Raw genomic sequence first — 69721 nt, forward strand, 5'->3', positions numbered from 1 at the left:
TGATGGCTGGACCAAAAAAAGCCCCTCTTCCACCTTCAGACACTTGTTATCTCTCTGTAAGACATTAGGTCATTTTCACCTCGACCCTTACTATTGGACTGTTTCCCAAAACTCACATACCCTATATAAACCCTCATTTCTGTTCTGTCAAGCAGAAGAGCTGTCACTGTGACCCTTCACAGAAGCTGCCAATAAAGACAGCTCTGTGGAACATCATACAGCTCTTGTCCTCTCTCATCCCTGCATCTGCTGAGGCACTTAGCAAGCAAAGAGCTGAAATCGCTCTAAGAGCTGAGTTTACCAAAGAGTTGATCTCACTGAAAGAGTTGAGCTGCTTGCTAAGTTCACCTATGGGAGCCTGCCTGGGGAACCTGGACAGGTTGTGCTTAGTAGGACTTCACTATCCGGGACACCTACGGCAGCCAGGGTCTGACAGACCCTGAAAACTCAGCCATAATAGATCAGTCTCTTGCAAACCCTGTAATAGATCTAAGCCTGCTGCCCCCTGGATTTACCCACCTGTCAAGTAACTGTAACTGCCCAACACCCTTTACAATTTTGGGAGCACATTAAAAAGAAAGTAGCTGAAGTGGAGGACTGGGATTTATTAGAAAAAAATAGGTACACCAAAAACATTGGACCTGCAGAGTGTTGATATGAATGCTGTTTCTGATGAACTTGTAGCTTTTCCTGTTTTTAAAGCAGTTCCTCATTTAGGACAAAATGATAGTCATCAAGTTTTTGCATGGAGGGTTGTGCAAGACCTCTAAGCAAAGGTGGCTAAATTTGGTATTAATTCCCCAGAGGTAATACAATTAATTATTGTTCTTAATGCTGATGGGCTTGCTCCTTATGATATTATGCATCTTGCCACAATTTTGTTTCAACCAGTACCTTATGGTGTATTTCAAAATACCGGGAGGCAATTAGCCAAGTGAACAGCTTTAAATAATATGCAATAACCCTGGCAGGAGCCTCGTTTTGCTGGGAGAGTTGATGCCTTCTTAGGCAATGGACCTTTTTCTAACCCAGATTTACAGGCTAGGTGGAACCCTCTGGTTTTGGCACCAGCTCAACAAATAGGTATGAGTGCTTTGATTAAAACAATGGAGATCACAGCCCCAAGACAAAGATATGTTACTATACAGCAAAGGGACAAAGGAACCTCTTTTGCAATTTGTGGAAAAGGTTGCTGCAGCCACTGAGAAACAAGGGGATGATGAAAATTTGCGGCAAATTTTATACAAGCAACTGGCCAAAGAAAACACGAACAAAGATTGCAGAAAACTTATCAAAATCTTGCCTGGGGATCCCTCGTTAGCTGATATTGTAACTGTTTGCTTGGAAGACAGGACAGTTGAGCACAAAATGGTTGTTCTTGCAGCAGTCCTAAAGCCCCCCTCCCACCATTTGCCAAAAGACTTCTAGCTACTTCTCTTTACTGTGGCCAGAATGCTGCTGTTTCTTAAAACCCCCTTTAAAAGAAAAACAAATGTTGACCTTGTATTTTTGGTAAACTGTGAATTTTTACAGTGTTACAGTTTTTACTGGAGGAATTCAGAGCTATCTGTGTGTACTGTGGCACAGTTATAGTGGTGATCACCTTTACTATAATAATTGGGAATTTATATACCCAACAATATTTGCAACACCTAATCTTTACCCTTTTATTCATTCCTATGGCCTTGAATTATATCTGCAGCAATTCTTTGAAGTTTGGAAATAATTAGCCCACAAATGTTTTACTGCTCAGCTGGCAAAGCTGTTGTAATGAGGCAGCTGGTTTATTACCACAACTCCAGAAATTTATAAATCTAAAAAATACTTGCAGCAATTAATTTTTAAGTTCTTATCTATGCCCAAATCCACAATACATAAATTTACACTTTTTTTTAATCCCTCCAGTATGATCATTCTGTTCTTATTTTAATTGTAGGTTCTTCAGATTATCAGTGCATTTTGTATTAATAGTATTAGAATAACTTACATCTTGTTGTATCTATAACTTTCAAAGAGGTAATTTTTAGTTAAGGTCCAATATTGTCAGATTTAGGTAATGCTCAGTTACGTTCTGTTAATTTGAGTAAGGTTAAGATCCAGTAAGTTAATTTTGTTAGCCTTCATCTCTGTTAAGCTTAGTTATTACTAAGTTTGTGCAGTTTTATTCAGGTCCAGTCTTATTTTGATCAAGTTATGGTCAGTATTAATAATGTTAACTTTGAGTTCTCTTAATTAAGTGTACCTTTTGCTCTACTGAGGTGACATTGAGTTACATTGACATTAATTTGGAATCCTTTTAAGGCTGAGTTTTATTGAGTTCATTCTATCCAAGATTTTTTTTCTCTCCAAATTCATTTCTACCCCGTTTAGGTGTTGGTTAATCTAGGTTATCCTAGCTTTTGTTAAAGTATGCTTGTATAAACTGCAAGGTATACTTTTCTTTCCTAGAGATAAAACAGAGCCTCTGAAACAGCTGTTATGAAGCACTGATAAACACCTGCTTGTGGACTAAGGTTAAACCCTTGATTCCCTTGTAGCTTCAGCAGGTGTCAATGCTCTGCACAAGCTAATGTGGTCACTTCTTGTAATCTCTGCTGTTTTATCTTCCACAGATAACATGGAAGAGCGAGTGGTGGTTCTACAGTATAGCTATTATCGATTGTAAGCTGTTTAGTTTTTTACTTTGTTTCATTTTTACTATCATAGATACATGAATATTTAGATAATAGGCAGTTATTCATAATAAGATATTATTACTGTCGTTACAGCCGGCTTCTTATATGCTTTAACATCTCTTTGTGTAATTATCTACAGGACGTGTCATTTCAGGATGCAGTCCCAGTTATTCTCACAGAAACACTCCAGCAGTTTGCTGTGCTTCGGGTTTGTCATAACTGCCATTATTGCGAGACTTGTTTTTAGGGTATGTTTAGGGAGCTCCCTCCCAATCAGAGCTTGGGCTGTGGCCAAGCCCTGGCTCTACCTGGATGGGAAATTTGCCAACAAACCCAGATGTTTTCTGCATCAAAACTAGATTTGAGTCACTTTGATTTGGCAATTTGACCCTTTATATATGACAGCTGAACCTATTTTCAAGGTGAGCTTGGGAATCATTGTCCAGAAGTGATTATTCAAGTCCTCACTGAAATTAGGTTTATCAGCTATTTGTAGACTCTGGGATGATGGTACAGTATTTCAGAGAATCCTAACTACCTAATTTTACATGTATTATTAATTATGTGTATTATCTGAAATATTCTTAATTGTTGTACCTGATTTATTCCTCGTTGTTGTTAGTTTCTTCTTCACTACATGTATTGTTTTGCCTTGATGTTTCTTCATGCTCATGACCAAAGACATGCATCTCATCACAAAAAAACCCAAAAAAACCAAAAACCTAAAAAAAAAAAAAAAGAAGAAGAAGAAAAAAGAAGGAGAATTTAGTACCTTAAGAACATCCAACTACTGTAATATGTACATTAGAAATTTAGACAACAACAAGGGCATTTAAAAGCACCATGCCCACAAAATGATAAACAAAAAATAGCAACCAATGAATAGACTTGGCTATTGATTAGCCAAATAAAGCAATGACACAGCTATAAGCGGGTTATTAATGGATGTAGATAGTATGAGACACACAACTTTGCAGAACAGAACAGCTATTGATTTTTTGCTATTAGCTCATGGTTATGGGTGTCAGGATTTTGAAGGTATGTGTTGTATGAATTTATCAGACCACAGCAAAACAATTCAAGGAGTATTTTAAATTTGAAGGAGAGAGCCAATCAATTACAGGTGGATGAAGGATGGAGACGGTAAGACGGTCATTATAAAGGTTGGGGTATCACTGGGTGGCTTAAAGCATTATTGAAAACTGGACTCTTAATTTCACAGGTGGATGTAATTATCTATCTGCTTGGATTTTTTGTAAATGCTTGCTAAATATGTTCACGCAGCTTGCTTCTCATCAATGAACACTATGAGTTTTTAATGTGACCAATGACTTAATTGCACGCTTTGTGAAGAAACACGCTTGGTTAAGGAATGTATAAAAGAGAACAAGCAGCAATAAAAGAAGCCTTTGATACATTGTTTGGTGTATTGTTTCTGTCTGTCTTGACTATGACACTCCATGTTTGTTACTATCATTATTAAAGTTTTTATTTTCCGGGTTAGACCATCATTCCCATTCCTTATTTTGCCAGCTTGCTCCAGCCAAGACAAGCAAGGGGATCACAGTGAGCCATAAGCTGTGATACAGAACCTGTCTCCATTGCCAGGGTGATGGGGGGGTTGCAGTAACTGCCCATGTTGGAAGCCAAGGTGAGTCTGACTGGGAAGGAGTTGCAAAAACATCCTATTGTGACTGGCCCAGAGGCCCCGTGTATTCTGGGCATGGACTTCTCCAGAATGGCTATTACAAAGACCCCAAGGGACTCAGGTGAGTTTTTCAAAGACCTGTTGTACAGGGAGAGAACATAAAGCAGTTGAACACCTTGTCTGGATTATGAGAAAACCCATCTGCAGTAAAATTCCTAAAGGTGAAAGAGCAACAAGTACCAATTGCCCCCTGAACGGTGCACAACAGCAGTGCAGTATCAAACAAATTGAGATGCCGCGATCCCCATCCACAAAATGATCCGTGAGCTGGAGAGACAAGGGGTGGTCAGCAAGACCCACTCACCCTTCAACAGTCCCATTTGGCCTGTGCGCAAGTCTGACAGAGAATGGAGATTGACTGTGGACTATCGTGCATTGAATGAAGTGACTCTACCACTGAGCGCTGCTGTGCCGGACATATTAGAGCTCCAGTATGAGCTGGAGTCCAAGGCAGTAAGGTGGTCTGCCACTACTGACATAGCCAATGCATTTTTCTTCATTCCTCTGGCAACAGAATGCAGGCCTCAGTTTGCTTTCACCTGGAGGGGTGCGCAGTACACCTGGAACTGATTGCCCCAGGGGTGGAAGCACAGCCCCCCCATCTGCCATGGACTGATCCAGACTGCACTAGAAAAGGGTGAGACTCCAGAACACCTACAGTATATTTATCATTGTGTGGGGGAACAAATGAGCAGAAGTGTTTGAGAAAGGAGAGAAAATCATCCAAATCCTCCTGGCAGCTGGTTTCGCCATCAAAAAGAGTAAAGTAAAGGGACCAGCTCGTGAGATTCAGTTCCTAAGAGGAAAGTGGCAAGATGGACAGCATCAGATTCCTATGGATGTCATCAATAAGATCACAGCTATGTCTCCGTCAACTAATAGGAAGGAGAGACAAGTTTTCCTAGGTGCCATAGGCTTTTGGAGAATGCACATTCCTGAGTACAGTCAGATTATGAGCCCTCTTTACCTGGTCACCTGCAACAAGAATGATTTCCACTGGAGCCCAGAGCAGCAACAAGCCTTTGCCCAGATTAAGCAGGAGATCGTTCATGCAGTAGCACTTGGCCCGGTCAGGATGGGATCAGAGGCTAAGAACATGCTCTACTCTGCAGCTGGGAACAATGCCTTGTCCTGGAGTGTGTGGCAGAAGGTGCCTGGGGATACTCGGGGTCAACCACTGGGATTTTGGAGTTGAAGCTTCAGAGGGTCTGAAGCCAACTATACCCCAACAGAGAAAGAAATCTTGGCTGCCTATGAAGGAGTCCAAGCTGCCTCAGAGGTGATTGGTACAGAAGCGCAACTCCTCCTGGCACCCCAACTACCGGTACTGGGGTGGATGTTCAAAGGCAAGGTTCCTTCTACCCAACATGCCAGCAGTGCTACATGGAGCAAATGGGTTGCTCTTATCACCCAGCACACCTGTATAGGTAAATTGAATCACCCTAGGATTTTGGTGATAATTACAAATTGGCCCAAAGAGGAAAATTTTGGGGTCACAGATGAAGAACAAGAACCAGTGACACGGGCTGAAGAGGCTCCTCCATATAACCAACTGCCCCCAGAGGAAACACGCTATGTTCTTTTCACTGACAGTTCCTGTCTCATCGTAGGGATGAACCAGAAGTGGAAAGCAGCCGTATGGAGCCCCACACAACACGCCACAGAGGCCACTGAAGGAGAAGGTGGATCAAGTCAACATGCAGAACTCAAAGCTGTTCAACTGGCCCTTGATATTGCAGAAAGAGAGAAGTGGCCAAAGCTCTACCTTTATACCAATCACAGAATCATAGAGTCACAGAATAATGAGGTTGGAAGAGACCTCTAAGATCATCAAGTCTAACCTATGCCCTAACACATCAACTAGAGTGTAGCACCAAGTGCCATGGCCAGTCTTTTTTTAAACACATCCAGAGATGGTGATTCTACCACCTCCCTCGGAAGAGCATTCCAGTGCTTTATTATTCTTTTGGTGAAAAATTTTTTCCTAGTAGCCAACATATACCTTCCCTGATGTAGCTTGAGACTGTGTCCTCTTGTTCTGTCAGTTGCTGCCCGGTAGAAGAGACTGATCCCCATCTGTCTACCACCTCCATCAGGAAGTTTTAGAGAGCAATAAGGTCACCTCTAAGCCTTCTCTTCTCCAGGCTAAACAACCCCAGTTCCTTCAAATGTTCTTCATAGGGCTTGTGTTCCAAGCCCCTCACAAGCCTTGTTGCTCTCCTCTGGACACTCTCAAGCGTCTCAACGTCCTTCCTAAACTGAAGGGCCCAGAACTAGACATAGTATTCAAGATGCATTCTCACCAGCACCGAGTACAGGGGAAGAATTACCTCCCTGCTCATGCTGGCCACACCATTCCTAATGCAGGCCAGGATGCCATTGACCTTCTGGCCACCAAGGCACACTGCTAGCTCATATTCAAGCAGATGTCAACCAGCACCCCCAGGTCCCTTTCCACCTGAATACTGTCCAGCCACACTGTCCCCAGCTTGTAATGTTGTAGGGCCAAAATGTAGAACTCGGCACTTAGACTTATTAAACTTCATGCTGTTGGACTCTGCCCATCCATCCAACCGATCTAAGTCTCTCTGCAGAGCCCTCCTTCCTTCCAATAGATCAACACAAGCTCCTAGTTTAGTGTCGTCTGCAAATTTACTAATGAGGGACTTGATGCCCCATCCAATGTCATCTCGAAAAATATTAAATAGAACTGGTCCCAGTACAGACCCCTGAGGGACACCACTGGTGACTGGGTGCCATCTGGATGCAGCACCATTCACCATCACACTCTGGGCCTGGCCATCCAACCTGTTCCTAACTCATCAGAGTGCTCCTGTCCAAACTGTGGGCTCCCAGCTTCTCCAGGAGTATGCTGTGGGAGACAGTATCAAAGGCCTTGCTGAAGTCTAAATTGACAACATCCACAGCCTTTTCTGCATCCACCAGGCGGGTCTCCTGGTCACAGAAGGAGACCAGGTTGGTCAGACATGACCTACCCTTCATAAACTCATGCTGACTGGGTCTGATACTCTGGCCATCCTGTAAGTGCTGTGTGATAGCACTCAGTATGAACCACTACATTATCTTACCTGGTACTGAGGTCAGGCTAACTGGCCTGTAGTTACTTCCTGTAATTACTTCCTCCTTCCTACCTTTTTTGTAAACAGGTGTCACATTGGCCAGTGTCTAATCATCTGGAACCTCGCCAGTGAGCCACAACTCTTGATAAATGATGGAGAGCAGCTTTGCAAGCTCATCTGCCAGCTCCCTCATCACCCTAGGATGGATCCCATCTGGTCCCATTGATTTATAAATATCCAAGTGTCCCAGCAGTTCTCTAACTGTCTCTTCTTGGACCATTCTGCCCCCTGGCACCACCTACTAATCCCTGAGGACAGCTGTCCTGAGGACAAGCTGTCTTACCACTAAAGACTGAGGTGAAGAAGGCATTAAGCATTTCCGCCTTTTCTTCATCTTTACTAGGTTGCCTGCCTCATCCAATAAGGAACAGAGACCAGTTACACCCTTCCTTTTACCATTAATATATTTGTAAAAATTTTTTTATTATTTTTAACAGAAGTTGCCAAGTTAAGTTCAAACTGAGTTTTGGCCTCACTAATTTTCTTTCTACATGCCTTAGCAGCTCCCTTAAATACTTCCTGAGAAATCAGTCCCTCCTTTAAAAGATGTGACATCTTTTGTTTTATTTCTAAGTTCCTTCAAAAACCTCATTGCTCATCCAGACTGGACATTTGCCTCGTTGACTCATCTTTCAGCACACAGGGACAGTCTGTTTCTGTGCCCTCAAGATCTCTGCTTTGAAGGACACCCATCTCTCCTGGACTCCTTTGTTTTCAAGGGCTGTTTCCCAAGGAAATCTCTGAATAAGTCTCTTAAATAGGCCAAAGCCTGCCCTCTGGAAGTCCAACATGGAGATCTTATTGGTATTCCTCCTTATTTCACCAATTATCAAAAATTCTATAATTTCATTATCACTGTGCCCTAAGTGGCCTCCAACCTCCACATCACCCACCAGTCCATCTCTATTTGTGAACAACAGGCCTAACATAACCCCTCCCCTGGTGGGCTCTCTCACCAGTTGTGACAAAAAATTTAGGGCAAATTTGGGAGAAAACCTCTAAAAAGGGGGTCCTTTCAGAAAGCAAATACCCACTTTGAAATACCCACTTCGGAGGTAATCTATGCCCAAAATACATGGGGCCTGTAGGCCAGTCACAATAGGGTGTTTCTTCCACTCATTTCCAGTCAGGCTCACATCAGCTTCCACCAAAGTGAAATCCTGTGATCTCCCTGCCACACCAGCAACAGAAACAGATTGTGCCCCCACGTCGTGATGGGATTAATGTGTACTGTGCACCAATATCAACTAAAGCTTTATATTCTTGTGGTTCAGATATGCCAGGACAATGAATCCACAAAGTCCAGTAAACACAGTTATCCCTAGCCTCTCCCTGGCTTGAGGCAGGGCCCCTCTAAGCCTGGTCATCCTTCTTTCCTTGGACATATGTCTTGGAGGTTCCTTCAAGGGGATCGGACATGTCATCATCATTATCCTACCTGGCAGTTCGGCTATGGGCAACTGGAGCTGCTTTCCTTTTGGTGGAACTCCCTCTCTGAGCCCTGCCTTCCTTCAATTCACACACCCGTTGGGCCAGAGATGCAGTAGATTTCCCATCCCATCTCCTCATGTTTTCTCCGCAATCACGCAGGAAGAACCGCAGCTCAGCTCGTGGGGTTTACCTTCTCTCTCCATCTGAGGAACGTCTGTTTTGGGTACCAAAACCTCTGATTTGTACTGCTGAGATTTGGAGAAGGTCTTCTTTAATCTCCTCTCTGAGCTTATGATTCTCCTCTACCTTGTCCTCTAATTTCTGCAGATTTATTTCCACCACTGCCATTCTGGCATGTTTTGGGCCATGAACAGCATCTGCATATGCTCGGAGCTTCTTTGCCATATCAAGCATGGTGTCATCCCTCTCATCCCACTTCATTATGGCTAAAGCAGAAGCATATTCGTGTGGCCAAAGTCATATAAATTTTCACCACATCATAAACATGCATGGTACCAAGTCTGGGTTCCTAGTTGTTACGTCATCTGAGGAGATAATCTCTGCCACTGCCATTTCTCTCAGAATTTGGATCCCTTGTTCTATGGTCTTCCACTGGGTTTGCTGCATATAGAGATCATCTGCACACAGGTATCTTTGTGCAACACTTTCCAGGGCCTGTGCCCAGAGGCTGTGAGGATTAGCCCCCCTCATCATTCCTTGGTCAATGACAGGATCATGTGACAGGGATCCCAAATACCTCACTTCAGTGTCGTCCAGAATTGTAGCCTTGCCTGCAGCATCCCAAAGACGGACTAACCAACCAATTATGGATTCATCAGGTCGTTGAGTGTAATCCTTCCATAGGCCATGAAGGTCCTTCAGGGAAAAGGACTCAATATTGGCTTCTGATCTTGTGCCAGTTGCTTTGACTCCTGATTTTATGTGAGGAAGTGTTGAGGGTCCTTCTCCTGCATCATCATCATCATCATCATCCACTGGTCGACTGGTGTTGTCTGTGCACTTTCCACTTCTAGTGCTGGTAGCAACAGCCATTGGTTGAGGCTTATTGTCTGGTTTAGCTGCTGGCTTAGGCTCACTATCTGGTTTGGCTGCTGGCTTCAAACCTGGGGTGTTGGCTGCAGCGTGAGTGACTATGATAGCTGCTGATTTATCTCCCTGCCCCCTGCCTCTGTCTGCTGCCCTACAGTATCAATCAGTGTGCGATAAACATAGGCCAGGGCTCAGTTCACTGCAATGATCTTTTTCTCCTTAGGATCATCCTGGTATTTCTCTTTCAGGTACTTCCCTACCTCAGCTGGGTTCTGAATTTGTTTATGTGGAAAGTCCCCAACTACAGGGTCAGAGAATTCCTTCAGGATTTGGCCTGTATCCTCCCATTTCCCACACCACTCAGGATTTTACATGCCTAGGTCTGTTCCTGGGTCAGGGACCTCATCAGCCTATCTAGAAATCTCAGCCCTTATTCTAGAGAAGCTGCAGACTGTGTAGAGGAAGATTAAATACCAGAAAAATGATCTCTTTAACATCCAGGGGAAATTGAATATTCCCCAATAATGATGTAAGATTCAGAGGAGAAGAAGAAAAGCAAAGGCTGAAAAGCCTCATACCCTGCTCCTCCTCTAACAAACTGGGTACATAACCATAGCCATGAACCATTCATACCTGGAGCAGAACCAATTATGTTTATAAACTTCTTACAAATCATTACCACCAAGCCCAACAGGATAGCTATTCTGGTCACTGCCCCTCTGCTGTAAAAACTATATATTAGGGACAATACTAGAGCTATTTCTGGATAAGAAAATAAACCCAGGGACCACAGAGGTATTAAGATCTCAACACTGACTCATGGATGGTAGCCAACACTCTGTGGGGATGGTTGGAAGAGGTGGAAAGAGGCTAATTGGCAACGTAGAGGAAAACCAGTTTGGGCTGCTGAAGAGTGGAAAGACATCGTTACCTGGGCAGGGAGGCTACCAGTGAAAGTCCGCCATGTAAACACCTATACCCCAAGAGTAGAGCTAATGAGGAGCACCAAAACAATGAACAGGTAGACCAGGCTTCGAAGATAGGGGTGTCCAATATAGATCTAGATTGGGAACACAAAGGAGAGTTATTCCAAGCTCGATGGCCCATGATGCCTCAGGACATAAGGGCAGAAATGCCACCTATAAGTGGGCATGAGACTGAGGAGTGGATGTAACCATGGACAGTATTTCTCAGGTTATCCGTGACTGGGATATGTGTGCTGCCATCAAACAGGCCAAGCGAGTGAAGCCCCTCTGGTATGGTGGGCTGTACCTGCGAGGGCCCCATGGAAGACCAAGGCCTAAAGTAAGGAAATGCCAAGTCATTGTGATAAGGCCAGACACCTCTTCTGGCTCCCAGACCCTAGCTTATCTTTCTGCAACCCCATAGGTTACTTTTCCCTAACCCCTGCTTTTGGACACTTTCTGATCCCTTCTAACCCTATGTAAGGGGCTACTTTAGCCCATTCTGGCCAGAATAGCCACCGCTGGAACCCTTCACAGACTCCCTAATAAACCATCGCTGTAGAACGCCAGGACGAGTCTTCTCATCTCTCTCTGCATCTGTTAGCTGGGATGCCACAGCCTGCCAGAGCGCCTTAGCAAGCAAAGAGCTGGAATCCCAAGAGAGCTGAATCAATAAGAGCTGATATCACTTGAGCTTGCTAAGGTAGCCTGCGGCTGAGAGCGGCTTGGATATCTGGACAGTCAGTCTCCAAAAGGCTGAGCTATCCAGCCTGTCCCAACCTGCCTGCTCGGGGGCGAGCCCTGCAGGAAGCCAGCTAGTGGCTACCAGCATTAGTGGGCGGTGGTCCAAGTACAATTATGGGGAGGCCTCGCAGATTGACTACATCACATTGCCCCAGACACGCCAAGGAAAGTGCTACATGTTCACAATGGGAGAAGCCACCATGGGATGGTTGGAAACCTACCTTTTGTCTCATGCTACTGCCTGTAACACCATCCTGGACCTTGAAAACCAGGTCCTTTGGAGGCATGGTACCCCTGAGAGGATTGAGTCTGACAATGGGATTCATTGCAATAGCCTTATCAACACCTGGGCTAGGGAACCTGGCATTGAGTGGGTGTACCATATCCTCTGCCATGCACCAGCGGCAGGCAAAGTGGAGAGACACAATGGACTATTAAAAACCCAGTTGAAAGCCTTGGGTGCAGGATCTTTCAAAAATTGGGAGCAGCATTTAGCAAAGGCCACCTAGTCAGTTAGCACCTGAGATTCCACCAACTGAGCAGGTCCTGCCCAGTCTGAGTCCCTGCATATAACAGATGGAGATAAAGTCCTAAGGGTACATGTCAGAGGTTTGTTAGGGAAGACAGTGTGGATCAATTCTCAAGTACAGACAAACCCATTTGTGGGGTTGTCTTTGCTCAGGGACCAGGTTGCACATGGTGGATAAAGCAAAGAGATGCAACAACACGATGTGTACCTCAGGGACACCTGATTGTGGGGTTAGAATGCTATGCAAATATCACTGATTGTTGGATGTTAATGCCATTGTCTGTACATTAAACCACTCAGACAGGAGATAGAAGGAAATGTCTAAGTGTTGAAGGTCTGAGCAAGTGAAAGATGGAGTTTTGAGTGAGTAAAATGAAAGTGGGGAATCCTGCAGCTCTGTAGTATGCGGCCTGGATTCAGTGGTCCAGTGTGGGGATGCGACAATAGCATGATGGGTATTGCTTGCAATTTTTTGGGGGAACAGATGGAAGTTTTTATGTGAATGAAATGCATCATGTTAGGTAGTATGCTGACGATATGGGGATAAGGGGTGGAATGTCCTGGGGTGAGGTTATGATGCTTGTATCCCCATTCGTGTGTCCTGTTTATGCTGGATATTATGTTCTGTGCCTTCAAGACTAGCTCTGAAGAGTGAATGTTTTGTTTTGGTTTTGTTATCAGCCTGTTCCCCCACTGCTGGTGGAATACAGAGACGGGGCAGTACATAGGGTGGCTTTTGCTTTTTGCTTGGCTTTTTGCTTTGCTCTTGCTCTTGCTTCTGCTTTGCTCCTGCTTTGCTCTTGCTTTTTTCTTCTGCTCGTTAGTTAGTTCAGCTAAGCAGTCCAAGTTCTTCCCTGGACTGTTTTTCCTTTCCCGTTTTTGGAACCACTCAAGCCTGCTCCGGACTGAGACCTGGGAAACACCCAGACTTTACCCCTTGGGCCTGCAGCAGCCATCCCCAGCACCAGAGGGACTGATAGCAGAGCGACCACCCCCAAGAGAGACTTTCTGAATTTGTCATCTTTTTCAAAGCGATGACAGAGTGGTGTCACCTGGTATTGTTCCTTTTGTGCGCTGGGGGGTGCTGTGCCTGTTAAACAGGTTCTTTCCACTTCCCTCTGAGGAATCTCTCCCAAACCAGTGGGGAGGAGAGGTCCTGTGGATTTGCTCTCTGGAGGAGCCCCCTTTGGAGGTTTTCTCCCAAATTTTCCCTAAACCAGGACAGACATCCAAAACCTCCCTAATATAAAGGGCCAGCCCTCCACCTCTTCTCCCTTTTCTGTCTCTTCTGAAGAGCTTGTAGCCGTCCAGTGCAGTGCTCCAACTATGTGAGTCATCCCACCATGTTTCTGTGATGGCGACTACGTCATAGTTCTGCTGTTGCACCATGGCCTCCAACTCTTCCTGTTTGTTAGCCATGCTGTGTACATTGGTATACATTCACCTCAGCTGGGCCAATGATTTCTCCCCTAACACAGTCTTACCACCCTTGGGCCTGCTTCCATACAGCCCAGATGCATCCCCTTCCCCCTTCAGACCTAGTTTAAAGCCCTCTCAACAAGGTCTGCCAGTTTATGAGCTAAAAACCTTCTGCCCTTAACAGAGAGATGTATCCCATCTGATTCAGTAGAGCAGGTGCCGTAAAAGTTGCCCCTGATCATAGAATCTGAAATTTTGCCGATGACAGCAATCCTAGAGCCACTTGTTAATGATTTGAGTTCTCCTATTTCTTTCATCATTTTTCTCTGCCACCAAAGGGACTGAGCAGAACATCACCTGTGCATCTGTCCTATCAACCACTTGACCCAGTGCCCTAAACTCCCTTTTAATCGCCTTGACACTCCTCTTTTCGATCTCATCATTGCTAGTCTGGAGTATCAGCAGTGGGGATTAATCAGAGGGCTGAATCAGCCCAGGAAGTCTCTCAGTGTTATTTCATACTCAGGCCTCAGGGAGGCAGCAGACTTTCCTGTGGGATGGGTCCGGTTGGCATATGGGGCCCTCTGTTCCCCTTAGAAGGGAATCACCTACTATGATTACCCTTCTTTTCTTCTTGATGTTAGAGGTGGTAATCTGTTTTTTAGACGAGTCATAATTAGGAGGCTCACTGGGGAGATAATTTTCTTCTAAATCATCTGACTGGCTCTCTAGATCCAGGGCCTCATACCTATTCTGAAGTGGCACCTGGTTAGGGGATGGGGGTGGGAGGGATTTTTGCTATTACCTCCTCAAGCAGGGACGCATTTCCCTTCGTCTATCAGGGAAGAAAGTCCTACAAAGGACATTCTTTTGTCTACCAGTGTCTTGGTTTGGAAAGACAGGTGCCTGCTAAAGGAGACAGGAGCCTCCCCTGAAATGGAGAATGCAACCCCCCCCCCACCCCACCCCTCCGAATTGCTATTAATTTTAAATAAGGGGCTCTCAGGCAAAAATATGGGAGCAGGAAATAACAGTTCTTTAATAGGGAAGAGGAAAAAAAAAAAAAAAGGATAAAACAATGCAATACACTAGAACAACACTGTCAGAGTCAGAACTCAACCTGACACCCTGTGGGTCAGGGTGTTGGTAGCAGTCCAGTTGGAAAAGGGGCTGCAGTCCTCCTGCAGTGTCAGGCGTGGTTCTGTTGGAGCAGGGGAGTCTTGTAGAAAAGGGGTGTATTCTTCCTCCGCAGATCCGTGGAAGTAGAAGCAGCTGCTGTTCCTCTGGGGAGTCCAGTGGAGAAGAGCCGTGTCTGTGTCAGAATCTTACAGGTTATATTTGGGTAGGAATGCTTGGTAGGAATCCCTCTGGGCGGAGCATCTCACAATGGGATGTTATAGTTCTCATCAGTCATGTGGTAACATTCAATAGCTTCTTATCAGCAGATGTTCCCTGCTGAGGGACCTTGATTATGATGACTCAGGAAGAGAGATAAGGAGAATTGCCCACTTGACACCAGACAATTGCCCAACAGATGGCAATAGAATACATCTTGCCTTGCAATCTGGAACAACCAGGTGCCCCTCTATTGCCTGAGAGTGAGAGGCATATGAGTCCTCTGACTCTTGGTGGGCCTCCCTTAAAGATGTAAGGGCTGAACTCCACCAGTCTATTTCCCTTTCACTATCCCTGATACTCCTTAGTCTTTCAGCTTCCTCCCTAAGCTTAGCCACCAGCAAAAGGAGGTCGTTCACCTGTTCAGACCATAGGCAGGCCTCCTCCACAACACCCCGTGAAACCACTGATAAGCTGAAACACTCCACACAGGAATGGGTCTGAACAGACGCATCCTTTTTTGAGGGCTCCACTTGGTCACATACACTTGTACCAACCACAGATTTTGACTGGGTTAAGACCATTACTAGGAGAAAGCTCAAAAACAAGCAACCAATAAAAAGACCTCAAACAACACAGAACACCTAACTAGCAAGAAAATCTGCAACGCTACCTGCCTGCCCTGCCTGTGTGAACTGCTGAGCAAACTGCTGTGACCATATCCCTGTTTGCTGTGCCCCAGGTCGCTGCGCTACCCAGAGGCCTCTTATAATGAGTCACTCAGGAATGAAGAAAGCTCCACCTCCTGATCCTGAATGGCTCACAAAAGGGTACCATTGGCTTGTGCTTCCCCAAGGACTGCACAATTCCCCGACAAAATGCCAGTGGTATGTAGCAAAAATGCTTTCCTCAGTTTGTGTACAATACCCAAGTTCCCTCATCTTGCCTTATATGGACGATATTTTGGTAGCAGCAAAGGACCAAGCATCAATGCAGGGGACAGCAGATCAGGTCATCTCAGCAGTGCAGAATGCAGGATTCTGCAATAGCCAAGGAAAAGATACAGAAACTCCCTCCCTGGAAATATTGAGGATACAGAATCACAGAACAAACTGTAACTCTGCAACCACTCAAACTAAAGATAAACTCAAAAACACTGAATGAAGTGCAGCAACTGGCAGGGACTCTGAACTGGCTTCGTCCACTGCTAGGCATTTCAAACCAGTACCTAGCCCCTCTGGCTGATCTACTGAAGGGAGACACAGCTTTAAAGTCACCATGAGAAAACACAACTAAGAAGCCCAAAATGCTTTAGATAAAGTGATGCAAGCTATCAAATCACTCCGGGTTCATCTATATAATCCAGTCTTTTTTGTTTGCAGTTCTAGGGGAGAGTCCACAGCTTCACAGTCTAATATTCCAGTGGGATCTAGAGAAGAAGGACCATCTGATAATCTTAGAGTGGGTTTTCCTATCTTGTCAGCTGGGTAAAACTATAGCAACTTGCCCTGAAATTATATCACATTTGATTATAAAGGCTAGATCCTGAATGTTTTCCCTTTCAGGAAAGGATTTTGCAAAAATCTTTCTGCCTGTCACATCCATCTATTTGGAATGGTTAATTAAAAATTCAGAGGTTATGTAATTCACCTAAGAAAATTTTACAGGGAAAATGTAAGTCAATTGTCCCAAACATGAGCTACTAAATCCATCTCTAAAATTGCTTGATAACACTTCAATAAGCCATGCACCCCTAGATGCAATCACATATTTTGCAGACAGGTCAGGGTAGTCCAAAAAATCTGTGATTGCTTGAGCAAAATCCAGAGATCAAAAAATGGCAATCAGATATTGAAGAAGCAGATGGTTCTTCACAAATAATAGAGTTAACAGTCGTGTGGGTCTTTTCTAAATTCATGTTTCCTTTCAATTTAGTAACTGATTCATTCTATGTTGCAGGTGTAGTGGAGAGAGCAGAAGAATCTCTTCTAAAAGAGGTTTCCAATGACCAGTTATTTGGTTTGCTTAAGAAATTATTCTTCATTCTTTCTTATCAACAGGAACCTTACTTTGTAATACGTATTCATTCACATTCTGCGCTACCAGGTTTCCTAGCAGAAGGCAATGCAATGGCTGATTTTTTAGCCATGCCAATCCAGAATACATCTCTCAATGTTATTGAACGAGCCAGAATGAGCCATGGCTTCTATCATCAAAATGCACTGCCTTAGTAAGAATGTTTAACATCTCTCAGAATCAGGCTAAAGCAATTGTTCAGTCATGTCCAGATTGTCAGAAATTAGCCATACCAGCAATAGCAACAGGGGTTAACCCTCAGGCTTAAATAGCCTGCAGATATGGCAAACTGACATAATATCAGTAATTTGTGCAGTTTAAACATACACACTTATCATTAGATACATCCTCAGGAGCAATTTTAACTTCCGCACCTCAAAGAGAAAAGGGTAGCAATGTAATGAAACATTTCTTACAAGCATTTGCATCCCTAGGCATTCCTCAAGAAGTTAAAACAGACAACAGACTAGCCTACGTTTCCAACAAACTGGAGGAGTTTTCAAAATCTGGGGTATCAAACACACCACAGGTATTCCACATTCTTCCGCAGGCCAATCTATTGCAGAAAGAGCACACAGTTCACTGAAAATGATCCTTGAAAGGCAATAGGAAGGGACAAATTGCTGTCTACCACAGAGAGGCAGAATAAAGCTATACATGTTATCAATTTCTTAAATAATTCTTTTATGGAGCAGGTACCACTGATTTTCAGACATTTCAGCAATACCAGTCAAGTGAAACTCAATCAAAGGCCACTAGTCTTCATAAAGGATCCAGAGGCAGGACAAATTTCAGGACCCCATCCTCTTGTGACTTGAGGGAGGACGTTTGCATGCATTTCTACAAATGCAGGTCTTCGATGGGTCCCTGCCAAAAATGTCAAACTACAGATACAGGCAATCCAAGAGCAGCAGAAGATGCCAGAAGAAGAACACACAAATAACCGAGCGACAGTGGAAGTAGAGATGGTGTTTTCTAAGTTTGCACTAGTTAAAATTGTTTAAAAAATAGTTTTGCACTGAAAAGGTTCTGTAAGTTATTGCGGTTGTGTTAAAAAGTTATTAACCTAACTCTGAATCGTATGTTAAAAATGCTTTGAAGTTCTGTATGTTCAAATCATAAATAGCTAGAAACTTGAGGCTTGCCTGACAAATCACATCACCAAAGTTAAGACAGAAGAAAGTTTACAAGCAATGAAAATTATAGCCAAATTTAAAAATTATTAGCATAACTACAAATTGTCAACAAGGATGAAACTTCTTCAAATCATGTTTTTTTCTCCTCTTTCCATTTTATACATATAAAAAGGGTAAGATGTAGGAATGTGCCCCCTGTTGATGGAGTGACCAAATTATCCTTTGTCTCCTTAAAAAGGAAAAAAGCCCAGAAGTTTGTCTCCTCGATTTAGTAAAGACATGTCATAGGACCTTTGGAAATTCATCTCAAACTTAAGGACACCCAATTGGACAGAAACCAAAAACTCCCGCCTAAGTAATTCACTAGAAAAAGAAGAGAGCAAAGGCAATAATTGCTTTTGTGGGTTGTTTTTAGCAGGAACAAGATTCTCTTGCCCCTGGATCGAATTTTCTCTGCAAGAGCTTTGTTATTTTGCCTTTTATTAAAACTTTTTTGTTTCCAACACTACCTCAGAAGCCATCCTGCTAATTTTTATGCCATTTGAGGTAGCTGGGCTACCTCGGGTGTGATAGGTCCTCTGAGATCTCATAAGAGGTGGCTCAAGGAGAAAACATATCACTTCATAGCCCGATGGGCCCACAAAACATCAGGGCATCTTGGAAGGGATGCAACATACAGACAGGATCTGGATCAAGGGGTGGACCTGACCACAGAGTCCATAAGTGTGAAACAATGCGCTGCCATCAAGTGAGCCACAAGAGTGAAGCATCTTTGGAGTGGAGGGCAGTGGCTGGGTTTCCAGTGTGGTGAAGTCTGGCAAACTGATTACATTGGGCCATTGACACCAACAAGCCAAGGCAAGAGTTATATCCTCACCATGACAGAGACCACAACTGGCTGGCTGGAAACATACCCAGTAAACCATCCCACTGCCCAGAACAATTTCAGGTCAAATGAAAGACACATTTTGTGGTGACATGGAACCCCAGCTAGAATTGAATCAGACAGTAGGACTCATTTTCACAATAATCTTACAAACTCCTGGGCAAAGAGGCATGGCTCTAAGTGGATATTCCCTATCATCCACAGGCCTCTGGGAAGATTAAAAGATATAATGGGCTGCTAAAAACTATGTTCAGGGCATTAAGTAATGAGACATGGAAGCACTGGGATGCAAACTTGGCAGAAGCCACTTGGCTAGTCAATACTAGGGGATCTGCTTACAGCCCTGGTCCCACCTAAACCAAGCCCTGAGACATTGTGGAAGGAGACAAGGTGCCTGCATTACACACAGGGAAGTGGCTGGGGAAGTCAGTGTGGATTTCTTCCCCCGTAGGAAAAGGCAAACCCATTTGTGGGATTGTCTTTGCCCAAGGACCTTGGTGTACTTGGTGGGTGATTTGGGAGGATGGGGAGACGCAGTGTATACTTCAAGGAGATTTAACCTAGGGGTAAGAATAACATAGAGCATTAGTTGTATGTTACAGGAGGTAAAGTAGCACGAGGGACATGAACTGATGAAGAATGAATTTTGGCAAGGAGCAAGAAAAAGGCAATGATGAACAGGGACGATGCCAGTGCACAACCATCAGGTGTACTATTTCTCCTGTCCTGATGCCACACCCTGCTGGGATGGAGACTACCCGGAGAGAGGTGAAAGGACAGGTGACAGTAGTTAATAAAAGGTATGTTTGGTATAGAGAAGGCTTAAGGATTCTGGTAGTGAGAGAATATAGACTATATGGGATCCAAGCACGATACAACTTGTACATAATTGGGGTGGAGATTGTACTGGGTCTGACCAAGGTAAAGTTAACAGCCCTTACAATGCTTTGCACCAGTAGCTGGATGGGTGTTGATAACAGACCAGTGTTTTGGCTACTACCTGTGAGAGTCTGATCAAAATATCCCTCATCTGCCTCATGATCGTCACTGGGGGACCACTGAAGAAAACAACCCCCTCGACTAAAATCTCTGGCTCTGTAGGAGAAGCGTTACATGCTGAAGGCCCTGAGACCTGAGAGCATTGCTAAGCTACTGTTTTCACAGGTGTATTTACTGCATGCTACACTGAGCTCAATGAGAAGAAAGAAGGACATTCTGCCCTTTTTGCAACAATAGCTCTGGGATTTTTCCCCACCTCTCGGCCTGGATGGACTTCTCCTGAGTTTTGGGATGGTCTCCCAAAGAAGACCGCTGTCACTCGTTTGCAACCACCGTGACAGACAAACTGAGATGTAAGAAACCTCTTCACCAGAGAAAAAACCCAGACATGAAATTCCTATGTGAGAAGGCTCTTCTCACACTTTCCAAGGACTGGGACTGAAACCCCCAACCCGGGGGAGGTGTTCGGGGGAAGGCAAGCTGAGCAAAGCAAGATGGATGTTGCAGGTGTGAGCAGTGGACCAAGAAGACGATGGTTCTCGCCCACTGCTGGGAACATGGACTCTGTCTACCCTTTTCTAAACACCATTCTTTCCCCTGAAGATACAATAGACTACCTTTGATGCGGTTTCAAGATCTATTCCCCTTCCCCCATCAAAAAAGAGTATAATAGGAGTTCGGATGAATTGCACCCCTGAGATCTCCCCGGACGTGACCTGGTGAACTCCATCGGCTGGACATCAAAGGACTTCGCTGTTCTATGTTTGGTAGCTATATATCCTTTTCTTCTTCCTTCCTCTTTTTCCTTATTTTTTCCCTTTTCCCCCAATTCCTCCCCAACGCATTTTGCTTTGGTTATTTCAATAAAGGTGCATTTGTTTTGATTATTACTGCAAACCCCCCTTGTACTGTGTCAGTTCCTTTTGAACTTTGAGATCATTAACCATCATGAAACCCATTCATAAGGACGGCTCATGACAATGATGATCAGCGCTGCCCCTCTGACATTCCTTCCCCCACCAAAGGGGATGGGAGTGGGCAAGATCCTGGGAGGGGACACAACCAGTCCAGCTGACCCAAATTAGCCATAAGGATATTCCATACCACATGATGTCAGCTCAGGAGAGAGGGTTCCTAAGCTAAGAGAGAGAGAAGGAAGGGGGGGGTACTCATGAGTTTTCAATGTTTGCTGTCCAGAGGAACTCTTATGTGTGCTGAATGCCTGCTTCCCAGGAAGTGTCCGAACATTGCTGCTGATGGGAAGCAGAGACTGACTTCTTATTCTCTTTAGCTGCTGCATGTGCGAATCTCTGCTTATTTCTTTCTTTTACTGTAATAAAACAGCCTTAGCTCACCCTGATGGTCGTGCTCCATCTTATTCTGTGCCCTGTCCCATTGGGAAAGGGAGTGACAGAGCAACTGGGTGCACACTTGGCACTCAGCCAGGGTCAACCCACTACAGTGAGGTGACCTACATCTTCCTGAACAAATTCAGGACCTCACCAATGCAGAGTATATCAAGTTTGCAGACTTTCCCACGTGGTTCTATGGAAACAGTGAGCTCCTACAGGCCCTTGGTCTCTCCAAACAAGGCAGGGTTTTCACTGCCGTGGTGCTGGCCTCCAGAGCACTCTTTACCTCTGTTGATATTGTTCAGATGTTTGGAAGCAAGGCTGGCTTGGTTGCGTAGAAATGTTATTGTTTATGCAAATTTAAAGAAACAAAAAACAGTTAAAAGCTGGATGGTACATAAGGACAGTGGGAATGACACAATTCTTCCAAGGATGTAGCATTGCATTTCACCCACACTGGAGGCTAAATTCTACTGATTTGGACCAAGGTGGATGGGCCACCTACACTTCACCCAGAAAAAGAACATATTAAAAAAAATGCTCAATAAATAGCCAAATGCCTCATTGTCTAATTAGTGACATGAATGAATAAATGAATGAACAAGCTTCCCATAGTTCCTACCTACTATCCAGTGAAACCACAGCCAAAGGAACAGGCTTGGCAGAATCAGCAGAGGAAGAAGACCCTGTTGAGCCTGGTGCACTCTCAACAGTGTGGGATGACCCCCTGCTGACGTCCCAGCTGCCAGTGAAATAGCACTACTCTGATCATTTTGGTGAGCAGACCTGGCCTCCCGGGTAGAGGAGGGAAGGCCTCCCATGCTGGCAGCAGGCAGACCACGTCTGAGACCCCAGTGGGTCGACCTGGCCTTCTGTGCCCAGACTTGGCATGCTGGGGACACAGGGTACACCTGGTCCCCTGTTCCAGTGGGGTGATGTGGCCTCCCATCCCAGCAGAGGGCAGACCTGCTTCCTGTGACAGGACATGGCCAGTGGGGACACGAGTGTTTTTCAGGCCCGGGTTCCGGTGCTGTCTCTGCTGACTCGGTGCCTGAGTGGCTCCCAGCAAGCCCTGCCACATGTTCCTCCCCACACCCTCACCTCCCTGAACCACCACCACCCCACATCAGAATTATCTCCAGCCTGATCAGAAGTAGAAGAGATCACAAACAGGCACAGGACATCCATGGTGATATCCCAGAGCTCTTTCATCTTCTAAAGACTTGTGAGGTCACAGGTAGTCACTGGTGTGGGTGAGGACAACAGAGGTGTCTCGACCTGCTAAGGAGCCCATTTGGCACAGGCACTCACTGAGGTTCTATGGTGACATCCCGGAGGTCTCCAAGCTCCTAAAGAACACTGAGGTCATGTGCAATCCCAGGGCCTCCACGGGGACATTCCAGGAGTCCGTTTGCCCAACTGCACTGACCTCACAGGCTGTCACAGGGACTCAGTGGCAACATCCCAAGTGTCACAGGGCTTCAACGCTGTCATCCTAGAAGACTCCGTGCTGCTAAAGAGCTGTAACGTCACAGGCACTCACAGCGTCTGCGGTGACATTCCGAGGGTGTCCAAGGCTGCAAAAGAACCATGAGGTCACACGCTGTTAGAGGAACCCCACAGGGACATCCCCGGGGGCTCCAGGCTGCTAAAGAAGTGCTTTGTCACAGCCACTCAGAGGGGCTCCATCGTGACAAGCCAGTGGCCACTGTGCTCCTAAAGAGCAGTGAGGTCACAGGCAATGACAGCAGCTCTGAGCTGACATCCCCTGTGTTTTTACACTGCTAAAGAACTCTGATGTCACCGAGACTGACAGTGGCTCCATGGTGACATCCCAGGTTTCTCTAAACTGCTAAAGAGCACTCAGCTCAGGGGTTCCATCCTCACATCCCAGAGGCATCCAGGCTTCTAAAGAGCCCTGCCCTCACCTGCACTCACACTGCTTCCATGGTGACATCGCAGCGCTCTCTGGGCCTTCTAGGGAGCCAGGAGGTCACTGGCAGAGACAGGCGCTCCATGCTCACATCCTAGAAGACTCTGGGCTGCTAAAGAGACGGCAGGAGCAGTCACCCGCGCTCCGTGGTGACACTCCAAGGCTCTCCAATCTTCCTCTTCTCTCAGTCATCCTCAGCATCGCCACTGCCCCTCCCCAAGACCCCCCGCTCCCGGGAAGGGAAGGAGGGAGGGAGTCTTTAGGAGCCGCCGGGCTTCCCGACCCTGCCCCATCCTCGCTTGGACAGGCAGCGGCGTGAGATCACTGAGCCCGGGGCTTGGGTCTCTAACCCCTCTATGCCCCTGCCCCATCTCCCGCCTTCATTTCTGCATCGCTCCTGCTCGGCCCCGCCGCGGGCTGAAGGAGAAGCGGGGGAGCCGTGGGACAAACGCCATAAAACAAGACCCCGAGCGACCCACCCAGAAATTCCTTCGCCAAGAGACACCGCGCAGCCGCGGGCAGCACGCGCAGCCCGTGCCCGGCCCGGCTCCCCTGCCCGCCCCACACGCTCGCTGCCCCGCGCAGCCTCTTCCTCTCCGGCCGCCGCCGGCCGCGGCTCGGGGCCCGGGCGGCGGCGGGAAAAGCCTTTGCCGTGGTGCTCCGCGCCACCGCCCGGCCCGAGCGGGGACGGCCCTGAGCGGCGGCGCGGGGAGCGAGGCGAAAACAGAAGGGAGAAAAAAAATCGAAAGGAAATCGCGGCGTGGGGGCGGTGGGAAAGGGAAACGAACAATTACCGCACTCCCCTCTGCACTCCTGCCCACACCCGCACCTCTGTGAAATACAAGGCTGTGTTTCGTGTCTGGTACAGAAATGCAATGTGTGTATTTGTGATTGCGATATGTGTGTGCACACCGACCATGGGACGGCTGCAAATTCTAATAATACCTGAGGAAAGTAGAGCATGGAAGAAGGCCTTTAAACCTAGCCTTTGTTTGCATTTAACCTGGATTGATTGAGGAGCATTTGAATTACAGCATTAAGGATGTTGGTCTTTGCTTGTAGTCAGGCCTTAAAGAGTGCTGCAATAATAACCTTTTAAAGTATAATTTTAAAATATTGTTTGTATCCTTGAAACTATAGCTTTGGAATATATAGAAAGGAACTATGCTTATCTCACTCCTTAACAAAACTGAGAAAAACAGCTTGAGAAAGGAAGATGGACATCCTCTCAAGGTTTTACAACTTCACCAAGGGAAGCGGGACATCACTGTTGTGAGATTTATAGTCATTGTAATAACAAGGGGGATTCGTCATTGTTCTTGCGGAAAATGGACCAACGTCTTGGAGGCTGCCACCACCATCTAAGGGTCCTCCTTTTTTTGGGACACATCCTGAGAAAAACTAAATCACAATAGTGTATAGAATTGTGATGTAAACAAGTAGAAATAGAAACTGCTGAGAGAGCCTGTGAGTACCCCTATAAATACCTGTAAGTCCAAATATCGGTGTGCAGTTAGAGGGAAAACTGCCTCCACTGTACCCAGCGCTGTTTTGCTCATACTTTACCATAATTAATTAATAAATTGGTTGTTGCTTGAATATTGGCCTAGTCAAGCTTCTTATTTATAACACCTCCGCCTGCCGCGCCGAAAAATAAAACAGCCCGGCACGGCGACACAAAATTCCCTCCCCTCAGAGCGCAGGAGCGAAGCCGAAAGGCGCCAAGGCCGCCCGGCCCTGCGCTCTGGCGGCCGGCGGGGCCCTCGGGCCGGGCCGGTGGCTGCGGGCCGGGCTCTGCCGCCTCGCCACGCTCCCGTCGGCCGGGCTGTGTGCGGGGCTGGGCGGGCTCGGGGGGCAGCGGGGGCCGGGCGGCTCAGGCGGAGCGAAGGGAGGCGCCTCGTCGGGAGTGCGGCGGGGGCAACCGGAAAAAAATCGTAAAAAAAAAATATTGCGGTAGGGCGTGATGGTGAAAATAAAAGAGTACGATTAGGGGCCTGGTGGCTCTCCGGGTCAAAGGAGCTCTCCAGCGTCCGGCCCGAGCCGCCTGCTACCAGTTTCCTGAGAGCCCAGAGATGGCCGCTTTTGCCACCACTCTCCTCCCAACTATTGCAAAGCCAAGATCATACGATGCTGCTCAGATTCTGTCATTAGTACTTATCAAATATCCCTGTCACAACCTTCCACCGGGCAGATAACCAGTTTAAGATGTTCTATGTTCATACTGTCACTTATGTCCACCTGGGTTGTGCAAGTCAAGTTGATAGGGGAGGAAGAGGGCAAGAGCCCCTTGAGAGGCCACACAGGCTCAGGAAACACCTGTATTTTTTACTGTCTTCCACTGCCAGCTCATCTGGGAAAGCCTGGGAGTGTCATCAAGGCTGAGGGAAGTCATTCCCTGCCAATTTGAGGCACACACATTGGATGATTACGAATATGAGGAGACAATATTTCTCAAAGTAATTTTAAATCTGTGATGCTAAATATCCTCCCTCCCCTTTCAGGCCTCACCATGATCTATCTGAGAAGTGCTGGTTAGGCCTTGGCCTTGATGAACCCTACCTAGGCTGAGCTGCTCTGCAGCTTCTCAGAAACACTGTGTGCTCCCAGGAACTGCTGTGTTCTAATGTGCCTCTGATTTTGTTGTTGTTGTTGAATAGACTTTGAAATTTGTTTTTGCCCAAATGGCGTCACATTCTAATTCTCACACTTTGGAAGAAAACTGCTGATGGAAAGTGGGGCCAGGATGAAAGCTTGTTGTGATAAAGGCCATCCCTTGGGGCCCTCTAAGCAGGGGTGCTCAAGGAGCCCCTTGGAGCTGTGGGGGGCAGCAGCAGCCGTGAGCAGCAAAGACCCTGCGAGTGGGGCCTCTGCCAGCTGGGAGCTCTCCTGTTTGCTGCACTCTGGGCATCCCTGCAGATGGAACAGTGTCACAGGAACTCCCCTAAAACTGCTCTGGTGGGGACCCTGTGGGGACAGGAATGTCACTGGGGACCCCCAGCACCCACATACCCCCCATCCACTCTGATGGAGATCCTGCAGGGACAGGAGTGTCACCAGGACAACACAGACACCCACCCACCCCTCCTTCTACCTGGAAGGCAGTTGTAATGAGATGGGGGCTGGTCTCTTCTCCCAGGCAAACACTGAGAGAAGGAGAGGACACAGTCTTAAGCTGTGCCAGAGGAAGTTTAAGCTGGATATTAGGAAAAAATTCTTTACTGAAAGAGTGGTTGGGCATTGGAAGGGGCTACCCAGGGAGGTGGAAGAGTCACCGCACCTGGAGGTGTATAAAAAAAGATTGTATGCAGCACTCGGTGCCAGGGTTTAGTTGATAAGGTGGTGTTAGGTCATAGGTTGGACTTGATGATCTCAAAGGTCTTTTCAAACCGAGTCAGACCTATGATTCTGTGAACTTTGGTGCTACTGCGACTTTTCCTCTCCCAAAGGAGCCTCTTCCACAACAGACCCTGGAGGAGGGGACAGGGACAGCTCCATGTCACCCCCGAGGCCCTTGGAAGGGGTGGGATCAGGGGTGGGGGTGCCCACCTTGAGATTGATGAACTGGGAGGTTAGGGGGGAGTCTCTTTTTAGGGCTTCTCGCAGCCCCCCAGGGGGTCCTCCCATCTGGGCCTGGGAGGGACCAGAGTCAGCACACACAGTACTCCCAGACCACCGCTCTTTCCTTGGGAAACATCCCCCAAAGGTGCCAGATCCTGCTGGCATCTGGTGCAGCCAAGCTTTGGGTAGGCAAAGGGGAGCTCAGGGGGGCAAAGGAGAAGGGGCAGAGGGGTTTATCCTGCTCCTGGTTCAGTGTCCAGTGCTGATGCCCAGTGCCAGTGTCCAGCCTCAGTGCCCATCCCCGCTGTCCAGTCCAACTGTCCAGTGCCCAGTGTCAATGCCCAGTAACGGTGGCCAGACCCACTGCCCAGCCTCAGTGTCCAGCCCCACTCCCCAGCCCCAGTACCAGTTCCCAGCCCTCGTTTCCCAGGCCTTGTGCCATGATGCCACTGATTGAGGACAGTCCCCACCCTGGTCCCAGATAGGTGCCAGCCCTGCTGCCAGACCCAGCTGCCACGTTTGCAGACGTGTGCCAGTGTCAGTCCCCATCCTGGGGGACACAGGACAGCCACCAGTGGGGCCCAGGGCCAGGCAAAGCCACACCGGTCCTAGAGGAAGCTGAGGGTTTTAACCCGGCAATTGGCTGGTGCAGCAGCAAGAAGGAAGCAGTGATGGGGACAATGATAGGGATGGTGACAGTGACAGAAGGAGGCAGCCATGCACAACTTGGTGTGGGATCTGGGGCATGGCATGCGGCATGGTGTGAAGTGTGGCATGGCACACAGCACAGGACACACGGCACAGCGCATGCTGTGGGTTGGAACATGACCCTGGAGGATGGCACAGGTCACAGGACATGACACAGGGCATGGGACATGGCATGGGACATGACCATGGAGGACAACACAGGGTTCAGTCAGTCCCAGCATCATCACCCTGAACCTCCTCCCACCGACCCCACTGGGACACCCGCCCCAAGCCCTGGAGCCACCAGTGTCCCCTGGAAGCTGGGCCAGCTCTGGATCTCCTGGAAGAGGGCGTTGCCAGGGCAATTGGTGGGGCTGAGCTGGCCACACAGGGTGAAGTCTGGCTGAACACAGCCAAAGTAGACAGCACAGGGCTGGAGGTCATCCTGCATCAGGGCCAGGGTGTCAGGGTCCAGCAGGGTGGCCGAGAAGTCCCAGAAGATGCCAGTGCTGAAGGCCTTGGTATTTTAGTCCTTGGTTGGGCGCTGACCCAGTGCCACCCCCGACCCTCGTACAGGTACCCATCCGAGCCCACCATGAAGCTACAAGGACCCAACAGTGGGGGGACAGTGTTGGGAACCATGGGGGGACAGTGGTGGGGACATGGGTGGGGACCATGGGGGACAAAAGGGACCACATAGGGTGACAGAGACCATGGTGGGACAGTGACAGGGACAGTAGGGGGGACAATGGTGGGGACTTACAAGGGGACAGTGATGGGGACCTTGGAGGGTAACAGGTGCTTTGGGTGGTGACAGGGCCCACCAGGCTACAATGATGGCTCCCTTGGGGGTGCCAGCTCCCTCAGAGGGTGCCAGTGACCTGCAGCCAATGTTGTCCCAACTGTGGGTATCCCGGTGGAAGCTCTGCATGTCCCTCATGGCATGGGAACAGGTGCAGCAGCTGTGGCGTGGCCTCACTGGCTCCAGGGTGTTGCTGGAACATGGAGCCCAGCAGGAACCACAGCAATTACAGGGTGCCCCAGTAGGGACCAGCCGCCACATGCAGTGGGACAAGGGGCTCCACGTATCCCCTAAGCCCTTAGGGACATGTCAGAGTCCACGTGGGGGGACCAGAGGCTCAGTGCGTCCTTGGGGACATAGCAGAGTCCATGCAGAGTCAAGGAGCTTGATGGGTCTTTAGGGACACATGGGAACTTCTGAGGGACCCTCAGCCTGGATGTGGGAGGGTCCTCATGGGAGTTACTGAGGAGATGGGAAGGAGCTACTCAGGGTGTCCTTTGGCAGGGACATGAGGGGGCCAGTGTCCAAGGGATACAAGAGTGCTAGCCATGGGGACATGGTGGTGGCCGCCTAGGGACTGCCACCCAGGGACCACCACCCAGGGGAGAGTGTGGTGGCCAGCTAGGGGACAGAGTTGTGTCCATACAGAGGACACGGTGGCGGTCATCAAGGGAAAATCGTGGTGTCCATCCAGGCAGCATAGTGGTAGCCATCCACAGGATATGATGGTGACCACCCAGGGGACACAATGGTGTCCACCCAGGGGACCCAAAGTTGTCCCACCACACCAAGCCACCTGTCCCTACCATCATCTCTCAGTGCCCACCCATGAGAGTGACCCCACCCCACTCACCTGGGGGCCCGTCTCACTCCTTCCCACCCCATTTGTGCTGTGACAACACCCATTTGTGTGGGGACAAGCCCCCTTTGAGTGGTAACAGCTCCTGTTTTAGGGGGTAACCATCCCCACTTGTGTGGTGACAACCCCGTTAGGGGGTGAAATCCCCGGCCCATACCCACATAGCACTCATTTAACTCCTGTGACCCCCGACAAGCTAAGACCTCCGCCTGCTGTGTCCTCAAGTCCCTAAGGAGCTGCCAGGTGTGTGATAGCACCCGCAGCATCCCCAAAACCTCCTTTTGTCTCCTCCTTCTCCAGCCACACTAGCACCCCAAAATCCCAGCGCTATAAATGCTGGGCGGGGGGGAGTCTCCCCATTTCCAAGCCATTGCTGGTCCTGTAGTAGTCCTGGAGCAGCTTGGCCAGCAGGATGGGATCCCAGGCCAGTCACGCCCTCAAGACCACCCCATCCATGGCCCTGATGACCAGAGCATCGGGGATAGGGGATGGGAGGCACTACGAGGTGGACGTTTAGTTCTCCACATCATCCCAGCAACTGCTGGGTTCCAGCATGGTCCCATTGTTGTTACCAGGAAAGATGTCCCTAAAGCCTCAGTGATATTGACAGTAAAGAGAGGATCAGCAGGGGGTTGAGGCTGGGGAGGGCTCACCCAAGACTTCCAGACATCAGCCCCATCTCGAGACTGGCAAAGAGGAGACCGAGGGCCACCATGGAGCTGTTGGGGGCCAGTATGGCCCCGTAGTCCAGTGTCACAGGGTGACGGCGCAGGAGCTCAGTCAGGAGCTGCCACTGCCCAGGAGTGAGACTCAGGAGGGGGTCCTGGGGGTGCTCACCTAGCCCTGCGTGGCACTCCAAGGTGCTGCAGACCCTCAGCCCCTGCCCCAGTGCCGTAGTGGTGGTAGGGGAGATGCCCTGGGCCAGGGATTTGATGTCCGTGATGTCAGTAACAGAACACATGGCGTGCGGGACACCCTTGGGGACGCCTGGGGAGACAGGGGTGGGCAGGGAGTGGCGGTATGGAGGAAGAAAAGTGGGAACGGGGTTGAGGGGGGGAAGGCACCCAAAAATTCATCAAAGCCAGGGGGAGGGCAGCCAAAATTACGGGAAAGGACCAAATTCTGAACAATGCACCTAAAACTGGGGAAAGGAACCTAAACAGAGAAGAAAGACCCAAAAGAAGGGGAAAGAACCCAAAACGGGGTTAAAAGACCCAAGAGGGGGGGAAAGGATCTGAAAGAGAGGGAAAGGACCCAAACCAAGGAAAAAAGACACAAAACCAGAGGTCAAAGTGTTGTCGGTGCTGTGGGGTGTCATGGGGTGTCCCTATCTGTGACGGGACAGTGCAGACGCTCAGTGCAAGGAACAGCCACGGGAACATCCTATGGGACAGGAGGACATCCTGCGGGACACGTGAATATCCTGCAGGACACGGCCCCAGGACCTCGGGGACTTTGATCCCGCCGGAGGTGGGGGGCAGGGGACATACAGAGAGGGACAGGGACACACTGAAAGGAACAGGGTCACAGTGGGGAGATGGGGACGGGGACACTCCGAGGGGACGGGAACACACGACAGTGGACCGGGACATGTGCAGAGGGATAGGGACGCACGGGTGGGGGACAGTGATACACAGAGGGAAGGGGGGACAGGGACACACACACATAGGGAGAAGGGAACACGATGCCACCAGGATACACGTGTGGGGACGCTGCCACCAGGACATGCCAGCACAAGAAGTCACCCCAGGACGTGTCAGAGGACGCTGCCACCAGAACGCATATTAGGAAAAAAAGGCGGATCTGGTGACACCCAGCGCAGGGCCACGTGACCCCGCCCACAGCCAACCCTTGCCCTGTCCCCTGCCTGTCCCCAGGAGCGGTTCCATGGCGGTGGCCACGGCGCTAGGTTCCCTGGGCACGGTGGCCCTGGGCACCTTCGTGGTGGCCCTGCTGCTGCGGTGGCTCTGGGATGCGCTGGTGGCTGTCACCCGATTCAGGGCCACTTGTCGCCAGCTGAACAAGTTCCCCATCCCGCCCTGGCGCAACTGGTTGCTGGGACACACCGGCATGGTGAGGGGACAGCAGGTGGCGCCTGCGGGGACAGCGGGGACAGGGGTGGAGGCATCGGCAAAGGAACAATTGGGCGGTGGCACCTGTGAGGGGACTAAAGGAATGGGGTGGTGGCACTTGGGGGGATGGTGAGGACGGTGTGGTGGCACTGGCAAAGGGACAGCGGGGACAGGCTGTTGGCACCTGCAAGGAGACAATGGGGACATGTCCCCAAGACTGGCAGTGTCCTGAGGACACACATGTTCCCGAGGCGATCTGTGCCCCCAGTGGCACACATGTCCTGTTGTCCCCAGGGCCAGAGCTCGGAGGAAGGACTACGACACGTGGACATCTTGGTGGCCCAGTACCGTCATGGCTGCCTCTGGTGGGCACTTCCCTGGCTGCCTGTCCTGCGCCTCTTTCACCCCAGCACCCTCCGGCCACTCCTCAGTGCCTCAGGTAGGACATGGGACTTCAGACGGGTCCCCAGGGCCACCCGTGGGTGTCACCGCACCTGGCATAGAGACCTGGCACTATTCAGGCAGTGGCCACCAAACCAAGCCCACAGGTCCCCAGAGGTGTCACCATTGCCAGGCCAAATGCCACCCCATAGTGCCACTACCCTCTCCTTAAGGTTCCCCAAGGCCACCCAAAGGTGTCACCATGTCCAGCCTCTGGTTGTCCCCCAACCCTCATCCTTTGGTGGCCATGGGTGCTGGGAGAGGGTCCCCACCTGAGGGTTAACGGCTGCAGACAGGGCAAGGCCACCCCCCGTGTCCCCACCCAGGGAACCTGATGCCACCCCAGCAAATCCCTGCCCACCCCATTTTTGTACCCTGCAGCTTTCGTTGCGCCCAAGGACAAAATTTTCTACGGCTTCCTCAAGCCCTGGCTGGGTGAGTTGGGGGGCGGGGGTGGGGGGGGGGGGAGATAAGGTGGGGACAGCATCTCCTGGGTGGGCCCCCAGATGGATCTGGATGTGTCACAGGGACAGTGAAGGACAGGGACATCATCCTTGGGTGTCCCCTGATGGATCCGTGTGTGTCACAGGGGCAGGGGTGGTGGGGGACAGGGACAACCCCCTGGGTGCCCTCAGCGGACCCTGGTGTCCCCTCCCCAGGGGAGGGGCTGCTGCTGAGCGATGGGCAGCACTGGGCGCAGCACCGGCGACTCCTGACACCTGCCTTCCACGGGGATGTGCTCCGGAATTACCTGGGAATCTTCAACCAGAGCACCCGCGTGCTGCTCGTGAGATCTGAGATGCGCATGAGTCCCCACCTGCACCCCAAATCATGAGTGCTGCACCCCAAATTCTGACCTGCATCCCAAACCCTGAGTCCTGTACCCAAAATTCTGTCCTGCACCCATGGCTGCATCCTGAATCCTGTCCTGCACCCCGAGTCCCATCCTGTACCCAAATTCTGTACTGTCCCATACCCCAAACCCAAACCTGCCCCCAAACCCCAACCCCACCCCTCGTTCATCATGGCATGCGTGTTCCACACCTGCTCCCCACTCTTCTCCCTCTCCCACCCCTGTCCCACCCCGCAATTTATCCCCTGTCCCCTGTCCCTGATCCCCTCCCTGTTCCCTTCCCAACTCAGTCCATCCCCGCAGGCCAAGTGGGGGGCAGCAGCAGTGGCAGCTGGTGGGGGGCCAGTGCAGCTGGAGGTGCTGCAGCCCCTGAGCCTCCTCACCCTGGACACACTGCAGAAGTGCATCTTCAGCCACGAGAGCCACTGCCAGGAGTGAGTGTCACCTGTCCCCACTGACCATCCTGGTCGCCCTGGTGACCCCACCATTGTCCCTGCTGGCCATCCTGGTGGATGTGCTGGCCCTGCCTTGGTCCCTGTTTACCATCCTGGTGACTGCGTAGGCCCCACCACAGTCCCCACAGGCCACCATGATCCCACCACTGTCCCTGTTGGCCATTCTGGTGGCCCCAATGGTCCTGCTATCATCCATGCTGGTGGCCACAGCGTCCCCCCATTGTCCCTGGTTCCTGCAGGCGGCCCAGCGAATACATCCAGGCCATCCTGGAGCTGAGCTCATTGGTGGTCCGGCGCCAGCTCCAGCCACTTCTCCACCCGTGGTGGCTCTACAGCCTCTCCTCTGATGGCCGGCGCTTTGCCCGCGCCTGTGCCACTGTCCACGCCTTCACTGCTGATGTGGTGCAGCGCCGGCGCCAGGCACTCGCCTCTCTGGGCCACCAGGCCTGGCTGGGTGGCCACCGGGGACACAGCATGGACTTCATTGACCTACTGCTGCTCACCAAGGTGGGGCTGTGGTGGTGGCCATGGGGACATAGAAGTGGTCAAGAGGGTGGTTGTGGCCATGGGGAGATGATGGTCACCATCAGGGGATGGTGGTCAAGGGGATGGTGGTAGCCATGGAAGGGTTAGCCGTAGAGGCCAGTAGGATGCTGGCGGCCATGGGGGAGTTGGGTATAGACTGGTGGCCACAGGGGAACAGTGATGGCCATGGGCAGCATTGACCATAGAGCTGGTGGCCAGTGGGATGATGGTGCCATAGGCTGGTGGCCATGGATGGGATTTGGCCCCAGGTGCCCCATGGACTGGTGGCCCCAGGTGGCCCATGGCTCATCCCGCCTCCGTAGGATGAGAATGGCCACACCCTGTCGGACGAGGACATCGCAGCTGAGGCTGACACCTTCATGTTTGAGGGTAAGCACGAGCTCCCAGGCACCATTGGGAAGGAGCCACTCCAGTGTCTCCTCATTCACCCAATGTCCCCACAGGCCATGACACCACGGCCAGTGGCCTGGCATGGCTCTTCTACAACCTGGCCGGCCACCCTGAGCACCAGGAGCGATGCCGCCAGGAGGTACAGGAGCTCCTGGCTGGCCGGGACACTGTGGACATTGAATGGTGAGATGTCCCCAGGGCCACCCCTAGTCATGCGGTTTGGGGACATGGTGCCACCCCCGCTTGTCCCCCAGGGAGGACCTGTCCCAGCTGCCCTTCACCACCATGTGCATCAAGGAGAGCCTGCGGCTGCACCCTCCTGTCACTGCTGTGTCCCGGCGCTGCACCAAGGACATCCCCCTGCGTGATGGCCGTGTCATCCCCAAGGGTATGGCATGGCCAGGGTGTCCCCAGTGTCACCACCCACCCTCATCTGCTGTCTGTAAAGTGGCCATTCCCATCCCACCAGGGGTCGTCTGCCTGATGAGCATCTATGGGACCCACCACAACCCAGACCTCTGGCCCGACCCTGAGGTAGGACCACCCTATGAGGTGTCCCTGTCACCACGGTGGTGACAGCTGTGTCCCCTCGGTGTGACTGTCTCAGTGTCACCCCAGGTGTTCAACCCTCTGAGGTTCAGCCCGGAGAACAGCAAGGGACGGTCCCCGCTGTCCTTCATCCCCTTCTCTGCTGGCCCCAGGTATGTGGTGGAGTGGGGACAGGAGTGTCCCCAAGTGCCACCCCCGTCCCTGGCTGGGTTCACAGTGGGGTGACAGTGACAGTGGGCATGTGGTGGCAGGAACTGCATCGGGCAGAGCTTTGCCATGGCTGAGATGAAGGTGGTAGTGGCATTGACACTGTCCCGGTTCGTGCTGCGGAGAGACACCACGAGGCCACCCCCGCGCCGCAAGCCCGAGCTGATCCTGCGTGCCGAGGATGGGCTCTGGTTGCTGCTGGAGCCACTGGTGGGAGTGGCCTGAGGGACAGGGGTCACCCGGACATGGGGACATCCCACAAGGCAGGTGTCACAGCCAGAGGAGGAGCAGGGAATAAATGGTAGCATGGAGGGGATAGTATTACGGTGGTGGTGGGGATGTGATGTCCTTGGTTCTGGGACACCTCATGGCATGGACATGTCAACCCATGGACTTGTCCCCTAGGCCACTTGTTACCATCCATGGTCGTGTCCCCCGTGTACTCATGCATGGCCATATAGCCCCATGTCACCATCTATATCTGTGACACCCCCCCATGCCCAATATCACCATCCACAGCCACCTCCGCACCCATGTCCCCATCCCCACCATGTCTCCCAGTATCACTATGCATGTCTTAGTTGAATGTCTTTATTTTACCCCAATGTTTGGGTGAAGGGATGAAGAAAAAAAGGAGGAAAATCAAAGCTAAAATAAAAAGATTTACATGTCCACGCTGCTGAGTGTTGCACATCCCGGCTAGATGGTGACAGTGGGGGGGGTGACAGTCCCCCTCTTCTGGGACTCTGCAGAATCCCAGCTACCAGTGGAGGCGCAAGGCGGAACAAAAGGGCCACAGCACGGGCCTGGGGAGCACTGGGTTACTTTATTTGATGTTAAACTCCCCAAGTCCTGGGGTCCCAGGCGCTGAACTGGGGGCAAACAACAGCTTATAAAGGGGGGCAGGTCTCAAGGGAGGATACAATGTTCAACTAATCAGGAGAACTGAGGGTGGAACACAAGGTAGGGGATACAATGTATAAACCAGTGAAGGATTTCAAGAGAGGAAAACTGCTTGGGATAGGAGGGGTTAACAACTGGATGTAGGGGGGGAAGGGGTTTGAAACTTGACAGGGAAGTAGCTAAGTAGCAACAGATAAAAACCGACACCTGGCTCAACTGAATAACAAAGGCAGGTCTGTGTCACTCCAGAACAAGGGGAGAAAAAACCCAAAAGGACTACCAAACCACAAATCAAACAATAAACCTGCCAAATAAAATCACACTGCAACAGCTGAGTACCCATGTGCCTGGGTGGGTAGAAAGCACCTTTTTTAGAGGGATTTCCACCCCATTGTCTCCAAAATCCTGGTTTCTTGCTCCAGTCCATCACCATTTGGCAGTGAAAGATGCATGTGGGACAGAGACAATTACAATCATGGAATGATTCAGCTTGGAAAAGACCTCTAACACCATCCAGTATTCCTTGATGCCATCAGAAGAAATGACTGGATGCAAAAGGTGAGATTTTTTTGGGGTCGAAAGTAAAAAACTGTGCTGTCCCCTATGAAATTCTGATGTTGGTTTGCATCCCAGTGGATTTTTCTCTGGCTGCATCCAAGTGCCCAAGGGAAGTCAGGAAAATGTGGAGACCACCAGCCAGGTATCTTCCTAACATGGATCACCAGGACCACGGATGACCTAGTCTCTGGCAAACGAGGGTCACTGTGGACCATCCAATGGGGGTCCTCCAATAGGGGATGGAGTTGAAGCAGCGCTCAAAGCTCTTCCCACACTTGGGACACTGTTAGGGCCTCTCCCCACTGTGGTTCCGCTGGTGGGTGACAAGGGTGGAGTTTTTCTTAAAGCACTTCCTGCAGTCGGGGCAGCGGAAGGACCTCTATTCTGTGTGAACCTGCTGATGCTTGAGGAGACGGTATCTGCTCTGAAACCTCTCCCCACACTCAGAACACTCATAGTGCCTCTCCCCAGTGTGGATCCTCTGGTGGGCAATCAGGTTGGAGCTCTGGCTGAAGCTCTTCCCACATTTGGAGCACATGTAGGGGCAATCCCCAGTGTGCATTGTCTGGTGGACGATCAGGTCAGAGCTGTCACGGAAGCTCCTCCCACATTCCCCACACACATAGGGCCGTATCCCCGTGTGGATCATCTGGTGGCGGTTCAGGTGGCAGCTCTTCCTGAAGGCTTTCCCACATTCTCCACATTTATAGGGCCGTTCATCAGTGTGGATCCTCTGGTGGCAGATCAAACTGGAGCTCAGGCTGAAGCTCTTTCCACATTCCCCACACTCATAGGGCCGTTCCCCGGTGTGGATCCGCTGATGGACGATCAGGTGGGAGCTGACGTTGAAGCTCTGTCCACACTCCCCACACTCATAGGGCCGCTCCCCTGTGTGAATCCTCAGGTGGACCATCAGGTCAGAGGTGTCTCTGAAGCTCTTCCCACATTCCCCACACTCATAGGGCCGTTCCCCAGTGTGGATCTTCTGGTGGCGGTACAGGTGGGAGCTGATCCTGAAGCTCTTCCCACATTCCAGGCACTGGTGGGGCTTCTTGCCATCATCAAGCTGCTCATTGACCACCACCTCAGAGCTCTGGCCAGAGCTCCGGCTGCCTTCCTGGCACAGGGTAGGTCTTTCCTCCTCAGAGCACCCTGGGCTGGGTTTGCAGCCCCTCCTCCTGTGGGATCTCCGGGGCTTTTCCTCCCCGTTGGATTCCTGCACCGTGGTGCCACTCAAAACGGCCTCTCTCGTGAAGTTCTGCTGCAGGGATTTGTCCTCCCCGGTCTCCATCCTCAGCTCCTTGTCTGGGGGAGGAACGAAAAGGAGAGGAAGGGTGTTGCCTCCACGCCGGAGAGAAGGGGAAGGAGATCCCCCCAGTCCATCCCCGACAGGACAGCACTGGCAGCGGGGCTGTCCTGCAGCCGGGGGCCGTGCTGGGCTGGAAGATGGAGCAGGAGAGAGGGCAAAAGGGGCAGTGATTTCCTCCTCACCTGCCGGGCTGTCCCAAGGCATCTTCCTCTTCCTCTTCCTCGCAGACTTTTCCTCTATCCAGATAAGGTTTGGGAACGGGAAATACGGATTTGAGGGAAAAACAAGATGTGAGTGCATTGCCTTCGAAAGTCCCGCTGGCCAAGTCCATCTCTAGAAGTCACTGGGTGTCTGGTGGCCAGAAAAACCTCCAGAAATCAAGGCAAAACCTCCAAAAATCAAAAACCTCTCCCAGGATTTGCCTGTTTCCAGTGTCCTTACTTTGGGGTTATGGGGGTCCCTCTTCTCAGAGCTGCTGCGGGCCCATGGTTCCTGGGCATCCCCCCTCTCCTAGGCACTGCTTAGACAGGCTGAGGGGGTTTTGGGGGTGTCCAGGGGTGACTTTATGATGCTCATATCCCCATTATTTGTCTGAAATAAGGTTTTCACCTTTAAGACTGGTTCTGAGAGCAAAGAGGGAGGAAGAAGCACAGAATTTGTTTTCAGAACCTCTCTCACTCCTCCGCATTCCTGCTCCTCTGTTGTCTGCAGATGGACAGACAGCAGGACAGAGCTCTCCTTTGCTTTTAGTTAGTTTTAGCTAGCAGAGGCAGAGAAATTCTCTGGACAGTGGTTTTTGGTTTTTCCTTTTCTTTGGACCTATCTAAACCTGCTCTGGACTAAACACCCAGAAGAGTACCAGGAGCTCACACCTGTGCTCCACTGGGGCTGGGCTGCAGCATTTCCAGCACCAGAGGGACTGATAGAGACTGAGTAAATCGAGCTACAGCCCATGGAGGGACTTTGTCATCTCTTTTGGAGCAGCAAGAGGTTTTATTATTTAATATTGTTCATTTTTTGGGCTGGTGAGTGCTTTGCCTGGTAAATAAACAGTTTTTTCCACTTTTCTCCAAGGAAATCTTTTTCCAGAACCACTTGGGGCAGGCTCTGCTTGAATTTGCTCTTCTAGAAGAAACACCTTTAGAGGTTTTCTCCCAAAATTGCCCTAAACCACGACATTGGCGTTGGCTTTGAAGGTCCCGCTGACCAAGTCCATCTCTAGAAGTCACTGGGTGTCTGGTGGCCAGAAAAACCTCCAGAAATCAAGGAGACAAAAAAACCTCTCCCAGGCGTTCCCTGTTTCCAGTGTCCTTAGTTCGGGGTTATGGGGGTCCCTCTTCTCAGAGCTGCTGGGGGACCCGTGGGTCCTGGGCATCCCCCTTCTCCTGGGTCCTGCTCAGGCATGCTGAGGGTCTTCTGGGGACCCCAAGGCTCATTCTCCCCTGATTCGAACGCGGCTCCCAGGTGTCCCAGGGTCCCCTTCTCCAGCATCCCCCCATTCCAGGCACTCAGCGCTTCCCCCGCTCCCCGACAATACTTTCAGGGTCGGGGGGCCCAGGCCCCACTCATCTCCCGGCTCCACCACCCCTCCAGCCTGCCGGAGCTCCCCCAGCTCTGCTATCGCCCCTCTCCCCACGCCAGGGCTCCCGCCTTTCATCCCCCGGCTCTCCCGGAGATCCCCAAAACCCGTGTCCCGCCCCGCCGGCACCGGGCGATCGCCACGTGGGCCCCGCAAAATCTCCCCAGGGCCATTTGCGGCTCAGCTTTACACTCCTGCGAGATCCAAGAATATCCCCTCATTATATGAATTAAAAAATACTTCTCTCAGCGATACCGAAATATATTTGGGACTCGACTCCCGATTCCGCGAGACCCAAACCCCAGCAAAATCCTCCCCCTCTCCACGCCAAAAAAACCCTACCGGAGCTGCCGCGATCGATCGACTCGGGGCGAGCTTCCCCTCCGCGCTCACCTGCGAGATGCAGGGCAATGCGATGCTGCCGGGGCCAGCCGAGCTGCGGGCTCAGCGGGCTCGCCGAGGAACCCCGCAATGCTCCTTCCACTGCTGCTCCTCCTCAGGCGGCTCCTCTTCGTGCTCCTCCTGTTCCTGCTCCTCCCCTTCCCCTCTCCCTCCCCTTCCTCCCGCTCCCCCTCCGCTCCCGCCCCGGACCCCCCTTTCGCACCCCCTCTGCCCCACGGCCGCGGCATCACCGGCTCTGGGGCAGGGGGAGAAACCCCCACGAGCCCCCAGCGATGGGCAGGAGGCTCGGCTCCTGGGTGATTCGTAGTCCTGGTGATCATGGATCACCGAGTCTGCCCAACGAGAGTCACTGTGGGTTATCCGGAGCGGATGCTCCCATCGGGGATGGAGGTGGAGCAGCGCACGAAGCTCTTTCAGCCCCGGGGGCACGGGCAGGGCTTCCCTTGATGCTGCCTCCCTTGGTGTCGGGTCACGGTGGAGTTCTGTGAGAAGCGCTTTCCACACTCGGGACGCTGTCAGGGCCTCCATTCCCAGTTTCAGGCAGAGGAATTCCGCTATGACCGATTTCCTCAGCGGTGACTCCGCTGTTTCCGGGCAGGGCCGCAGCTCCCAGCGCTCCCCACTTCCACCCCACCAGCGCCATCCCGCTCGTATCTAGCGAGCACCGGGAGCGGAATTTTGACTCGCGGGGAAAAGGGGGACGAGACGGACGGATCTGCACTGGGGGAGGGCCGAGCCTCCTGCCCATCGCTGGGGGCTCGTGGGGGTTTCTCCCCCTGCCCCAGAGCCGGTGATGCTGCGGCCGTGGGGCAGAGGGGGTGCGAAAGGGGGGTCCGGGGCGGGAGCGGAGGGGGAGCGGGAGGAAGGGGAGGGAGAGGGGAAGGGGAGGAGCAGGAACAGGAGGAGCACGAAGAGGAGCCGCCTGAGGAGGAGCAGCAGTGGAAGGAGCATTGCGGGGTTCCTCGGCGAGCCCGCTGAGCCCGCAGCTCGGCTGGCCCCGGCAGTATCGCATTGCCCTGCATCTCGCAGGTGAGCGCGGAGGGGAAGCTCGCCCCGAGTCGATCGATCGCGGCAGCTCCGGGAGGGTTTTTTTGGCGTGGAGAGGGGGAGGATTTTGCTGGGGTTTGGGTCTCGCGGAATCGGGAGTCGAGTCCCAAATATATTTCGGTATCGCTGAGAGAAGTATTTTTTAATTCGTATAATGAGGGGATATTCTTGGATCTCGCAGGAGTGTAAAGCTGAGCCGCAAATGGCCCTGGGGAGATTTTGCGGGGCCCACGTGGCGATCGCCCGGTGCCGGCGGGGCGGGACACGGGTTTTGGGGATCTCCGGGAGAGCCGGGGGATGAAAGGCGGGAGCCCTGGCGTGGGGAGAGGGGCGATAGCAGAGCTGGGGGAGCTCCGGCAGGCTGGAGGGGTGGTGGAGCCGGGAGATGAGTGGGGCCTGGGCCCCCCGACCCTGAAAGTATTGTCGGGGAGCGGGGGAAGCGCTGAGTGCCTGGAATGGGGGGATGCTGGAGAAGGGGACCCTGGGACACCTGGGAGCCGCGTTCGAATCAGGGGAGAATGAGCCTTGGGGTCCCCAGAAGACCCTCAGCATGCCTGAGCAGGACCCAGGAGAAGGGGGATGCCCAGGACCCACGGGTCCCCCAGCAGCTCTGAGAAGAGGGACCCCCATAACCCCGAACTAAGGACACTGGAAACAGGGAACGCCTGGGAGAGGTTTTTTTGTCTCCTTGATTTCTGGAGGTTTTTCTGGCCACCAGACACCCAGTGACTTCTAGAGATGGACTTGGTCAGCGGGACCTTCAAAGCCAACGCCAATGTCGTGGTTTAGGGCAATTTTGGGAGAAAACCTCTAAAGGTGTTTCTTCTAGAAGAGCAAATTCAAGCAGAGCCTGCCCCAAGTGGTTCTGGAAAAAGATTTCCTTGGAGAAAAGTGGAAAAAACTGTTTATTTACCAGGCAAAGCACTCACCAGCCCAAAAAATGAACAATAAAACCTCTTGCTGCTCCAAAAGAGATGACAAAGTCCCTCCATGGGCTGTAGCTCGATTTACTCATTCTCTATCAGTCCCTCTGGTGCTGGAAATGCTGCAGCCCAGCCCCAGTGGGGCACAGGTGTGAGCTCCTGGTACTCTTCTGGGTGTTTAGTCCAGAGCAGGTTTAGATAGGTCCAAAGAAAAGGAAAAACCAAAAACCACTGTCCAGAGAATTTCTCTGCCTCTGCTAGCTAAAACTAACTAAAAGCAAAGGAACGCTCTGTCCTGCTGTCTGTCCATCTGCAGACAACAGAGGAGCAGGAATGCGGAGGAGTGAGAGAGGTTCTGAAAACAAATTCTGTGCTTCTTCCTCCCTCTTTGCTCTCAGAACCAGTCTTAAAGGTGAAAACCTTATTTCAGACAAATAATGGGGATATGAGCATCATAAAGTCACCCCTGGACACCCCCAAAACCCCCTCAGCCTGTCTAAGCAGTGCCTAGGAGAGGGGGGATGCCCAGGAACCATGGGCCCGCAGCAGCTCTGAGAAGAGGGACCCCCATAACCCCAAAGTAAGGACACTGGAAACAGGCAACTCCTGGGAGAGGTTTTTGATTTTTGGAGGTTTTGCCTTGATTTCTGGAGGTTTTTCTGGCCACCAGACACCCAGTGACTTCTAGAGATGGACTTGGCCAGCGGGACTTTCGAAGGCAATGCACTCACATCTTGTTTTTCCCTCAAATCCGTATTTCCCGTTCCCAAACCTTATCTGGATAGAGGAAAAGTCTGCGAGGAAGAGGAAGAGGAAGATGCCTTGGGACAGCCCGGCAGGTGAGGAGGAAATCACTTCCCCTTTCGCCCTCTCTCCTGCTCCATCTTCCAGCCCAGCACGGCCCCCGGCTGCAGGACAGCCCCGCTGCCAGTGCTGTCCTGTCGGGGATGGACTGGGGGGATCTCCTTCCCCTTCTCTCCGGCGTGGAGGCAACACCCTTCCTCTCCTTTTCGTTCCTCCCCCAGACAAGGAGCTGAGGATGGAGACCGGGGAGGACAAATCCCTGCAGCAGAACTTCACGAGAGAGGCCATTTTGAGTGGCACCACGGTGCAGGAATCCAACGGGGAGGAAAAGCCCCGGAGATCCCACAGGAGGAGGGGCTGCAAACCCAGCCCAGGGTGCTCTGAGGAGGAAAGACCTACCCTGTGCCAGGAAGGCAGCCGGAGCTCTGGCCAGAGCTCTGAGGTGGTGGTCAATGAGCAGCTTGATGATGGCAAGAAGCCCCACCAGTGCCTGGAATGTGGGAAGAGCTTCAGGATCAGCTCCCACCTGTACCGCCACCAGAAGATCCACACTGGGGAACGGCCCTATGAGTGTGGGGAATGTGGGAAGAGCTTCAGAGACACCTCTGACCTGATGGTCCACCTGAGGATTCACACAGGGGAGCGGCCCTATGAGTGTGGGGAGTGTGGACAGAGCTTCAACGTCAGCTCCCACCTGATCGTCCATCAGCGGATCCACACCGGGGAACGGCCCTATGAGTGTGGGGAATGTGGAAAGAGCTTCAGCCTGAGCTCCAGTTTGATCTGCCACCAGAGGATCCACACTGATGAACGGCCCTATAAATGTGGAGAATGTGGGAAAGCCTTCAGGAAGAGCTGCCACCTGAACCGCCACCAGATGATCCACACGGGGATACGGCCCTATGTGTGTGGGGAATGTGGGAGGAGCTTCCGTGACAGCTCTGACCTGATCGTCCACCAGACAATGCACACTGGGGATTGCCCCTACATGTGCTCCAAATGTGGGAAGAGCTTCAGCCAGAGCTCCAACCTGATTGCCCACCAGAGGATCCACACTGGGGAGAGGCACTATGAGTGTTCTGAGTGTGGGGAGAGGTTTCAGAGCAGATACCGTCTCCTCAAGCATCAGCAGGTTCACACAGAATAGAGGTCCTTCCGCTGCCCCGACTGCAGGAAGTGCTTTAAGAAAAACTCCACCCTTGTCACCCACCAGCAGATCCACAGTGGGGAGAGGCCCTAACAGTGTCCCAAGTGTGGGAAGAGCTTTGAGCGCTGCTTCAACTCCATCCCCTATTGGAGGACCCCCATTGGATGGTCCACTGTGACCCTCGTTGGGCAGAGACTAGGTCATCCGTGGTCCTGGTGATCCATGTTAGGAAGATACCTGGCTGGTGGTCTCCACATTTTCCTGACTTCCCTTGGGCACTTGGATGCAGCCAGAGAAAAATCCACTGGGATGCAAACCAACATCAGAATTTCATAGGGGACAGCACAGTTTTTTACTTTCGACCCCAAAAAAATCTCACCTTTTGCATCCAGTCATTTCTTCTGATGGCATCAAGGAATACTGGATGGTGTTAGAGGTCTTTTCCAAGCTGAATCATTCCATGATTATAATTGTCTCTGTCCCACAGGCATCTTTCACTGCCAAATGGTGATGGACTGGAGCAAGAAACCAGGATTTTGGAGACAATGGGGTGGAAATCCCTCTAAAAAAGGTAGTTTCTAGCCACCCAGGCACATGGATACTCAGCTGTTGCAGTGTGATTTTATTTGGCAGGTTTATTGTTTGATTTGTGGTTTGGTAGTCCTTTTGGGTTTTTTCTCCCCCTGTTTTAGAGTGACACAGACCTGCCTTTGTTATTCAGTTGAGCCAGGTGTCAGTTTGTCTGTTGCTACTTAGCTACTTCCCTGCCAAGTTTCAAACCCCTTCCCCCCCTACGTCCAGTTGTTAACCCCTCCTATCCCAAGCGGTTTTCCTCTCTTGAAATCCTTCACTGGTTTATACATTGTATCCCCTACCTTGTGTTCCACCCTCAGTTCTCCTGATTAGTTGAACATTGTATCCTCCCTTGAGACCTGCCCCCCTTTATAAGCTGTTGTTTGCCCCCAGTTCAGTGCCTGGGACCCCAGGACTTGGGGAGTTTAACATCAAATAAAGTAACCCAGTGCTCCCCAGGCCCGTGCTGTGGCCCTTTTGTTCCGCCTTGCGCCTCCACTGGTAGCTGGGATTCTGCAGAGTCCCAGAAGAGGGGGACTGTCACCCCCCCCACTGTCACCATCTAGCCGGGATGTGCAACACTCAGCAGTGTGGACATGTAAATCTTTTTATTTTAGCTTTGATTTTCCTCCTTTTTTTCTTCATCCCTTCACCCAAATATTGGGGTAAAATAAAGACATTCAACTAAGACATGCATAGTGATACTGGGAGACATGGTGGGGATGGGGACATGGGTGCGGAGGTGGCTGTGGATGGTGATATTGGGCATGGGGGGGTGTCACAGATATAGATGGTGACATGGGGCTATATGGCCATGCATGAGGACATGGGGGACACAACCATGGATGGTAACAAGTGGCCTAGGGGACAAGTCCATGGGTTGACATGTCCATGCCATGAGGTGTCCCAAGACCAAGGACATCACATCCCCACCACCACTGTAATACTATCCCCTCCATGCTACCATTTATTCCCTGCTCCTCCTCTGGCTGTGACACCTGCCTTGCGGGATGTCCCCATGTCCAGGTGACCCCTGTCCCTCAGGCCACTCCCACCAGTGGCTCCAGCAGCAACCAGAGCCCATCCTCGGCACGCAGGATCAGCTCGGGCTTGCGGCGCGGGGGTGGCCTCGTGGTGTCTCTCCGCAGCACGAACCGGGACAGTGTCAATGCCACTACCACCTTCATCTCAGCCATGGCAAAGCTTTGCCCGATGCAGTTCCTGCCACCACATGCCCACTGTCACTGTCACCCCACTGTGAACCCAGCCAGGGACGGGGGTGGCACTTGGGGACACTCCTGTCCCCACTCCACCACATACCTGGGGCCAGCAGAGAAGGGGATGAAGGACAGCGGGGACCGTCCCTTGCTGTTCTCCGGGCTGAACCTCAGAGGGTTGAACACCTGGGGTGACACTGAGACAGTCACACCGAGGGGACACAGCTGTCACCACCGTGGTGACAGGGACACCTCATAGGGTGGTCCTACCTCAGGGTCGGGCCAGAGGTCTGGGTTGTGGTGGGTCCCATAGATGCTCATCAGGCAGATGACCCCTGGTGGGATGGGAATGGCCACTTTACAGACAGCAGATGAGGGTGGGTGGTGACACTGGGGACACCCTGGCCATGCCATACCCTTGGGGATGACACGGCCATCACGCAGGGGGATGTCCTTGGTGCAGCGCCGGGACACAGCAGTGACAGGAGGGTGCAGCCGCAGGCTCTCCTTGATGCACATGGTGGTGAAGGGCAGCTGGGACAGGTCCTCCCTGGGGGACAAGCGGGGGTGGCACCATGTCCCCAAGCCGCATGACTAGGGGTGGCCCTGGGGACATCTCACCATTCAATGTCCACAGTGTCCCGGCCAGCCAGGAGCTCCTGTACCTCCTGGCGGCATCGCTCCTGGTGCTCAGGGTGGCCGGCCAGGTTGTAGAAGAGCCATGCCAGGCCACTGGCCGTGGTGTCATGGCCTGTGGGGACATTGGGTGAATGAGGAGACACTGGAGTGGCTCCTTCCCAATGGTGCCTGGGAGCTCGTGCTTACCCTCAAACATGAAGGTGTCAGCCTCAGCTGCGATGTCCTCGTCTGACAGGGTGTGGCCATTCTCATCCTACGGAGGCGGGATGAGCCATGGGCCACCTGGGGCCACCAGTCCATGGGGCACCTGGGGCCAAATCCCATCCATGGCCACCAGCCTATGGCACCATCATCCCACTGGCCACCAGCTCTATGGTCAATGCTGCCCATGGCCATCACTGTTCCCCTGTGGCCACCAGTCTATACCCAACTCCCCCATGGCCGCCAGCATCCTACTGGCCTCTACGGCTAACCCTTCCATGGCCACCACCATCCCCTTGACCACCATCCCCTGATGGTGACCATCATCTCCCCATGGCCACAACCACCCTCTTGACCACTTCTATGTCCCCATGGCCACCACCACAGCCCCACCTTGGTGAGCAGCAGTAGGTCAATGAAGTCCATGCTGTGTCCCCGGTGGCCACCCAGCCAGGCCTGGTGGCCCAGAGAGGCGAGTGCCTGGCGCCGGCGCTGCACCACATCAGCAGTGAAGGCGTGGACAGTGGCACAGGCGCGGGCAAAGCGCCGGCCATCAGAGGAGAGGCTGTAGAGCCACCACGGGTGGAGAAGTGGCTGGAGCTGGCGCCGGACCACCAATGAGCTCAGCTCCAGGATGGCCTGGATGTATTCGCTGGGCCGCCTGCAGGAACCAGGGACAATGGGGGGACACTGTGGCCACCAGCGTGGATGATAGCAGGACCATTGGGGCCACCAGAATAGCCAACAGGGACAGTGGTGGGATCATGGTGGCCTGTGGGGACTGTGGTGGGGCCTACGCAGTCACCAGGATGGTAAACAGGGACCAAGGCAGGGCCAGCACATCCACCAGGATGGCCAGCAGGGACAATGGTGGGGTCACCAGGGCGACCAGGATGGTCAGTGGGGACAGGTGACACTCACTCCTGGCAGTGGCTCTCGTGGCTGAAGATGCACTTCTGCAGTGTGTCCAGGGTGAGGAGGCTCAGGGGCTGCAGCACCTCCAGCTGCACTGGCCCCCCACCAGCTGCCACTGCTGCTGCCCCCCACTTGGCCTGCGGGGATGGACTGGGTTGGGAAGGGAACAGGGAGGGGATCAGGGACAGGGGACAGGGGATAAATTGCGGGGTGGGACAGGGGTGGGAGAGGGAGAAGAGTGGGGAGCAGGTGTGGAACATGCATGCCATGATGAACGGGGGGTGGGGTTGGTGTTTGGGGGCAGGTTTGGGTTTGGGGTATGGGACAGTACAGAATTTGGGTACAGAATGGGACTCGGGGTGCAGGACAGGATTTAGGATGCAGCCATGGGTGCAGGACAGAATTTTGGGTACAGGACTCAGGGTTTGGGATGCAGGTCAGAATTTGGGGTGCAGCACTCATGATTTGGGGTGCAGGTGGGGACTCATGCGCATCTCGGATCTCACGAGCAGCACGCGGGTGCTCTGGTTGAAGATTCCCAGGTAATTCCGGAGCACATCCCCGTGGAAGGCAGGTGTCAGGAGTCGCCGGTGCTGCGCCCAGCGCTGCCCATCGCTCAGCAGCAGCCCCTCCCCTGGGGAGGGGACACCGGGGTCCGCTGAGGGCACCCAGGGGATTGTCCCTGTCCCCCACCACCCCTGTCCCCTGTGACACACACGGATCCATCAGGGGACACCCAAGGATGATGTCCCTGTCCTTCACTGTCCCTGTGACACATCCAGATCCATCTGGGGGCCCACCCAGGAGATGCTGTCTCTCTTATCCCCCCCCCCCACACCCCGCCCCCCAACTCACCCAGCCAGGGCTTGAGGAAGCCGTAGAAAATTTTGTCCTTGGGCGCAACGAAAGCTGCAGGATACAAAGATGGGGTGGGCAGGGATTTGCTGGGGTGGCATCAGGTTCCCTGGGTGGGGACACGGGGGGTGGCCTTGCCCTGTCTGCAGCCATTAACCCTCAGGTGGGGACCCTCTCCCAGCACCCATGGCCACCAAAGGATGAGGGTTGGGGGACAACCAGAGGCTGGACATGGTGACACCTTTGGGTGGCCTTGGGGAACCTCAAGGACAGGGTGGTGGCACTATGGGGTGGCATTTGGCCTGGCAATGGTGACACCTCTGGGGACCTGTGGGCTTGGTTTTGTGGCCACTGCCTGAATAGTGCCAGGTCTCTGTGCCAGGTGTGGTGACACCCACGGGTGGCCCTGGGGACCCGTCTGAAGTCCCATGTCCTACCTGAGGCACTGAGGAGTGGCCGGAGGGTGCTGGGGTGAAAGAGGCGCAGGACAGGCAGCCAGGGAAGTGCCCACCAGAGGCAGCCATGACGGTACTGGGCCACCAAGATGTCCACCTGTTGTAGTCCTTCCTCCGAGCTCTGGCCCTGGGGACAACAGGACATGTGTGCCACTGGGGGCACAGATCGCCTCGGGAACATGTGTGCCCTCAGGACACTGCCAGTCTTGGGGACATGTCCCCATTGTCTCCTTGCAGGTACCAACACCCTGTCCCCGCTGTCCCTTTGCCAGTGCCACCACACCGTCCTCACCATCCCCCCAAGTGCCACCACCCCATTCCTTTGGTCCCCTCACAGGTGCCACCGCCCAATTGTTCCTTTGCAGATGCCTCCACCCCTGTCCCCGCTGTCCCCGCAGGCGCCACCTGCTGTCCCCTCACCATGCCGGTGTGTCCCAGCAACCAGTTGCGCCAGGGCGGGATGGGGAACTTGTTCAGCTGGCGACAAGTGGCCCTGAATCGGGTGACAGCCACCAGCGCATCCCAGAGCCACCGCAGCAGCAGGGCCACCACGAAGGTGCCCAGGGCCACCGTGCCCAGGGAACCTAGCGCCGTGGCCACCGCCATGGAACCGCTCCTGGGGACAGGCAGGGGACAGGGCAAGGGTTGGCTGTGGGCGGGGTCACGTGGCCCTGCGCTGGGTGTCACCAGATCCGCCTTTTTTTCCTAATATGCGTTCTGGTGGCAGCGTCCTCTGACACGTCCTGGGGTGACTTCTTGTGCTGGCATGTCCTGGTGGCAGCGTCCCCACACGTGTATCCTGGTGGCATCGTGTTCCCTTCTCCCTATGTGTGTGTGTCCCTGTCCCCCCTTCCCTCTGTGTATCACTGTCCCCCACCCGTGCGTCCCTATCCCTCTGCACATGTCCCGGTTCACTGTCGTGTGTTCCCGTCCCCTCGGAGTGTCCCCGTCCCTATCGCCCCCCTGTGACCCTGTTCCTTTCGGTGTGTCCCTGTCCCTCTCTGTATGTCCCCTGCCCCCCACCCCCGGCGGGGTCAAAGTCCCCGAGGTCCTGGGGCCGTGTCCTGCAGGATATTCACGTGTCCCGCAGGGTGTCCTCCTGTCCCTTAGGATGTTCCCGTGGCTGTTCCTTGGACTGAGCGTCTGCACTGTCCCGTCACAGATAGGGACACCCCATGACACCCCACAGCACCGACAACACTTTGACCTCTGGTTTTGTATCTTTTTTCCTTGGTTTGGGTCCTTTCCCTCTCTTTCAGATCCTTTCCCCCCCTCTTGGGTCTTTTAACCCCGTTTTGGGTTCTTTCTCCTTCTTTTGGGTCTTTCTTCTCTGTTTAGGGTCCTTTCCCCAGTTTTAGGTGCATTGTTCAGAATTTGGTCCTTTCCCGTAATTTTGGCTGCCCTCCCCCTGGCTTTGATGAATTTTTGGCTGCCTTCCCCCCCTCAACCCCGTTCCCACCTTTCCCCCCCCATACCGCCACTCCCTGCCCACCCCTGTCTCCCCAGGCATCCCCAAGGGTGTCCCGCACGCCATGTGTTCTGTTACTGACATCATGGACACCCTCAAATCCCCGGCCCGGGGCAGCTCCCCTACCACCACTACAGCACTGGGGCAGGGGCTGAGGGTCTGCAGCACCTTGGAGTGCCACGCAGGGCTAGGTGAGCACCCCCAGGACCCCCTCCTGAGTCTCACTCCTGGGCAGTGGCAGCTCCTGACCGAGCTCCTGTGCCGTGACCCTGTGACACTGGACTACGGGGCCATACTGACCCCCAAAAGCTCCATGGTGGCCCTCGGTCTCCTCTTTGCCAGCATCAAGATGGGGCTGAGGTCTGGAAGTCTTGGGTGACCCCTCCCCAGCCTCAACCCCCTGCTGATCCTCTCTTTACTGTCAACATCACTGAGGCTTTAGGGACGTCTTTCCTGGTAACAACAATGGGACCATGCTGGAACCCAGCAGTTGCTGGGATGATGTGAAGAACTAAACGTCCACCTCGTAGGGCCTCCCATCGCCTATCCCCGATGCTGTGGTCATCAGGGCCATGGATGGGGTGGTCCTGGGGGCATGACTGGCCTGGGATCCCATCCTGCTGGCCAAGCTGCTCCAGGGCTACTACAGGACCAGCAATGGCTTGGAAATGGGGAGACTCCCCCCGCCCAGCATTTATGGCACTGGCATTTTGGGGTGCTAGTGTGGCCAGGACGGCTGGAGAAGGAGGAGACAAAAGGAGGTTTTGGGGATGCTGTGGGTGCTATCGCACACCTGGCAGCTCCTTAGGGACTTGAGGACACAGCAGGCGGAGGTCTTAGCTTGTCGGGGGTCACAGGCATTAAATGAGTGCTATGTGGGTATGGGCCGGGGATGTCACCCCCTTAATGGGGTTGTCACCACACAAGTGGGGGTTGTCCTCCTGTGCTAAACAGGAGTTGTTACCACTCAAAGGGGGCTTGTCCCCACACAACTGGGGGTTGTCACTGCACAAATGGGGTGGGAAGGAGTGAGACGGGCCCCCAGGTGAGTGGGGTGGGGTCACTCTCATGGGTGGGCACTGAGAGATGATGGTAGGGACAGGTGGCTTGGTGTGGTGGGACAACTTTGGGTCCCCTGGGTGGACACCATTGTGTCCCCTGGGTGGTCACCATCATATCCTGTGGATGGCCACCACTATGCTGCCTGAGTGGACACCACGGTTTTCCCTTGATGACCGCCACCGTGTCCTCTGTATGGACACAACTCTGTCCCCTAGCTGGCCACCACTCTCTCCCCTGGGTGGTGGTCCCTGGGTGGCAGTCCCTAGGCGGCCACCACCATGTCCCCATGGCCAACACTCTTGTATCTCTTGGACACTGGCCCCCTCATGTCCCTGCCAAAGGACACCCGGAGTAGCTCCTTCCCATCTCCTCAGTAATTCCCATGAGGACCCTCCCACATCCAGGCTGAGGGTCCCTCAGAAGTTCCATGTGTCTCTAAAGACCCATCAAGCTCCTTGTCTCTGCATGGACTCTTCTATGTCCCCAAGGACCCTCTGAGCTCCTTGTTCCCCCACGTGGACTCTGACGTGTCCCTAAGGGCTTAGGGGATACGTGGAGCCCCTTGTCCCACTGCATGTGGCGACTGGTCCCTACTGGGGCACCCTGTAATTGCTGTGGCTCCTGCTGGGCTCCATGTTCCTGCACCACACCCTGGAGCAAGTGAGGCCATGCCACAGCTGCTGCACCTGTTCCCATGCCATGAGGGACATGCAGAGCTTCCACCAGGATACCCACAGTTGGGACAACATTGGCTGCAGGTCACTGGCACCCTCTGAGGGAGCTGGCACCCCCAAGGGAGCCATCATTGTACCCTGGCGGGCCCTGTCACCACCCAAAGCACCTGTTGCCCTCCAGGGTCCCCATCACTGTCCCCTTGTAAGTCCCCACCATTGTCCCCCCTACTGTCCCTATCACTGTCCCATCATGGTCTCTGTCACCCTCTGTGGTCCCTTTTGTCCCCCATAGTCCCCACCCATGTCCCCACCACTGTCCCCCCCATGGTTCCCAACACTGTCCCCCCACTGTCGGGTCCTTGTAGCTTCGTGGTGGGCTCGGATGGGTACCTGTACGAGGGTCGGGGGTGGCACTGGGTCAGCGCCCACACCAAGGACTAAAATACCAAGGCCTTCAGCACTGGCATCATCTGGGACTTCTCGGCCACCCTGCTGGACCCCGACACCCTGGCCCTGATGCAGGATGAACTCCAGCCCTGTGCTGTCTACTTTGGCTGTGTTCAGCCAGATTTCTTCCTGTGTGGCCAGCTCAGCCCCACCAATTGCCCTGGCAATACCCTCTTCCAGGAGATCCAGAGCTGGCCCAGCTTCCAGGGGACACTGGTGGCTCCAGGGCTTGGGGTGGGTGTCCCAGTGGGGTCGGTGGGAGGAGGTTCAGGGTGATGATGCTGGGACTGACTGAACCCTGTGTTGTCCTCCATGGTCATGTCCCATGCCATGTCCCATGCCCTGTGTCATGTCCTGTGTCCTGTGCCATCCTCCAGGGTCTTGTTCCAACCCACAGCATGCGCTGTGCCATGTGTCCTGTGCTGTGTGCCATGCCACACTTCACACCATGCCCCATGCCATGCCCCAGATCCCACACCAAGTTGTGCATGGCTGCCTCCTTCTGTCACTGTCACCATCCCTATCACTGTCCCCATCACTGCTTCCTTCTTGCTGCTGCACCAGCCAATTGCCGGGTTAAAACCCTCAGCTTCCTCTAGGACCGGTGTGGCTTTGCCTGGCCCTGGGCCCCACTGGTGGCTGTCCTGTGTCCCCCAGGATGGGGAGTGACACTGGCACACGTCTGCACACACCTGGCACTGGGGCTGGCAGAAGGGCTGGCACCTATCTGGGACCAGGGTGGGGACTGTCCTCAATCAGTGGCATCATGGCACAAGGCCTGGGAAACGAGGGCTGGGAACTGGGACTGGGGCTGGGGAGTGGGGCTGGACACTGAGGCTGGGCAGTGGGTCTGGCCACCGTTACTGGGCATTGACACTGGGCACTGGACAGTTGGACTGGACAGCGGGGATGGGCGCTGAGGCTGGACACTGGCACTGGGCATCAGCACTGGGCACTGAACCAGGAGCAGGATAAATCCCTCTGCCCCTTCTCCTTTGCCCCCCTGAGCTCCCCTTTGCCTACCCAAAGCTTGGCTGCACCAGATGCCAGCAGGATCTGGCACATTTGGGGGATGTTTCCCAAGGAAAGAGGGGTGGTCTGGGAGTACTGTGTGACCTGACTCTGGTCCCTCCCAGGCCCAGATGGGAGGACCCCCTGGGGGGCTGCGAGAAGCCCTAAAAAGAGACTCCCCCTTAACCTCCCAGTTCATCAATCTCAAGGTGGGCACCCCCACCCCTGATCCCACCCCTTCCAAGGGCCTCGGGGGTGACATGGAGCTGTCCCTGTCCCCTCCTCCAGGGTCTGTTGTGGAAGAGGCTCCTTTGGGAGAGGAAAAGTCGCAATAGCACCAAAGTTCACAGAATCATAGGTCTGACTCGGTTTGAAAAGACCTTTGAGATCATCAAGTCCAACCTATGATCTAACACCACCTTATCAACTAAACCCTGGCACCGAGTGCTGCATACAATCTTTTTTTATACACCTCCAGGTGCGGTGACTCTTCCACCTCCCTGGGTAGCCCCTTCCAATGCCCAACCACTCTTTCAGTAAAGAATTTTTTCCTAATATCCAGCTTAAACTTCCTCTGGCACAGCTTAAGACTGTGTCCTCTCCTTCTCTCAGTGTTTGCCTGGGAGAAGAGACCAGCCCCCATCTCATTACAGCCGCCTTCCAGGTAGAAGGAGGGGTGGGTGGGTGTCTGTGTTGTCCTGGTGACACTCCTGTCCCTGCAGGATCTCCATCAGAGTGGATGGGGGGTATGTGGGTGCTGGGGGTCCCCAGTGACATTCCTGTCCCCACAGGGTCCCCACCAGAGCAGTTTTAGGGGAGTTCCTGTGACACTGTTCCATCTGCAGGGATGCCCAGAGTGCAGCAAACAGGAGAGCTCCCAGCTGGCAGAGGCCCCACTCGCAGGGTCTTTGCTGCTCACGGCTGCTGCAGCCCCCCACAGCTCCAAGGGGCTCCTTGAGCACCCCTGCTTAGAGGGCCCCAAGGGATGGCCTTTATCACAACAAGCTTTCATCCTGGCCCCACTTTCCATCAGCAGTTTTCTTCCAAAGTGTGAGAATTAGAATGTGACGCCATTTGGGCAAAAACAAATTTCAAAGTCTATTAACAACAACAACAACAAAATCAGAAGCACATTAGAACACAGCAGTTCCTGGGAGCACACAGTGTTTCTGAGAAGCTGCAGAGCAGCTCAGCCTAGGTAGGGTTCATCAAGGCCAAGGCCTAACCAGCACTTCTCAGATAGATCATGGTGAGGCCTGAAAGGGGAGGGAGGGTATTTAGCATCACAGATTTAAAATTACTTTGAGAAATATTGTCTCCTCATATTCGTAATCATCCAGTGTGCCTCAAATTGGCAAGGAATGACTTCCCTCAGCCTTGATGACACTCCCAGGCTTTCCCAGATGAGCTGGCAGTGGAAGACAGTAAAAAATACAGGTGTTACCTGAGCCTGTGTGGCCTCTCAAGGGGCTCTTGCCCTCTTCCTCCCCTATCAACTTGACTTGCACAACCCAGGTGGACATAAGTGACAGTATGAACATAGAACATCTTAAACTGGTTATCTGCCCGGTGGAAGGTTGTGACAGGGATATTTGATAAGTACTAATGACAGAATCTGAACAGCATCATATTATCTTGGCTTTGCAATAGTTGGGAGGAGAGTGGTGGCAAAAGCGGCCACCTCTGGGCCCTCAGGAAACTGGTAGCAGGCAGCTCGGGCCGGATGCTGGAGAGCTCCTTTGACCCGGAGAGCCACCAGGCCCCTAATCGTACTCTTTTATTTTCACCATCACGCCCTACCGCAATATTTTTTTTTAAGATTTTTTCCGTTTGCCCCCGCAGCGCCCCCGCCGCGCTCCCGACGAGGCGCCTCCCTTCGCTCCGCCTGCGCCGCCCGGCCCCCGCTGCCCCCCGAGCCCGCCCAGCCCCGCACACAGCCCGGCCGAGGGGAGCGTGGCGAGGCGGCACAGCCCGGCCCGCAGCCACCGGCCCGGCCCGAGGGCCCCGCCGGCCGCCAGAGCGCAGGGCCGGGCGGCCTTGGCGCCTTTCGGCTTCGCTCCTGCGCTCTGAGGGGAGGGAATTTTGTGTCGCCGTGCCGGGCTGTTTTATTTTTCGGCGCGGCAGGCGGAGGTGTTATAAATAAGAAGCTTGACTAGGCCAATATTCAAGCAACAACCAATTTATTAATTAATTATGGTAAAGTATGAGCAAAACAGCGCTGGGTACAGTGGAGGCAGTTTTCCCTCTAACTGCACACCGATATTTGGGCTTACAGGTATTTATAGGGGTACTCACAGGCTCTCTCAGCGGTTTCTATTCCTACTTGCTTACATCACAATTCTATACACTATTGTGATTTAGTTTTTCTCAGGATGCGTCCCAAAAAAAGGAGGACTCTTAGATGGTGGTGGCAGCCTCCGAGACGTTGGTCCAGTTTCCGCAAGAACAATGACGAATCCCATCTGGTGAAGTCCAGCTCCCCAGATGTGGGTCCCCCTTGTTATTACAATGACTATGAATCTCACAACAGTGATGTCCCGCTTCCCTTGGGGAAGTTGTAAAACCTTGAGAGGATGTCCATCTTCCTTTCTCAAGCTGTTTTTCTCAGTTTTGTTAAGGAGTGAGATAAGCATAGTTCCCTTCTATATATTCCAAAGCTATAGTTTCAAGGATACAAACAATATTTTAAAATTATACTTTAAAAAGTTATTATTGCAGCACTCTTTAAGGCCTGACTACAAGCAAAGAGCAACATCCTTAATGCTGTAATTCAAATGCTCCTCAATCAATCCAGGTTAATTGCAAACAAAGGCTAGGTTCAAAGGCCTTCTCCCATGCTTTACTTTCCTCAGGTATTATTAGAATTTGCAGCCGTCCCATGGTCGGTGTCCACACATATTGCAATCACAAATACACAAATTGCATTTCTGTACCAGACACGAAACACAGCCTTGTATTTCACAGAGGTGCGGGTGTGGGCAGGAGTGCAGAGGGGAGTGCGGTAATTGTTCGTTTCCCTTTCCCACCGCCCCCACGCCGCGTTTTCCTTTCGATTTTTTTTCTCCCTTCTGTTTTCGCCTCGCTCCCCGCGCCGCCGCTCAGGGCCGTCCCCGCTCGGGCCGGGCGGTGGCGCGGAGCACCACGGCAAAGGCTTTTCCCGCCGCCGCCCGGGCCCCGAGCCGCGGCCGGCGGCGGCCGGAGAGGAAGAGGCTGCGCGGGGCAGCGAGCGTGTGGGGCGGGCAGGGGAGCCGGGCCGGGCACGGGCTGAGGGTGCTGCCCGCGGCTGCGCGGTGTCTCTTGGCGAAGGAATTTCTGGGTGGGTCGCTCGGAGTCTTGTTTTATGGCGTTTGTCCCACGGCTCCCCCGCTTCTCCTTCAGCCCGCGGCGGGGCCGAGCAGGAGCGATGCAGAAATGAAGGCGGGAGATGGGGCAGGGGCATAGAGGGGTTAGAGACCCAAGCCCCGGGCTCAGAGATCTCACGCTGCTGCCTGTCCGAGGATGGGGCAGGGTCGGGAAGCCCGGCGGCTCCTAAAGACTCCCTCTCTCCTTCAATCCACGGGAGCGGGGGGTCTTGGGGAGGGGCAGTGGCGATGCTGAGGATGACTGAGAGAAGAGGAAGATTGGAGAGCCTTGGAGTGTCACCACGGAGCGCGGGTGACTGCTCCTGCCGTCTCTTTAGCAGCCCAGAGTCTTCTAGGATGTGAGCATGGAGCGCCTGTCTCTGCCAGTGACCTCCTGGCTCCCTAGAAGGCCCAGAGAGCGCTGCGATGTCACCATGGAAGCGGTGTGAGTGCAGGTGAGGGCAGGGCTCTTTAGAAGCCTGGATGCCTCTGGGATGTGAGGATGGAACCCCTGAGCTGAGTGCTCTTTAGCAGTTTAGAGAAACCTGGGATGTCACCATGGAGCCACTGTCAGTCTCGGTGACATCAGAGTTCTTTAGCAGTGTAAAAACACAGGGAATGTCAGCTCAGAGTTGCTGTCATTGCCTGTGACCTCACTGCTCTTTAGGAGCACAGCGACCACTGGCTTGTCACGATGGAGCCCCTCTGAGTGGCTGTGACAAAGCACTTCTTTAGCAGCCTGGAGCCCCCAGGGATGTCCCTGTGGAGTTCCTCTAACAACGTGTGACCTCATGGTTCTTTTGCAGCCTTGGACACCCTCGGAATGTCACCGCAGACGCTGTGAGTGCCTGTGACGTTACAGCTCTTTAGCAGCATGGAGTCTTCTAGGATGACAGCGTTGAAGCCCTGTGACACTTAGGATGTTGCCACTGAGTCCCTGTGACAGCCTGTGAGGTCAGTGCAGTTGGGCAAACGGACTCCTGGAATGTCCCCATGGAGCCCTTGGGATTGCACATGACCTCAGTGTTCTTTAGGAGCTTGGAGACCTCCGGGATGTCACCATAGAACCTCAGTGAGTGCCTGTGCCAAATGGGCTCCTTAGCCGGTCGAGACACCTCTGTTGTCCTCACCCACACCAGTGACTGCCTGTGACCTCACAAGTCTTTGGAAGATGAAAGAGCTCTGGGATGTCACCATGGATGCCCTGTGCCTGTTTGTGATCTCTTCTACTTCTGAGCAGGCTGGAGACAATTCTGATGTGGGGTGGTGGTGGTTCAGGGAGGTGAGGGTGTGGGGAGGAACATGTGGCAGGGTTTGCTGGGAGCCACTCAGGCATGAGTCAGCAGAGACAGCACAGGAACCCGGGCCTGAAAAACACTCTTCTCCCCACTGGCCGTCCTGTCACAGGAAGCAGGTCTGCCCTCTGCTGGAATGGGAGGCCACATCACCCCACTGGAACAGGGGACCAGGTGTACCCTGTGTCCCCAGCATGCCAAGTCTGGGCGCAGAAGGCCAGGTCGACCCACTGGGGTCTCAGACATGGTCTGCCTGCTGCCAGCATGGGAGGCCTTCCCTCCTCTACCCGGGAGGCCAGGTCTGCTCACCAAAATGATCAGAGTAGTGCTATTTCACTGACAGCTGGGACGTCAGCAGGGGGTCATCCCACACTGTTGAGAGTGCACCAGGCTCAACAGGGTCTTCTTCCCCTGCTGATTCTGCCAAGCCTGTTCCTTTGGCTGTGGTTTCACTGGATAGTAGGTAGGGACTGTGGGAAGCTTGTTCATCCATTTATTCATTCACGTCGCTAATTATACGATGAGGCATTTGGCTATTTATTGAGCATTTTTTTTAAATGTTCTTTTTCTGGGTGAAGTGTAGGTGGCCCATCCACCTTGGTCCAAATCAGTAGAATTTAGCCTCCAGTATGGGTGAAATTCAATGCTACATCCTTGGAAGAATTGTGTCATTCCCACTGTCCTTATGTACCATCCAGCTTTTAACTTTTTTTTGTTTCTTTAAATTTGCATAAACAATAACATTTCTACGCAACCAAGCCAGCCTTGCTTCCAAACATCTGAACAATATCAACAGAGGTAAAGAGTGCTCTGGAGGCCAGCACCACGGCAGTCTTCCCCTGCCTTGTTTGGAGAGACCAAGGGCCTGTAGGAGCTCACTGTTTCCATAGAACCACGTGGGAAAGTCTGCAAACTTGATATACTCTGCATTGGTGAGGTCCTGAATTTGTTCAGGAAGATGTAGGTCACCTCACTGTAGTGGGTTGACCCTGGCTGAGTGCCAAGAGTGCGCTCTGTTGCTCTGTCACTCCCTTTCCCAATGGGACAGGGCACAGAATAAGATGGAGCACGACCATCAGGGTGAGCTAAGGCAGTTTTATTACAGTAAAAAAAAGAAATAAGCAGAGATTCGCACAAGCAGCTGTCATGAACCGTCCTTATTGACGGATTTCGTGATGATTCGTTTCTAAAGGATTTCTCAGTACAAAATACCAACACGGCAAAGGGGGTTTGCAGTAACAATCAAAACAGTGTACTTTATTGAATGATTACAGCAAAAATGGTGTGAGGGAAAAGAGGGAAAGCGGGGAAAGCATATGGAAAAATAGGGGGGTAAAGAGAAAAGAGGAGGCTATAGCTACTGCCCGTGGAGGGACAGGGTCCTTCGGGGTCCAGCCGAGGTTCCGTCAGTTGAGGAGTCGTTCCAAGCGCGGGGAATATCTTTGAATTGGACTAGCTAACCTGGGGGTTTTTATGCTATTGAGAATTGTGAAAGAGGGGGAGGAAATAATGCAATAGTTTCCTTCTTGGTCCAATAGTCCCAATAATCACTACCCACAAGCAAACATCACAGTCTGTTCTGTTCCCCCTGCTAGTTCCTCCCAGGTTTCTATCTCAATCCTTGGGGAGAAAAGGAGTTTTCTTTATGTGAGGGTTTCATGTCTCAGTCCTTGGAGAAGAGGCTTCTCCCGTCTCAGTCAGTCAGTCACAGTCATTGCAGAACAGATGAAGGGTCTTCTGTGGGGACCACCTAAAGGTTATTCCAGAAGAGTGCATCCAAGCTGAGAGGTAGGGAAATTCCAAGGCTTGTTGTTGCAGAACGGGTCAAGGTGCTCCTTTGCACAATTACTTGGCAGGCTGGGAGTTACGTCTCAGCCTTGTAAGCTTGGCAGACTTTCATCAAACCCGGATACCAAACAGGATCTTTCGGTGGTCTCAGTTTCTGTCCTTTTTCATGACAAAAATCATGAGACAAATGAGAGAAATTTCAGTCAGACTATCACAGCAGCAGCTGAAGAGAATAAGAAGTCAGTCTCTGCTTCCCATCAGCAGCAATGTTCGGACACTTCCTGGGAAGCAGGCATTCAGCACGCATAAGAGTTCCTCTGGACAGCAAACATTGAAAACTTATGAGTACCCCCCCTTCCTTCTCTCTCTCTTAGCTTAGGAACCCTCTCTCCTGAGCTGACATCATGTGGTATGGAATATCCTTATGGCTAATTTGGGTCAGCTGGACTGGTTGTGTCCCCTCCCAGGATCTTGCCCACTCCCATCCCCTTTGGTGGGGGAAGGAATGTCAGAGGGGCAGCGCTGATCATCATTGTCATGAGCCGTCCTTATGAATGGGTTTCATGATGGTTAATGATCTCAGAGTGCAAAAAGAACTGACACGGTACAAGGGGGGTTTGCAGTAATAATCAAAACAAATGCACCTTTATTGAAATAACCAAAGCAAAATGCGTTGGGGAGGAATTGGGGAAAAAGGGGAAAGAATAAGGAAAAGAGGGAGGAAGAAGAAAAGGGTATGTAGCTACCAAACGTAGAACAGCGCAGTCCTTTGATGTCCAGCCGATGGAGTTCACCAGGTCACGTCCGGGGAGATCTCAGGGGTGCAGTTCATCCGGACTCTTATTATACTCTTTTTTGATGGGGGAAGGGGAATAGATCTTGAAACCGCATCAAAGGTAGTCTATTGTGTCTTTGGGGGAAAGAATGGTGTTTAGAAAAGGGTACACACAGTCCATATTCTCAGCAGTGGGCGAGAGCCATTGTCTTCTTGGTCCACTGGTCGCACCTGAAGCATCCATCTTGCTTTGCTCAGCTTGCCTTTCCCCGCACGCCTCTCCCGGGTTGGCGGTTTCAGTCCCAGCAACTGCTCACAGAGGCAGGCTTATTTTGGCTGCTACCCAAGCTCTCAGTTTCTTGGATTGCCAAGTTCTCCTCCACCTCCCTGAGAGCCAAGCCAACCACAAACAACCCCCCTTCCCAGGTAGTGTACCTTTTCTCAGTATCTTTGAAACCATGGGAAAAAAAACCAGCAGGCTTTGTCAGACCCTCAGGACCCCGCTGCCATACATGAACAGATAGCTGTGAAGAGGCAAATCCCCAGTCCACCTGAAAGGGATCTGAGGGATGGATGGGGTCCAGTGCTTGGCGAGCTGGTGCTTCAAAAATTAGCAATTGCAATGCTTCCTCCTGAGAAGGAATCCAGTCCCATTTTATTCTTTTTCTCAGTGAGTCATAAAGGGGAACAAATGGGTCATTCTGGTCAGTAAGAAGTTTATCTGGTCTTTCTATAGAAGACAGAGGTGCTATGGTTTTCTGAAGGAGAATTGCTGTAAGTTTAAGTGTTCCTGGAAGCCCTTGAATTAAAGAGGTCATAATTTCAGGCTTTACAGGTGATTGCATTGGTGACCCAAAACCAGGAATTAATTTCTTTCCATGAATCATTTGCAAGACAGCTGGCTTTGTGAACGTTTTCCTGGAGTTGGTCAGGGGTACCAACCAAAGGGTCTCCCCATTTCCAAGGGATTAAGCCTCCCTGCCCAATAAGCTATGTGCTGAGTTAGGGACCATGGGATATGTCTTTCTCTCATTGTTAAGAACACCCCATGTCCCATCACCTACCTGCTTCTTGTTCTGACAAAAGAATTTGATCTGCCCCAGTAAGAGACATATGTATTCTGTTTCGGATTTGTGGGGGAGAAGCCCGTACTGCTTTGCAAGTCTTGTTAATTCAGTAGCAGTGTATGGGATTTCTTTAGTGGTTATGTGTGGGTCAGGATCTTCATTTTTGATATAGTTGCATTTTGTTTTAATTAGAGGTTTTAGGCTGTTGTAACAGCAGTATTTCCCACAATTTTTCATCAGAACTAATTCTGTTTGAGAGTAATTTTGATTAATGTGAGGAGTTTCCTTCTCCTCTGCCTCTTTTAAGGAATCAGCATTATGTGAATTTTTAACATGTTCCTCTCTCAAGGCAGCCCATAATAAATGATTTTCATTTCTTTCTTCATCTAATTGTTTTTGTAAAACTTCAACTAGGTTTTGGAGGGAGTCTATCATAGCATTTTCCTCACTCCTTCGCTTAATGCGACTTTCTATAGATGCTGTGAGGCAGGCTCCTAAGACTGAGCAGAGGATGGTTTTATTTTTGCCCAGTTTGAGTTTTGTTTCATGTTGCAAACAACATATTCTATCAATAATACAAGTTGAACCAATTGCAGTTTGCCCATTCTTCTCCTTCTGGAGAAGGTGTGGCATTGTATTTAGCAAGCAGAGCATAAAATTCAGCTTTACCTTTTGCAGTGAGGTTTTCAGTCATTTTGTGAAGGGACCAAGACTATGACAGGGAATTAATTGCAAAGGTAAGTTATACAATCACACAGCTTTTCCTGTGTTCCCCTTCACTTCCGTGAGTAGTTGAAGAGACAGAATCTGCCTGGGAGGCCTTGCTTGGTTTCTCCAAGTTGTCTCTTCCCAGACAGTCGAGATACACAGTCTCACACACACACAAAACAGTTATTTTGTGAGGGAACCAAAACTACAACAGGGAAATACTGATTTAAGTTAAATAACCATACAGCTCTTGCTGTGTTTCCCCTCACTTCCCTGTGTAGGCAAAGGGACTAATCTGCCTGGGAAGCCCTTGCTTAATTTCTCCAAGTAGCCCCTTCCTTCCCAGACAGTGCAGATACACACAAACACAACAAAACAGTTTCCTCCTTTTGCACCGAGAGATCTTTTGTGAAATTCTGGAGACAGAGCCTTCAGTTGAGTATGGGGGATTGCCTTTTACCTAGGCATGTGCAGTTTGTGGGAACTTTGAATCACACCCCCGCAGAGTCAGGAGTCTTCTCCTCTGTTACAGATGGCACACCACCTACAAAACCCCTCCGCCTGCCAGAATCCTGTCCGTGACGCCAATTGATGTCACGAGCCATCCTTACGAACAGGTTTTGTGCTGTTTCATGATCTCTGAGTGCAAAAAGAACTGACACAGTACAAGGGGGGTTTGCAGTAATAATCAAAACAAATGCACCTTTATTGAAATAACCAAAGCAAAATGCGTTGGGGAGGAATTGGGGAAAAAAGGGAAAGAATAAGGAAAAGAGGGAAGAAGAAGAAAAGGATATATAGCTACCAAACATAGAACAGCGAAGTCCTTTGATGTCCAGCTGATAGAATTCAGTTCATCCGGACTCTTATTATACTCTTTTCTAATGGGGGAAGGGGAGTGGATCCTGAAACCGCATCAAAGGTAGTCTATTATATCTTCAGGGGAAAGAATGGTGTTTAGAAAAGGGTACACAGAATCCATGTTCTCAGCAGTGGGTGAGAACCATCGTCTTCTTGGTCCACTGCTCGCACCTGCAACATCCATCTTGCTTTGCTCAGCTTGCCTTCCCCCGCACACCTCCCCCGGGTTGGGGGTTTCAGTCCCAGTCCTTGGAAAGTGTGAGAAGAGCCTTCTCACATAGGGATTTCATGTCTGGGTTTTTTTCTCTGGTGAAGAGGCTTCTTACATCTCAGTTTGTCTGTCACGGTGGTTGCAAACGAGTGACAGTGGTCTTCTTCGGGAGACCATCCCAAAACTCAGGAGAAGTCCATCCAGGCCGAGAGGTGGGGAAAAATCCCAGAGCTATTGTGGCAAAAAGGGCAGAATGTCCTTCTTTCTTCTCATAGAGCTCAGTGTAGCATGCAGTAAATACAGCTGTGAAAACGGTAGCTTAGCAATGCTCTCAGGTCTCAGGGCCTTCAGCGTGTAACTCTTCTCCTACAGAGCCAGAGATTTTAGTCGAGTGGGTTGTTTTCTTCAGTGGTGCCCCAGTGACGATCATGAGGCAGATGAGGGATATTTTGATCAGACTCTCACAGGTAGTAGCCAAAACACTGGTCTGTTATCAACACCCATCCAGCTACTAGTGCAAAGCATTGTAAGGGTTGTGAACAACTTGGTTGGACCCAGTACAATCTCTACCCCAATTCCGTACATGTTGTATTGTGCTTGGATCCCATATAGTCTATATCTTCTCATTACTAGAATCCCTATGCCTTCTCTATACCAAACATACCTTTTATTAACTACTATCACCTGTCCTTTCACCTCTCTCCGGGTAGTCTCCATCCCAGCAGGGTGTGGCGTCAGGACAGGAGAAATAGTACACCTGATGGGTGGGCACTGGCATCGTCCCTGTTCATCATTGCCTTTTTCTTGCTCCTTGCCAAAATTCATTCTTCATCAGTTCATGTCCCTCATGCTACTTTACCTCCTGTAACATACAACTAATGCTCTATGTTATTCTTACCCCAAGGTTAAATCTCCTTGAAGTATACACTGGGTCTCCCTATCCTCCCGAATCACCCACCAAGTACACCAAGGTCCTCGGGCAAAGACAATCCCACAAATGGGTTTGCCTTTTCCTATGGGGGAAGAAATCCACACTGACTTCCCCAGCCACTTCCCTGTGTGTAATGCAGGAACCTTGTCTCCTTCCACAATGTCTCAGGGCTTGGTTTAGGTGGGACCAGGGCTGTAAGCAGATCCCCTAGTATTGACTAGCCAAGTGGCTTCTGCCAAGTTTGCATCCCAGTGCTTCCATGTCTCATTACTTAATGCCCTGAACATAGTTTTTAGCAGCCCATTATATCTTTTAATCTTCCCAGAGGTCTGTGGATGATAGGGAATATCCACTTAGAGCCATGCCTCTTTGCCCAGGAGTTTGTAAGATTGTTGTGAAAATGAGTCCTACTGTCTGATTCAATTCTAGCTGGGATTCCATGTCACCACAAAATGTGTCTTTCAGGACCTGAAATTGTTCTGGGCAGTGGGATGGTTTACTGGGTATGTTTCCAGCCAGCCAGTTGTGGTCTCCGTCATGGTGAGGATATAACTCTTGCCTTGGCATGTTGGTGGCAATGGCCCAATGTAATCAGTTTGCCAGGCTTCACCACACTGGAAACCCAGCCACTGCCCTCCACTCAAAAGATGCTTCACTCTTGTGGCTCGCTTGATGGCAGCGCATTGTTTCACACTGATGGACTCTGTGATCAGGTCCACCCCTTGATCCAGATCCTGTCTATATGTTGCATCCCTTCCAAGATGCCCTGATGTTTTGTGGGCCCATTGGGCTGTAAATACCTCACAGTTTCTTTCCCAGGCTAGGTCCACCTGAGCTATTGCAATTTTCATGGCCTTATCTATCTGTCCGTATTTTTGATCCTCCTCAGGGACTTGTTTATGGAAGTGAGCTGAGTTTCTTATTTATAGCCAAATTAATTGCCCAGTACAAGCCAGCTTGTACTGTAACACCCCACTGGCCATAATGGGGTTGTTGAAGTGTAAGCAGGTTCTGCTGATTAATCCTTGGCTCTCCAGTTGTCGAGATAGTTTTTGGATAGGAGTTACAGAATCTTGGTTTGTGTGATAACTGCCACCAGTGCACTGTCCTGGTGGCAACTGGTACTTACACATCTTGCACCTGCAGCAGTCCTACAATGAAGGGATCCTCTGAGTGGCCAGGCAGGGTGGATAACTCTTTGATCTTTTCTGTTTTCACTGTAGCTACACCAAAAGCACATCAGTACCCTTTTGAATACTTGAAGTACCCTCTCCTGAGGTAGTTGATGCCAAGGATACACAGGGCCTCTGAGCCAGTCACAATGGGGTGGTCTTGCCATTTGTCCCCTGTTAAGCTCACCTCAGTCTCTATTACAGACAACTCCTGGCATCCCTCTGTCACTCCTCAGATCCAACAGGTTCTGCACTCTTGTGCCTTGGTGGCATCAATGTACACTGTGCACTGGTATCTACTAAAGCTTTGTACTTCTGTGGATCCGATGTGCCAGGCCATGGAATCCACACAGATAGTGATTTTGGTAGGCCTACAGAGGAGTCTCGGCTCTGGTGCCTGGAGCACCACCTCCCCCTCCTTCTCCACTGACCTTGTTTTCCCTCACATGTTCTTACCTCCTTCTCTTCTTTAACTAGCTGCAAAAACCTGTGACTTTGTTTTGATTTCCCTCTTAAATATATCCTCACAGAGGCATTACCAACCTCTCTCATTAGCCCAGTTTTGGCCAGCAGCATGTCCCTCCTCAGAGCCATCAAGGATTATCTCTGCTGGACATGGTGGAGGCTTTCAACAGCTTCCTACAGGAGCCATCTTTGTGGCCACCCCTTGCTACCAAAAACCAGGCTGTGCAAAACTCACCTTTTGGGTTACAGCTTTTTGTAAAGATGTGTCAGTGCGTTCATATCCAATTGTCACATCTGCCAGAATGCCTGTTTTTCTCTTACAAAGATCAGATCTGCTACGTAGTTTGCCATTGTCATCCCTCACAATGTGGCTCTTGAAGCAGTGTCCTTTTTAGCTTTGTTGCTTAACATGTCACAGATGTAGTTGTGTCTTTTAATCCTGGCATTTTGTGTTATTGAACAGTTTCTGATGATGTAGGAGCATGTTTCATTTTCATCCTTGCAGTGTCTGCAGCTTTTGACGCATTGATCTTGTCTTCCTCTTGCCAGGAATTCTCTTGTGGTGTAGACATTGGCCCTCAGCTGCAATGCTGTTACTAGTTTTCTGTGAGGTGTGCCTCTGTATCTCGAGATCCAGAAATTGCTGATGTTATCCTTCTCAAAGCCTGTAATAGCGCAGCCTTGAGATACCAGCTCTTTGCATTTATTAAATTCCTGTTTTGTCTGATTACATGGTTGTGGATACTGAGTTTTTGGAGTACCTACTTCCCATTCTGACATTGTGTCATCACCAGCCAGCAGTTCTGTCTAGGTTTCGGCTTCCATATTGACAGGATCTTTTCTTGATCTCCTCCAGCTCTCATCCGTCATTTCCTATATATTTGACCTAAGCATTCTTCTTTCAGGAACAATCTTAAGGCATCATCTGAACATTGGGCAAGTCCACATAATGTTCAGGCTTGTGTACTTGGATACTTGGATTGAGTCCCATCAACTTTGGGATACCCAAACCTCTATCCTTCATGTTGGAGTGCAGGATGACATCACACACGCATGGTGTTAAGTGTAGCCATTCTTTGACAGTTGATTGAATCTGTAGGTCAGGGGATTCAACGAGCCCTGCTTTTGCATCCTTGTGGTCCGCCAAGTACATTAGTCTAGGGATGATGAATATTTTTTTGGAGTGTCAATTTTCTGAAGAGGTTTTAATATGATATGTTCTCATCCATATTACTCACCAAGCTGATGACATGGGAGTCCACTTCCCTTTGCTGCAGACCATGTAGAATGTGCTGGTGGCTCACAGTGTCAAAAGCCTTAGTGATGTCCATGAATACAACATCCAGTGGTCTGTGTTCTCTTTTGGCAGGTCAAATTATTGTTTGCAAGAGTATCAAATTTTCAGAGCATCCCACTGCTCTTATAAAGCCTCTTTGCCTTGGGTTGAGAGGGCATACCTTAGTCAGCCTTGCTGTTGTTATTCTGGAGAAGAGTTGTAACAAGATGGAACCAATCTTGATGGGTCTCCAGTTATTAATGTCCTTTAAATATTCTGATTTGGTTGACTTTGGCATTAACAGTCCTGCATCCCCTCACCATACCTGATGTTAACCAAAGGTTGAATATCTCCATGATCCAGGAAAATTTAGGGTCCATCTTCTTGATGTCCCTTAGGGTAATCCCATCTGGACCAGGAGCTGAGTTTCTGCTAATTTCTTGCACATTTTTCTCAATTTCTTTATCTGCAAGTAAATCCCTGAAAGCACATTTGTTGGCTTTCCCTTTAATGTGGAAGTTCCTAAGGTTCTTGGTGTTTCCCATTAGGCTTTAACTTCTGAATAAATTTTGCTGAGTAGAATGTCACAGGACAAACATTCGACATCATCCAAAATAATCTTGGCTATTTTCCTCCTATTTAGATGGAATAGGTGCTGGAAGCACAGGTAGTTACCTCTCTTGATTGCTCTCTTCATGATCCACTTCCGGCGACCTCTTCAAGTTTCTTTCTTGGGTCCCTATTTTGTTCTTATCTGTGGTTGATGTTCTTATCTGGCTTACCATATCCAGGCATCAGAAGCAGTCCTGCACTGACTCATTGACCAGTGATGTCATCTCCTGGCCACTAAGTAACTGCTTGAATGCCCATGGGAAGGTGTTGAGTTTCCCAGCTGAAAGCCATTCACCAGGAGTTCTCTGATAATGGGCCGGCAGCACCCCTCCTTTTGCCGGTTGATGTTCCCCAGCTGTTCCTCCTCATTTTCTGGACAATGACTCATCCCAGGTTCTGTTCTCACATCCACCACTGGTTCTCTGGGCAACAGTCTCCTTTTGTCAGGGATTTGCTTTGCTGTCTTGAGTGGAATGTGTTCAGCTATGAGTTTATTCATGTTTTTGTTTCCCTGAAACAGTGCTTCTAACCTGATCAGCGGATGTTCCTCCTCCTTGGTCCAACACCTTTTGTGAGCTCCTCAAGCGGGTCGAGGTCTCCTTTGGGTAGAAAGCAACAATCCTTTCCAGATTTCTGACAATTGGATGTACCAATCTTTTGTGTTGCTCCAGGCTGATTTTTGTTTTGAAGTCACTTCCTCATGGCTCACAGGTCCTCTACCCAATTGCAGGTCTTTCAGCCGTTGTCCTGCACTTAGAAAGATGACAAGCAATACTGTGATAGTTACTGTTTTGCCTCCTGTACTTAGCAGATCGAAAACAAGTCCTCCTTTTGCTGTGGGCTCTTTTCAGGTGTTCAGTTAAGCCCAACACACAGTCCATACAGGTTCCACACCCTGGACATAGTGGATTTTTGTCAGGAATCATCATTGTTGGAATCTCCTAAGGCGTCTGATTAACATGTTTCCCCAGCGTGGGTGGGGATGTTGCCAGCACATTGTTCTCCAGCTGAGGAGGTGATGTTTCCATTGTGCTTTCCCTCTCATCCTCAACACTTTTTTCCCTATTAAGTACCAACAGCTCATTGGTCCTCTGGAGACAGCTGTCTTTTCCCACACTTGGATGAGGTGTAAGATGTTCATACACTTCTGGCAGCTTGGTCAAATTCTCCCAACTTGTAGACAAGTGAACACATTCATTCGTTTTAAACACTCCCTAGTTATAAAACTCCCATGTCACCAGTTTGATTTCATTTTCCACCAAATCTAAGGGGGCAGATGGTAAATTTGCAGACAATGGGTGCACTTCATTGTTAGACAACGGGTCTAGTTTCAAATTTCTGGATCCCAGGTCTATCCAGTCAGAAAGGCTGGCCTGGGTGCAGGTTGATACCTGGATTAAGCGTACCAATGGCCCCATTTTATAGATCTAGAATTTTAGTTTGTTGCAAATTAAGGAGAGGAAGTATTAGATTGCTAGTGGAGCCCCCGACCACTTGCTGATCTTTGACCAGTACAAACCCATGGCCCAGGTTTTGGGTCGGAAGCTATGCAGCTCTTACCTTTAATTTGTTTTACTTTATATCTGGACATCATTGGCTGGTGATTCCAACAATACATTCACAGACAGAATTGCTAGGTTGGAAGAGACTTTTATGATCATGAAGTCCAACCCATGACCGAACACCACCTCCACTAAATTCATGGCACTGAATGCTACATCCAGTCGTTTTTAAACATATCCAGGGGCGGTGACTCCAACGTCTCCCTGGGCAGACATTCCAGTATTTTATCACTTTTTCAGTAAAATACTTTTTGTAACATCCAACCTAAATTTCTGTTGGTGCAGTTTGAGACTGTGTCCTCTTGTTCTGTCAGTTGTTGCTTGGAGAAAGAGACTAACCCCCACCTGACTACAACCACCTTTTCAGGTAGCTGGTGAGAGTGGTAAAGTCACCCCTGAGTCTCCTTTTACTCCAGGCTAAACAACCCCAGCTCGCTCAGTCATTCTTCACAGGGATTTGTGTTCCAAGCCCCTCACCAACCTAGTTGCTCTCCTCTGGATGCACTCAAGTGTCTCAACATCCTTCCTAAACTGAGGGGCCCACAACAGAGCACAGCACTCAAGGTGCAGCCTCGTCAGTGCTGAGTACAGGGGAAGAATGACCTCCCTGCTTCTGCTGGCCACGCTATTCCTGATACAGGCCAGGATGCCTTCTTGGCCTTCTGGCCACC

General features: G+C 51.4%; 4 protein-coding genes across 7 annotated transcripts; 2 read left to right on the top strand and 2 right to left on the bottom strand.

Annotated features, from left to right (window-relative positions):
* Positions 1-31159: 31159 nt before the first annotated feature.
* On the top strand, positions 31160-35428 carry LOC311166194 (cytochrome P450 4F3-like). The gene is made up of 12 exons (XM_084227664.1): positions 31160-31357; positions 31651-31795; positions 32179-32232; positions 32457-32584; positions 32954-33084; positions 33345-33612; positions 33954-34020; positions 34095-34224; positions 34296-34429; positions 34511-34575; positions 34660-34742; positions 34842-35428. The coding sequence occupies exons 1-12, from the start codon at positions 31172-31174 to the stop codon at positions 35020-35022; spliced, it is 1572 nt and encodes a 523-aa protein (XP_084083790.1). The 5' UTR covers positions 31160-31171; the 3' UTR covers positions 35023-35428.
* A 185-nt stretch (positions 35429-35613) lies between these two features.
* LOC311166190 (uncharacterized protein) lies at positions 35614-39685 on the bottom strand. Of its 2 annotated transcripts, XM_084227660.1 has the most exons (3): positions 39540-39685; positions 37750-37803; positions 35614-37563 (listed from the first exon to the last, which is right to left on the bottom strand). In XM_084227660.1, the coding sequence occupies exons 2-3, from the start codon at positions 37769-37771 to the stop codon at positions 36638-36640; spliced, it is 948 nt and encodes a 315-aa protein (XP_084083786.1). In that variant the 5' UTR covers positions 37772-37803; positions 39540-39685; the 3' UTR covers positions 35614-36637. The 2 variants fall into 2 exon arrangements, with proteins under 2 accessions (XP_084083786.1, XP_084083785.1); XM_084227659.1 differs by lacking the exon at positions 39540-39685 and having other exon boundaries at positions 37750-37992.
* Positions 39686-40456: 771 nt separating this feature from the next.
* On the top strand, positions 40457-44491 carry LOC311166189 (uncharacterized protein). 3 transcript variants are annotated; one of them, XM_084227658.1, is made up of 3 exons: positions 40457-40577; positions 42304-42357; positions 42544-44491. In XM_084227658.1, exons 2-3 carry the CDS (start codon positions 42336-42338, stop codon positions 43467-43469), a joined length of 948 nt encoding a protein of 315 aa, XP_084083784.1. In that variant the 5' UTR covers positions 40457-40577; positions 42304-42335; the 3' UTR covers positions 43470-44491. The 3 variants fall into 3 exon arrangements, with proteins under 3 accessions (XP_084083784.1, XP_084083783.1, XP_084083782.1); XM_084227657.1 differs by having other exon boundaries at positions 40556-40577; positions 41917-42357; XM_084227656.1 differs by lacking the exon at positions 40457-40577 and having other exon boundaries at positions 41842-42357.
* Positions 44492-44694: 203 nt separating this feature from the next.
* On the bottom strand, positions 44695-48930 carry LOC311166198 (cytochrome P450 4F3-like; the record flags this gene model as incomplete). Its single annotated transcript, XM_084227667.1, has 12 exons — positions 44695-45263; positions 45363-45445; positions 45530-45594; positions 45676-45809; positions 45881-46010; positions 46085-46151; positions 46493-46760; positions 47021-47151; positions 47521-47648; positions 47870-47923; positions 48307-48451; positions 48745-48930. The coding sequence occupies 12 exons, from the start codon at positions 48928-48930 to the stop codon at positions 45083-45085; spliced, it is 1572 nt and encodes a 523-aa protein (XP_084083793.1). The 3' UTR covers positions 44695-45082.
* Between the last annotated feature and the right edge of the window lie 20791 nt (positions 48931-69721).

Source organism: Fringilla coelebs (genome assembly GCF_963513975.1).
Source record: "Fringilla coelebs genome assembly, contig: SCAFFOLD_41, whole genome shotgun sequence".
Taxonomy (NCBI): domain Eukaryota; kingdom Metazoa; phylum Chordata; class Aves; order Passeriformes; family Fringillidae; genus Fringilla; species Fringilla coelebs.

Coding starts and splice junctions, on each gene's coding strand:
- LOC311166190 (XM_084227659.1), bottom strand. CDS start 37,867: ATGCACTCACATCTTGTTTTTCCCTCAAATCCGTATTTCCCGTTCCCA. Junction 37,564..37,749: donor GCCTTGGGACAGCCCGGCAG/GTGAGGAGGAAA, acceptor TTCCTCCCCCAG/ACAAGGAGCTGAGGATGGAG.
- LOC311166189 (XM_084227657.1), top strand. CDS start 42,240: ATGCACTCACATCTTGTTTTTCCCTCAAATCCGTATTTCCCGTTCCCA. Junction 42,358..42,543: donor GCCTTGGGACAGCCCGGCAG/GTGAGGAGGAAA, acceptor TTCCTCCCCCAG/ACAAGGAGCTGAGGATGGAG.
- LOC311166194 (XM_084227664.1), top strand. CDS start 31,172: ATGGCGGTGGCCACGGCGCTAGGTTCCCTGGGCACGGTGGCCCTGGGC. Junction 31,358..31,650: donor TGCTGGGACACACCGGCATG/GTGAGGGGACAG, acceptor TGTTGTCCCCAG/GGCCAGAGCTCGGAGGAAGG. Junction 31,796..32,178: donor GCCACTCCTCAGTGCCTCAG/GTAGGACATGGG, acceptor TGTACCCTGCAG/CTTTCGTTGCGCCCAAGGAC.